We start from the raw sequence: 72,089 nt of genomic DNA, 5'->3' as shown, positions 1-72,089 counted from the left end.
TTTCAAACCCTGCATCAAGTGCCTGACCTTTTGTCCTCGGACGTGGCAGGATCGGCTCGCCTAAAGAGGCGTGTCATGTCCTCTACGTACGCTTGGACACTCTCATTCGGCATCTGGATGCGGGAGTGAATGGCACCTTCTGCATATTCGCGACGATCCGCGCTAGTGTAGGCCTCGAGCAGTTGACGACGAAATTCCCGCCACGATGTTAACATTTGCTCTCGGTTCTCGGACCAGATCTGGGCGCCATCCTCAAGGCTGAAGTAGAGGTTCCTTAGTTTGGCAGTATCGTCCCACTGGTTAAAGGCAGCGACATGTTCGAACTAAAGGAACCAGTCCTCCACATCCTCAAAGAGGTCACCATGGAAAGACTTCGGTACCCGAGGGTACCTGCAAGGTGTAGTTACAGGCCGGTGCGACGCCCGTTACCTGCTGAGCAGAACTAGATGTCATGGCGGCGGGTGATGGTTGAAACTCCGGAGACAGTCCCTGGAGCCGTCGACTGGAGCGATGCACGGGGGTGTCCAATGGCACAGGGCTGGCGCGACGTCTTTCAGATGGAGACTCTTGCATAGGTGGTGATCTAACCCCGCACCTCCACCAGAATGTCACGTACAAGGTGATTGAGGATATCAAGAATAGCAAGGGGTTAGCTCCGATACAACAGCGGTCAGCAGCACAGACGCAAAACCCGCAAGCGACACTTCGTCGTCCTTCACTCAGTCATGCGCCACCTGGCAATGCTAGGTGGCATTATTCTAATAATCTCAGCGACTCGTCTGAAAACACAGTCATGCGTAGGTAGCTTTTATGATATTAGGATTGTACAGCATCGCATGAAACGCCGATAAATCATTATGCAGTTATGACCAGTGGCGGATATCGCCTGCAGAGGCATGTCCATATTTTTTCCTCCGTAAAACAAAGTGACCCAAAAATAACTGCAGCACTGGAGTTTCTGCACAAAGATTTCTTCAAAGCTGTCACGTCAATAAAGCAGACATCTTTTTGTGAATGTATGTATTACGATTTCGCTATCACTTTACATTTGGAGTAATTAGCTTTTTTCACCGTTTGTACTGACCGTGCCTGGCTCCTCATGTGGGCGAGGGTTTCTTTGCATCTAGCATAAAGAGAAATTTATTTTTCTGTTGAAATATTCAACATAATTGTTCTTTGCCATACTTTAACAAACAATCTGCCAGCAGCACGTTCATCTTGATACTATGATACATACACAATGCAGTCATTGGCATCTAATAGAAGTATTAGTTTATTATTGATAGTAACATCCTCGTCTATAAGGCTCTCTAATTTTTGGTAAGGGAGAAGAAAAATGATCAGCTGGTATATGTTAATATAGATTGCATGTTTCATATTCAGACAAGATATATTAAATTTGATAGGATGCAGTTAGTGAATTAGGCATTCATTTTATCTCACTCACAGGAAAAAATACCACTTCTCACCAAATGTGTTTTGCCGAAATTGAACTTATGCCTATAGGTCAGTACTGCCTGTATATATATGCATTATATTCTCAAAACAAGCGAATATAACTAAACCAAATATTCTGTACAGAAATTCTTCTGTATTTGCGTAACTCGTATCAATGTAGGGAGACACGCAAAAAATAGAATGGAAAAAGCTAGCGCTTCCCTTTCTGAGCTCAGAAACATTCAAGTAGCAACGCACAATCATGCACAATATAAGAGGTACAAATTCATTCGGCAGGTCCAGTCATATGGTCAGCACAAGTACCATTCAGCAGCACCTTTCAAGAAAGAAATTCTTTTAGTTTTCCGCACAGATTTCGGTAAATATTTGTCGACTTTCCACATTTCTAAGCAAACCACACAAACTTAGACCTGTTAAACATTTCTAGCTACTGGAGCGTCACTGCTAACATTCATCAGCAAGAGTCAGAATTGGGGTAGAAAGTGTATGACCTAAGGGCGCCTTCAAGATTATGATCCGACATTGCTGAAACTCCCCTTGCCGATACTCAATGACGTATATGCAATGAGAAACTCGATTATTCTCTAATTCCTTTATTTTTTTAGCCATTTCCCACAAACACCTTAAGGTACAGCCGACAGTTACGTAATAGATTATGTAAAAGTCCAGTTGGCAAATGAAGTCCTGCTTTACTAGCTGAAATAATACAATTCCTACGTGGCCGGCGGGTAGCACTTCTGACTCGAATACAACTGTCCTGAGAGATTTAATTCCTCTCACTCTTACATCTAAAAAGGCGGCGCCCTATTTGGCAGCTCCTGTCAAATCAGCCAGTCCACCAATGCTACGAACAATCATTTCCGGATCGTGTCAGCTTCTAGCTACCACCCGCCTGAGGTATGCCAGCGATTTTCCGCTCAGAACAGCAGCAGTGGCAACATTAGATTGTCTCGAAATCCGAGCTTCCAATGCCATCTTGCTATCTTGCTAAAACTAAAAAATATATCTTCATACTCTGGAGAAGACTTGAGAAACCTCATATGGCATATGTTTCACAACGACTAAAACTACAAATATGCAAACAGCACCGTTGAGAATTCATTACTTGGTATTTTCTCTGTACCGTAGCTCCAAGAGCATTTTATTTATTTTCTATTAGCATAAGAACACAAAGCAAATTATTTTAGGCAAGTTATTATTAGATCCCTGGGCACTCAAGCGCTTTACAGAGAACCATCAGAGGTAAACAACAATCTATCAGGGATACGTTCATAATCACAGTGGAATTAAAACTGCAGTGTGAAGTAATCTGTGCTCCAGAGATGAGTGCTCGCGTCATCAGTAAACGGGATGCGTAGTGCCATCCAACCGTGAAATGAGGTAGGGAGCCTGAAAAACGCTTCCGAGACTGGGAATTTTCGGTGCCGAGTCTGCTTTCCCTGGCGAGTAATAATGTGCGTCTTTGCGTTGCTGTGTCTGGCTTGCGTAGGTGCAAGCGATACACTTCGGAGCTGCTTCTAACTAACCGCCAGGCTCTCACCCTGACCTCCCCTCTTTAACAATTTTTACGTCAGCTTTGCAGTGGGGATATTATGACCGTTACATGGTAGAATGGAAACCATTTTGCTGGGATTAGTTCTTTTTACTTTCGTAGAGAAACAACACCCATGCGAAGCTCATTAAAGCTGACGAAATAGGAAATTTAGGCAGACCACGTTGGTAAATTCCGGCGATTTTGTAAATGCCGACGTTCAAGTTCAAAGCATGGTTCTGGGGAGCTGTCAGAACAGAATATCGATCGTAGTTTGTATATTTGGCTTGCAGCAGCATCGCGACCGAACAACACTCAAAGGTGCCAGTTTTTATTTTTATTTTTTATTTATTGTACCCTCAGGGCCAAAGGCATTACAGAGGGGAGTGGGTTAATTATGATACAGAACAATGAATATAATACAGTGAAAACAAGTAGTACAAAATGAAATCCTCCAGAATAAAACAAACAACATTCACAAAGCGTAAATAACATAAAATCAATTTAAACAACACCGTAGAAACAGATATAACATATGATCAAATTCCTTCAGAGTAAACATTGTTAGCTATTCCGTCGCGAAAGGTTTTGTTATCGGAAATGGCTGCAATATCGGGGGGAAGGCGGTTCCATTCCACAGATGTGCAGGGAAGATATGACTGAAAAGAAGATTTGGTGTGGCATGTTCGGATGCCAACCTTATGGCGGTGATCGATGCGATGTGAAATATATTCTGGGGGTGATATGAAACAGTCGTCGTGAAGCTCAACGTGATGATATAGTTTGTGAAATAGTGTTAGGCGACCAATTTTACGGCGAGATTGTAACGGTGGGAGTGAAACGTTAGATTTCATGGCTTTGACGCTTGCCGAATGACAGTTGAATACTTTGGAGGCGTAATGTAACTTCAAAAACCGCTTACCACAAATACACGAATGACATGTAATATACTTCATGGCATTAGAAAATTCCCTTTCTGATACCTCAAAAATTAGTTATGGGACTGTCGAGGCCTGGTTCGGCCTGGTCACCCACCCGCGCACGTAAGGGCTGGTACTAATGCAGTGATTTCAAATTTGCATTTTTCAGCGCCGGGGTCATACTACCGCTAAACCTATTGCAAATGCCTGTTTACTTTTTATCTGATAAACGATATACTTCTATTTTGTTTCATCTGCAGAGTGCTTACTATGGATCTGAACAAGAAATGATAGCACTTATCTACCCTCCTCCTCCTCATCATCATCATCAGATTGACTGTAACCACCGCAGGGTGAAGGCCTCTCCAATATTCCACCAATTAAACAGGTAATCTGCTAGCTACATCCACAAGACCTCTGCGAACTTAACCTTATCCGCTCGCATAATTTTCTTCTGCCCTTGCTAGCTTTCCTTCCCTTGCAACCCAATTTACTACTCTTTTCGGCCATCGACTATCCCCTCTTCTCAATACGTGCCTTTTACATCCCCGTTACTTATTCCTAGTTTCCACTAGAATGTAATTAATTCCAGTTAGTTGTCTGACCCACTCTGATCCACTCTGACCCTATCACTAATTGTTGCACTTACCTATCTGCATTGTCTCTAAGTAGAGCTCTTGTTAGCCTCCACATTTCCCCCAGTAGGTGAATAAGTTAACATGCAACAGTTGTAGAATTTCCTCTTGAGCGATACCTGTAATGTACTAGCCATAATTGGCGAGCATTTGGCAAATGTACTTCATTTTAATTTTTTTCTCCTGGTTATTTCCATTTGATGATCCAGATCTGCGATTACCCGTCTTAAGCATGCATATTAGCCTACCACTTCCAGTGTTTCGAAACCAATTGTAAACGGCTGTCGCTTGGCGGGCCTGTTGAACACAACCTTAGTGTTCTGCCTACTAAATTTAGGCCTATCTTTCTGCTTGTCCTATTTAGGTTATCAATCAACCTTTGCAATTCATCCTCTCATTTACCGTGCAAGTCAATGTGATCAGCGAATCGCAAATTACTGAGCTATTCTCTTCAAACCTTTATCCCTAGCAGCTCCCATACTAAATCTCTGGATACATCCTCTCCCTGCCTCCTTCACCCGCCGAGGTGGCGCAGTGTTTACGGCGCTAGACTACTGAGCCCAAGGATGCGGAATCAAATCCCGGCCTCGGCGGCCGCTTTTCGGTGAAGGTGGAAAGCAAGACTCTCTTGTGGTGTGCGATGTCAGTGCATAGAAAAGAACCCCGGGGGGTCGAAAGTTTTAAAGTCCTTAAATGGCATCGTTCAGAGCCTGAGTCGCTTTGAGACGTGAAAACCCACAAACAAAAAAAGTTCATATATGTAAGCAGTAAATTGTATTGGGAAGATCTTGTCTCATTGCCTAACACCCTTTTATGGGAAAATAAATTTATTAATTTACTTATGCAGAACTATGTTGGCTGTACTAGATGTCTGCCAGTATTTTCACATACGGCTCATCTATATTTTGCTTATGCAGAACTGTGTTGGCTGTACAGTAACTAAAGATGTCGGCCAGTGTTTTCACATACAGATCACCTATACCCTTGTTTATCCTCGTTTCGCAATGCCGGCACGACTGCTGAGGTTTATACTGAGTCAAATACTTTATGTTATCAATCAATGCTGGTATAAGGGCTGGTTATATTCCGAACATTTGTCTATCCCCTTGTTGAGGGTATGGACATAATCGATAGAAGAGTACCGTTTCCGAAACCCTTCTTAATCATTTCGTCGAAGGAGGTATAAGGTTGTTCTAATTCTATTAGCAATTGTCTGAATAAATGCCTTGTAGCGAATAGATATCGAGCTTTTTGTTGTGCAGCTTTGAAGACATATCTCCCTTTTCATTTAAATTAAAATATAGCTAGCGTTCTTCTATGATTCCGGTACCATCGATTTAACAGTCATTGCGTAATCAGAGTGACCAGGGTTTGCACTACGATATTATCCACATCTATCAACAAATATGGAGTTGCCTGATTCTCCAAAGCTTATTTCCCCCTGTTTATATATTCTGATACTTCCTTAACTTCGTAATTCTTCACTGGCGAGTAGTATTGCAGCTCCTCACTACTGCCGTTATACTCTAGTAAATTATGATCGAAGGTTGAAACAAAATAGTGCAAAAGCGGAGAGGTTTCCTAGGTATGTAGGATAGCAGGATTGCATTGTCCACGAATGTAAGTTGTGCTGCCTCCTCATAGCGGGGGTTCAAAACCAGAGTAGCATTTCCACATAAAGTGTTCATTATGTTTCTCATGATTTTACATCAGTACCGGAAATATGATCATTAACTGAAGATCTGTTCTACTGGTTACAGTTGATTCACCTGAGAAAACATTCCACAATTTATTTGCCTACCTTTGTCTTTTCTATGTCCAGGGATAATCCAAACGCGTGTTTCATTTTCTTCTCGACTTCAGCTGCACAAATTGGCACGGTTTCTACCAGTTTCCTCTTCCCGATTTTGAATTTTAACATGCAACATATGTGCGCCTTTTAACAAACAACTAGAAAAGCGCTGAGATAAAAATTATCAGATCTATTAGTATTTGAATACCGTACTAGATTAAAGGAAATGATGCATGCTACCCCCTCAGAACTCAGTTTGGGATCGACACGTTAGTAATATTATTACGGGGCGATTTCAAGCGGTAATGGTCTGAGTTCCACTTCAGGAGCACCCAGACCCCCACAGCACACAAATACAACAGCTTCAGCTTCCGTGTTATTGCCGTTCGACCCAGCATCCAAACCATCCTCGTCGTCTTCCGACATGTCCACTACACACCGTAACAAGCCCTCCTCCCCCCCCCCCCCCCCCGCCAGGGGAAAGTACGATCCCGGTGCTTGCTACACCGATGAGCGGGAATAGTAGGGTCTTAGGCGAGCGTCGTTAACAGTTTGTGTTGGTGATGCAGTAGAGTCTGGCGTGAGAGACGGGGGCAAGATCTCGTACGTCACGCCACTAAGTTGATCCAAGAGGCAGTAGAGACCCGGGTAAGGACACACGAGGTTCTCGTACAGGCCCACACGGCGAGCCGGGAGCCAACGAAGAACGCGAGAGTCCGTCGAATAGCGTACATCTCGGTGGCGAGTGTTTTAACCATATTTTTGGGCCATCTGGGAAGCTCTGATGCGATCCAGATTAATGTTTCAGGTGACGTCGGCACGGGGTAGGGCATCGAAAGCATAACTGCTCAGATGGTCTTCAGCAGGCAGCAAACTGTCGAAAGGGAGCAGAAGGCAGCGGTTAAAAAAGGGATAAAAGGATGAATATTCATGGTATCTAGACGGGACGAATTCTATGCAGATGTGGCCAATGGCAAATTATTGTTTCAGTCATGATGGTGGTCAGAAACGTATATGGACGGCATGTCCGTAAGTGACCAGTTACCTCGGTCAGTAAGGCCATTCGTTTCGGAATGATAGGTATAGCGTAAATATGTGGCGGGTAGAGCTTGACGGAACAAGTCGTCAACAACTTTAGAATTGAAGCACGGGCCTCGATCAGTAAGTAGTTGACAGGGAGCACCATAAAGCAGGATAAGGTCATGAAGAAGGCAATCAGCGACGTCGGAGCACAGCTGGTCGGGATAGCTCGCGTGATAGCCTACCGTGTTGTGTAATCAGTGGCGGCTGCAATCCATCTGGTCCCGGAAGTCGATATCGGAAAAAGCCCAAGGAGGTGAAGACCGACGCGGGAAATTGGGTCAGGAGAAATTTCGAACTGTTAAAGGTGACCACTGATCGGAAGCTGCAGCTTCTTCCGATGCTGGCACAGGTCGCAGGCTGCAACGTAGCGGCGAACAAAGCGATAAAGACCAGGCAAGAAAAACCGGCGGCGCACGCTATTATATGTGCATTATACTCCCAGGTGCCCGGCTGTAGAGGCGTCATGATGTTGGGCCAATACAGTGGAGCTCAGATGAGTAATGACAACGGACAAAAGGTCCGCACCAACGGAGAGCACGTTGTCTCTGAACAATGTATCGTCATGCAGCACGACATATTGACGGAAGGATTGGAGTCTGTGCACAGCTGGTCGATAATGTGTCGTACGGAAGGGTCAAAACTCTGTTCGGCGTCAATGAGCAGAAAGTAGTGATGGACAACCCTAGTCGTCAACACTACAGTCGAGTAATTCAGGAGGATCGACGGAATGGCGGGACAAAGAGTCGGTGTCCTGATGCAATTGGCCTGACTTGCAGGCAGTATCAAATCTGTATTCCTGTAAGTGTAAGGCCCAGCGACTTAAGCACCCAGTAGGGTTCTTAAGTAACGGTACACGAAATGACCTCCCAAACAAATCGAAACTTAATCAACGTCCAAACAAGTGCGAGGCATTCCCGTTAGGTAATTGGATAGCTCCGCTCAGATGAAGATATCTGGCGGGTGGCATAGGCAATTACATGGGAGACACCATGCTGGAATGGGCAAGAATAGCGAAAATGTCATGACCACTGGAGTCGGTTCGAAGTTCAGTAGATGCCGAGGGTTAGAAATGGGCTAAGACAGGTGGAGCAGTGAGGGCCGAAATCAGGGCTTGAAACACGCGAGCTTCATCAAGGCCCCAACAGAAAGGCGCGTTCTTCTGGAGGATAACGGTGAGCTGACGGGCAATGTCAGCGAAGTTCTAGATCAGCAGTCGGAAGCAAGACCACAAGCCGAGGAAACTGCGCACATAAGTTGTGGAGCGAGGAGTTGGAAAATTACGGACGGGATAGACTTTAGCCGGACCAGGCTTGACTCCTGTGGCGTCAACAAGTGGACAAGGACCTTTATCTGGCGTTGGTCGAAGCTGCACTTTATTAATTGAACTGGAGACCGGCATTGCGCAAGACTGGAAGGATCGTAGAATGACGAGCGAGGTGCGTTTTCAATGTCGGGGTGAATACTACGACGTCATAGAGATAGCACAAACACGCGGTCAATTTTAAGCCATGCAGGAGAGAGCACATGATACGCTCGAAGTTCACGGGAGCGTTCCAGAAGCCAAAATGCCTAACTTTTATTTGTACAGCTCGTCAGGGGAAAGAGATAGCACAAACACGTGGTCAATTTTAAGCCACGCAGGAGAGAGCACATGATACGCTCGAAGTTCACGGGAGCGTTCCAGAAGCCAAAAGGCCTAACTTTTATTTGTACAGCTCGTCAGGGGAAAGAGATAGCACAAACACGTGGTCAATTTTAAGCCACGCAGGAGAGAGCACATGATACGCTCGAAGTTCACGGGAGCGTTCCAGAAGCCAAAATGCCTAACTTTTATTTGTACAGCTCGTCAGGGGAAAGAGATAGCACAAACACGTGGTCAATTTTAAGCCACGCAGGAGAGAGCACATGATACGCTCGAAGTTCACGGGAGCGTTCCAGAAGCCAAAATGCCTAACTTTTATTTGTACAGCTCGTCAGGGGAAAGAGATAGCACAAACACGTGGTCAATTTTAAGCCACGCAGGAGAGAGCACATGATACGCTCGAAGTTCACGGGAGCGTTCCAGAAGCCAAAAGGCCTAACTTTTATTTGTACAGCTCGTCAGGGGAAAGAGATAGCACAAACACGTGGTCAATTTTAAGCCACGCAGGAGAGAGCACATGATACGCTCGAAGTTCACGGGAGCGTTCCAGAAGCCAAAAGGCCTAACTTTTATTTGTACAGCTCGTCAGGGGAAAGAGATAGCACAAACACGTGGTCAATTTTAAGCCACGCAGGAGAGAGCACATGATACGCTCGAAGTTCACGGGAGCGTTCCAGAAGCCAAAAGGCCTAACTTTTATTTGTACAGCTCGTCAGGGGAAAGAGATAGCACAAACACGTGGTCAATTTTAAGCCACGCAGGAGAGAGCACATGATACGCTCGAAGCTCACGGGAGCGTTCCAGAAGCCAAAAGGCCTAACTTTTATTTGTACAGCTCGTCAGGGGAAAGAGATGGCACAAACACGTGGTCAATTTTAAGCCACGCAGGAGAGAGCACATGATACGCTCGAAGTTCACGGGAGCGTTCCAGAAGCCAAAAGGCCTAACTTTTATTTGTACAGCTCGTCAGGGGAAAGAGATAGCACAAACACGTGGTCAATTTTAAGCCACGCAGGAGAGAGCACATGATACGCTCGAAGTTCACGGGAGCGTTCCAGAAGCCAAAAGGCCTAACTTTTATTTGTACAGCTCGTCAGGGGAAAGAGATAGCTCAAACACGTGGTCAATTTTAAGCCACGCAGGAGAGAGCACATGATACGCTCGAAGTTCACGGGAGCGTTCCAGAAGCCAAAAGGCCTAACTTTTATTTGTACAGCTCGTCAGGGGAAAGAGATAGCACAAACACGTGGTCAATTTTAAGCCACGCAGGAGAGAGCACATGATACGCTCGAAGTTCACGGGAGCGTTCCAGAAGCCAAAATGCCTAACTTTTATTTGTACAGCTCGTCAGGGGAAAGAGATAGCACAAACACGTGGTCAATTTTAAGCCACGCAGGAGAGAGCACATGATACGCTCGAAGTTCACGGGAGCGTTCCAGAAGCCAAAAGGCCTAACTTTTATTTGTACAGCTCGTCAGGGGAAAGAGATAGCATAAACACGTGGTCAATTTTAAGCCACGCAGGAGAGAGCACATGATACGCTCGAAGTTCACGGGAGCGTTCCAGAAGCCAAAAGGCCTAACTTTTATTTGTACAGCTTGTCAGGGGAAAGAGATAGCACAAACACGTGGTCAATTTTAAGCCACGCAGGAGAGAGCACATGATACGCTCGAAGTTCACGGGAGCGTTCCAGAAGCCAAAAGGCCTAACTTTTATTTGTACAGCTCGTCAGGGGAAAGAGATAGCACAAACACGTGGTCAATTTTAAGCCACGCAGGAGAGAGCACATGATACGCTCGAAGTTCACGGGAGCGTTCCAGAAGCCAAAAGGCCTAACTTTTATTTGTACAGCTCGTCAGGGGAAAGAGATAGCACAAACACGTGGTCAATTTTAAGCCACGCAGGAGAGAGCACATGATACGCTCGAAGTTCACGGGAGCGTTCCAGAAGCCAAAATGCCTAACTTTTATTTGTACAGCTCGTCAGGGGAAAGAGATAGCACAAACACGTGGTCAATTTTAAGCCACGCAGGAGAGAGCACATGATACGCTCGAAGTTCACGGGAGCGTTCCAGAAGCCAAAATGCCTAACTTTTATTTGTACAGCTCGTCAGGGGAAAGAGATAGCACAAACACGTGGTCAATTTTAAGCCACGCAGGAGAGAGCACATGATACGCTCGAAGTTCACGGGAGCGTTCCAGAAGCCAAAAGGCCTAACTTTTATTTGTACAGCTCGTCAGGGGAAAGAGATAGCACAAACACGTGGTCAATTTTAAGCCACGCAGGAGAGAGCACATGATACGCTCGAAGTTCACGGGAGCGTTCCAGAAGCCAAAAGGCCTAACTTTTATTTGTACAGCTCGTCAGGGGAAACAAAGGTGTCTTTTTTTACGATCACGTTCGTCTACCGCTATTTGTAAGCATCCTGAACGCAAATCAATTGAAGATAAATAGCTTGCTCCACGCATTCAATCCAGCGCGTCATCTACTCGAGGGAGAGGAATACAATGATCAGGTTGGAGCTCAGGTGGGACTGCAGAAAGTGTGCACTCGGTGAGGGGAAACAGATAGGCGAGTACGATGCCTTCTGGCAAGACGTGGAGAGGAAGCAAAGATGCGGAAGGTCGGTGCTGTTGGCGGTGACGTTGACGACGGTAAGAAGAAGGTTGACATTGCGCCGAAGAAAAATATCAGTGATAAGGCAAGTAGGGCAGGCGCTATCAGGAACAGGGGATTACGGAAACATGCGAGCATAGATGGCAGCTTCGGGTGGTAGGCGAACAAATTCATCCGTGCGAAGGCGGGCTTCGGAGAGGCGCTGTCGGAGCAGGGCGGCAGGTCCAACCAGTGGCGCAGTCTATAAGAACAGCATGGGCTTTCAAAACATGTATGAAGAGAATTGCATGGTGAGAACAGCGGTTTATAACGGTGAACAGTACAGGAGTAGTACGGTTGACAATGATAACATGAGGAGTGCACATAGAAACAACAGCAAATGCCCTACCATCGGCGACGCGTACGGCGGAGGAAGCGGCGGGGGTCAAAACTTATTTCAGACGCCAACGAAAAGATGAACTAAGGACAGAAACTTGGGCGCCAGTGTTAGTTAAACCAGTTGCAGGTACGCCGTCGACAATAACTTCGAGAAGGTTATTTCGATCAGCTATAGTCAGGAGGAGATTTTTATGCTGATTCGTCAATGCAGCGTCACCTCTGGAAGCTACGTTTATTAGTTTCCCGGAAGAGAGCCAGAGAAGTGAGGGGATGATGAACGGCGAGGTTGGAGCGAGCGGGGGCGCCAGGTCTGGGGAGACGGTGAGCAGCTGAACAAGCGCGGAGCTGGTGAGGTAAAGTCACCAGAGTGCGTATCACGGAGAGAGTATGGGAATGGTTCATATTTGGTGCTGTGGCCAGTGTAATAGCGAGGTCGAGGTGGCGGAACGCAACGGTTGTGGCATTTACCAGAAATGTGACCGACAAGTGAAAAGTTAAAGCAGATTGGTCGGTCGTTCGACGTTCGCCATTTTTCAAGCTTACGGTAGCGGTATCGCGTCGGAAAGGGCGAAGTAGGAGCAGCAGCAACAACGGGAATGGTGGGTTGGACTGACCTCTGGCCAGAGTTGAGGCAGACATTCGCATTCATGCCCACATTCATGAATTCTTTGCGCACAACAGCTTGGATCAAGGGTATAGTAGCATATGCAGGCTGAGGGCTGAATTCGACAGGGGTCATAGCCTCCAATTCCCTGCGAACGACCCTGGTCACGTTTGCCGGGTGGGACAGCTTATGGAATGTTGGCGGATCTTCGCAAGAAGGAGCAGTTAACCATTTTTCATGACTTATTTTTATTAAACATGTTTCTGGACGCAACACTAATTTGCGTACGCTAACTATAAGATAATTATTCTACATTTGTCGCGGATATATTGCCTTCACTCTCTATTTCCTGCAGATGTGACGTTATTTCTCTCTCGTAATATGTCCGCTGCATTAAGGCCAAAGAGACGCAATGTCTCCTCACTGAAAGCACTTTAAAACCAAGGAGCACTTTAAAACCAAGCCAAACCAAACGAGTAATACCCTCCCTTTAAAGTTTGCCCACATGAGCTCGTTTGGAGGCACTCTGACAAGCTCTGACTTCTTGGTAGAAAGGCCATTGGTCGGGGACCTCAGGGAATAGCTTCAGGCAACGGAGTTCTTACTGACGACGCGACAGACCTCAGCCTTACTCTGTGGTTCTTTGTCTTTAATAAAAATTTTTCGTTTACATGTTTTGCTATTGCAAAACACGAAATGAAAAGCTTTGGACGGGGATCATTTAGTGAGGCAAATTAGAGGCATTTTAAGGAGGGCTGGTTTAGTGACATGCAATATCACTGTAGGGCGCACCAGTGTCTAGGTAGATATGTAAGCATTCACAGTATGGCTATAGCATCATGTACCGGATGAGCGCTGTCTAGGCACGAGCTATAAGCTATATATATATATATATATATATATATATATATATATTGTAAAAGAAACCTAGGTCGAGAAGGCGAGGTCGTGACGCCAAGTACAGCGAAGCCTTGTCTAGCGTTTTAATCCGATCACGAACCCAGGCGCGCGCCGGAGCCGGCGCCGTGGGACGATGCTGATGGTATGTACAAATGAAAGAAGATCATGTCATGTACAAATGAAAGAAGGTCCACAGAAGGCTCACACACTCTGCCCGGGGGGGGGGGGGGGGGTCGGAAGCGGCCAGCATGGCCGCTCCTAATTAACCGATGTTCCGCGGCGCACAAACGATTTCAAGCGAGATGGTAGGTTGGTTGGTTGGTTCATAGGAAGGGAAAGGCGCAGTATCTGTCACACTTGCTCTGTGGTCACCTGAACCGCGCCGTAAGGGAAGGGATGAAGGTGGGAGTTAAAGTGGATAGAGAGAAAGGGGGCCGTAGTGGAGGGCTACGGAGTAATTTCGACCACCTGGGGATCTTTAACGTGCGCTGACATCGCACAGCACGCGGACGCCACTTCGTTTCACCTCCATCGAAACGCAGCCGCCAAATCCCGGCCTCGTCGGTTGCGTTTCGATGGAGGCGAAACGAAGTGGCGTCCGTGTGCTGTGCGATGTCAGCGCACGTTAAAGATCCCCAGGTGGTCGAAATTACTCCGTAGCCCTCCACTACGGCCCCCACATGAACAATTTCAGTTCCAGGGTGACGTCGATCGGCTGGGAAATCAACAGGCGTGACTTTGTAGTTAACTGGAGAAGTTTGGCTGATGATCTCGTAGGGACCAAGGTAGCGGTGGTGGAATTTGTCACTAAGGCCAGGGGTGCGCAGTGGTGTATAAAACAATACTTCGTCACCGGGACGATAAGAGACCACGCGATGCGTAGAATCGTAGCGACTCTTGCGGTCCTCCTGGTACGCTGCTGTGTTGAGGCGGGCAAGATGACGGCATCTGGCCACAGGAGATAAGAACTGGGTAGGTACTGATGTGGAGTAGTCGGGCGTAGAGAAGAAGGAAGCGTCGAGAATTGTATTGGGAGGACGGCCATAAACGAGGAAAAATGGAGAATAACCGGTAGTCCGCTGTACTGCTGTGTTATAGGCGAAAGTGACGAATGGTAGAATAGTGTCCCAATTTCGATGATCCGGTGTGATGTACATGGAGATCATATCCGATAAGGTGCGGTGAAATCGCTCAGTCAGCCCGTTAGTCTGGGGATGGTAGCTTGAGGTTGTCTTATGAAGGGTGGATGACGCGTGAAGAACTTCGGCAACGACTGCCGATAAGAAGGCCGTCCCGCGGTCACTTAGGAGCACCCGAGGAGCGCCATGACGCAATACAATTGATCGCAAAAAGAAATTTGCTACTTCTTGAGCCGAACCGGTTGGTACAGGTGCTGTCTCAGCGTAGCGTGTAAGGTGGTCGACAGCTGATAGAGGTAGGAGACCATATAAGTCGATGCCGACTACGTCAAATGGCGTGGCGGGACAGGGAACAGGCTGTAGAAGGCCAGCGGGCGAAGACGTCGGCCGTTTGCGACGTTTGCACAGAGGGCAGGATGCGACGTATTTGGCAACGCAGGAATATAGGCCAGGCCAAAAGAATCGTTTTTTCACGCGGTCGTAGGTTTTGTCAACACCAAGGTGACCTGCAGTAGCGTCATCGTGGAGAGCCGCCAGTACACGTGGGCGAAGCACACGCGGCACGACCGGGATCCAGCGAGTTCCATCAGGGCAATACACGAAGCGGAGTAGGATGCCATCTTCGAGCTTAAAATTGCGAAGTTGTCGGCGAAGCCGAGCATTGGGTGGGTCCGAAGCGCCAATAAGGCGGTTGATGATGGGTCGGCAGTAGGCATCGGCTAATTGCTGTGAGCGGAGAGCGTGTTTGTTTTCAGAGTCATCAAATTAAACTGTTGTGATATACGTCGGGGAAAGAGATGGTCGGCTGTGGTCATAGGTGGAAATGCATTGGGAAGAAAAACAGCAAGCCGATTCCGAAAGTGGACAGCGAGAAAGAGCGTCGGCGTCTTGGTGTTGGCGACCCCATTTATAAGTGACGTCGAAATTGTATTCTTGCAGGCGTACAATCCAACGGCCAAGTCGGCCTGTCAAATTTTTGAGCGAAGACAACCAGCAAAGAGCATGGTGATCGGTCACAACTGTGAAATGCCGACCATATAGGTAAGGGCGAATTTTTGGACAGCCCAGACGACGGCAAGGCAGTCCTGCTCGGTAATGGTGTAGTTTTTCTCACCTGGAGTCATAGTCCGACTGGCGAAGGCAATCACTTTCTCAAGCGAAGTTGCATCGCGCTGCAGGAGTACAGCTCCAAGACCGAGACCACTGTCATCACTGTGCAAGATGGTTGGAGCGCTGTCACTGAAGTGGCCAAGAACAGGGTCTCATGTGAGGGCGTGCTTCAGATTATTAAAAGCGGCTTCGCACTGTTCAGTCCACACGAAAGGGCTGCGTGCTTTAAGTAGTTCATGAAGTGGAGCAGCAATACTTGCAAAATGCCTTATAAAACGCCGGAAATAAGACGACAGGCCGAGAAAACTGCGCAATTCTGTAATCCGTTGTGGACGAGCAAAGTTCAAGACCGCGATGATTTTTTCAGGGTCTGGACGAATGCCGTCATGGCTTGACTAGATGTCCCAATATTTTAATTTCCTTCTGTGCAAAGTGGCACTTCTTGGTTTTGAGCTGAAGGCCCGCTGAAGCGAGACACGTGAAGACCTCATTCAGGCGCGTGAGATGGTCGTTAAAAGTTGACGAAAAGATGACAATGTCATCCAAGTAACATAAACAGGTTCTCCATTTTAGGCCACGAAGCACACTATCGATCATTCGTTCAAATGTCGCTGGTGCGTGACAAAGTCCGAAAGGCATAACATTAAATTCGTAAAGGCCATCGGGAGTTGAGAAAGCGCTTTTTTCTTTATCGTCTTCGTGCATAGGTATTTGCCAATAACCTGAGTGGAGGTCCAAAGTCGAGAAATATTCGGCGCCTTGGAGCGAGTCAAGGGCGTCATCAATTCTTGGCATTGGGTATACATCTTTGCGGGTAATTTTGTTGAGTGCCCGGTAATCAACACAAAATCGTGCCGAGCCGCCCCTTTTTTAACTAACACTACTGGGGACGACCATGGGCTTGTCGAGGGAGGAATAATATTGCGATGGAGCATGTCATTTACATTTTCTTCAATTACTTTACGTTCAGAGAGGGAAACTCGATAAGGCCGTCGGCGAACGATAGAGTTACCTTCAGTAATGATGCGATGGTGCGCAACACTAGTCCGTCCCAGTGGTGGGGAAGTGGCATCAAAAATGGCTTGGTGGTGTCGATGCAATGTCAGCAGTTCTTGGCGTTGGTTCGGCGTGAGGTTAGGATTAATTTGTGAGAACAGAAAGAGAGACGTCTGGCGAAACACGGCGCTGAGGCAGAGGGGCGGTAAGCACCATCAAGGACAAAGGTTGAACATCCACCATGCAGGGGAGAGAAGTTCCTTTTGGGAGCACGAGGGATTTACGTGAAGTGTTAGTGGCCGCTACTGTCGCTGAGCCGTTGCAGAACCTCACAAGACTAGACGGAAAGGCGATACCGCGTGCAAGATGACAAGGTGGCGCGTTGAGTACGTCCCCGTCAGTGATGTGGTCAGAAACAACGGTAAGCAGTTTTTCGCACTGAGGAGGCAAAACAGTATCAGCGGCGGCAACGAGGGGATGATGTCGTTCAGAAACTTCAGATGAAAAATCCCTGTCTGTCATATGGATAACGCGGTCGCCACAAGAAATTAACGCCGAAGCGGTTGACAAAAAATCCCATCCTAAAATCATCAGATGCGCACATGGTGAGAGCACAGCAAACTGCACATGATGGAGAACGCCTTCAATAACAATTCGTACGGTGCAATTTGCTAAAGGGCGCAAAGGGAAGTCATTGGCTCCAAGGAGTTCAGGCCCATCATATGGTGTCGTCACTTTTTGCAAACGGTAGCACAAATCAGCGTGAATGATGGAAATTGCAGCTCCTGTATCAATCAATGCTTCGACCGGTAATCTTTCAACGAAAACAGAAATCACATTATACGGGCGATCTGGAGGACTTTTGGTAAGTTCGCGTAGTGCAGTTTGACCTCCGGAAACTGCAACGCTTAGTTTTCCGGATGGCGGACAGGGATAGTTGTTGCGGGTCGGAGAGGGGAAACTGAGCGGCGGTATGAGGATAGGGACCGCCGTCGGGATGAATGGGTTCCACGAGGCTCAGACGAGGATTCTGGAGGTCGGGATGATCTTCGAGGTGGGCTTGGAATAAACCGGCGTTGATAATATGACGTTGAAGGGATATCATTTTAAAGGTATCGTAACCATGGCGCTCGTTCTGGAGGCGGCGACGACAGACGCGGGATATTTATTTGTTTTTATTTATTTGAAATACCCTAAAGGCCCAATAGGGCATTACATAGGGGGGGATGTGGAAGCAAATCAGGGTAGAACAAAAACAGAATAACAGATGATGTTATGGTGGTATCTGAGGGAAGTATATAACTAGTCATAGTAATCTTTATATAAAACTAGAAAAAAATAGTCGGGCAAGCAACATTTCAACATAATAAGAGAACTGTAAAAAGATAAAAATGTGCAGCGATTTCAGCATATGTCCTCTAATGCCACAGTAATAGCAAATTGGTCGGGAGGGGCGCCATGGTGCGTAATATGGTGGTGCAGGTTGAGCCGTCGCTATTGCATTGACGTGATTGTAGATTGGTGCAGGTCGAGGCGGGGGAACTAAAGGAGGGGGGGATGCTGCGACGTGCGCGTAAGAAGGTACTGAGCGGGGTGCCGGAGGGACAGATGTCATAGGTTCCGTGATTGTTGCCAGCTCTTCTTGGATGATGCTGCGGAGACCGGCATCATTAGATGTTGCGGAAGAGCAATCGCACCCGTGTCGACAGACAGGCTTGAGGGCCTGGAGCTCCTCGCGGATGATGGCTCGAATAAAGTGCCCGCAGGTCGAGATCAGCATAGGTCGGGCCAGTAGCGTTGGCGGGCAGCAGTCGGGAGGACTGCAGCTGGTCGATGCGTTGGCAGGTCGTAATAATGGAATCAATAGTTGAAGGATTCTGAGCAACTAGGATGTTATACGCTGTAGAATTGATTCCTTTTAAGACGTGGTGTACTCGTTCAGGTTCCGCCATGGTGGGACTAATACGCCGGCAGAGTGCAAGTATGGCCTCTATGTAAGATGCATATGACTCATCAGGACCTTGAAGGCGTGAGCTTGGTCCTCGCGATGTCAGTCCGAACTGCCGGGTCGGCGAAGTACTGTCGGAACTGCTGTTTGAAGGTGGTCCAGTTAGTTGTGTGGGGCTCGCGGTTGATGAACCAAGTCCTGGCTACCTCAATAAGTTAGAAAGAGAAATTGAGAAATTTCAGAGCATCGTCCCACCGGTTGTAGGCACTGCAGCGTTCGTAGGTGTCAAGCCAGTCCTCGACGTCTTCATCGCGACGACCAGCGAACAGCGGCGGATCGCGCTGTCGTGTGGGCACAATAGGTAGAGGGTCCGGCCTGTTAGGTAGAGGTAGAGGGTCCGGCCTGTTCGTGCGTACTGTCGGTAGACATAGCGATGGTGGCACTTGCCAAACGGCGACTGGAACGTAGCTCCAGCGAGAGGCAGGGCCCAAGGCAGTAAGGGGATCAAATTTCGACCTCCACCACTTGTAAAAGAAGGCTAGGTCGAGACGGCGAGGTCGTGATGCCAAGGACAGCGAAGCCTTGTCTAGCGTTTTAATCCGATCACGAACCCAGGCGCGCGCCGGAGCCGGCGCCGCGGGACGATGATGATGGCATGTACAAATGAAAGAAGGTCCACAGAAGGCTCACAATATATATATATATATATATATATATATATATATATATATATATATATATATATATTGTAACGTAACGTTACACAGAAGGCGCTCTAGCACTCTGACACCGAAGGACACCAATAGCCAGTCAGGGCAGCACGAAAGCGGAGCACCGTTTCTCTTCGTCGTCTTCTCCGAATCGCCGGTTCAAATCTTCGTCGTCTATGAATGGCATGTGTCATTGCCCCCCTTCTTGGCAGCATCGCCTCGATGCTGCAAATGCTGCTTGATGCGATGAGCTGACAGATGTTATGCTAGGTTGGTGTGGGATACCACAACACAAAACGGGGCACCATCAGTCTCAAGAATAGTCAGCGAGGCGATCGTGGTAGGGTTTCATCCGGACGACGTGTACAACATCAGTGAACTTGCGTCGTCTGCGGCTTGAGGGATCTTGGGTCGCGGATTCAACTTCGTAAGTAACGTCGCTGAGGCGGCGGAGGACACGATATGGGCCGAAGTACCGGCGCAGCAATTTTTCAGACAGCCCACGATGACGAACGGGCGTCCAAATCCAGACATAGTATCCAGGCTCGTAGGCAGCGAAGCGCCGTCCTTTGTTGTAACGGTCAGCGTCTAGTTGCTGTTGTAGGTATATGCGCTGCCTTGCCAGCTGCCGTGCTTCTTCCGCACGCTGGGTAAAACTAGCGATGTCCAGGTCAAGCTCATCTTCGTCGTCGGTGTATACGGGCAGCATTGTATCCAGTGGAGTGGTCACTCGACGGCCGAAGACAAGCTCGAAGGGTGTGAGCCGCGTCGTCTCCTGAAGTGCCGTATTATATGCGAACGTGGCATATGGAAGGATTTGATCCCAGGTCTTATGCTCTATATCCACGTACATAGGCAGCATGTCAGCCAGAGTTCTGTTTAGCCTTTCCACCAAGCCATTAGTTTGTGGGTGGTATGCCGTGGCCCGTCTATGGCTAGTGTGTGTAAGGTTCAGTACAGCCTTAGTCAGGCGGGCCGTAAAAGCTGCCCCGCGATCGGTAATGATAACAGCCGGAGCGCCGTGACGCAACACAATGTCGTGGACAAAAAACTCTGCGACTTCGGCGGCAGTTCCATTTGTGAGCGACGCGGTCTCAGCATATCGGGTCAAGTAGTCCGTCGCGACAACAATCCAACGCTTTCCATTACTTGACTTCGGGAAAGGACCAAGAAGATCCATCCCCACTTGTTGGAAAGGAGTTTTCGGTGGAGCGATCGGCTGAAGAAATCCAGCTGGTTTCACGGGTGGAGTCTTTCGGCGTTGACAATCACGGCAGGTTTTTACGTAAGATCGCACTGAAGGTAATAATTTCGGCCAATAGTATTTCTCCCGAATTCTTGCAAGCGTACGACTAACTCCCAAGTGGCCGGAGGACGGTTCGTCGTGACAAGCGCTTAAGATGTCAGGCCGTAGGTGCGTAGGCACTACGAGTAGAAATGTCTCTTTGGATCTTTCAAAATTGCGCTTGTAGAGAACTCCACTTCGTAAAGCGTATGACTGCAAGCCACGACGAAAAACAAGCGGTACTCTACCACCGTGTCCTTCCAGATAATCGATGAGCGGCGCCAGCTCCGGGTCCTTGCGTTGAAGGTCAGCCATATGTGATTGGGTAATGGCCCCAATAAAGGGAAAATCGTCGGCGTTTTCCACTGCAGTGGAGTCCAATGGCGCGCGTGACAAACAATCCGCATCTTGGTGTTTATGTCCCGACTTGTACACAACAGTGACGTCATACTCTTGAAGACGAAGGCTCCAACGAGCTAAGCGTGCAGACGGGTCTTTAAGGCTTGCCAGCCAGCACAAGGAATGATGGTCGCTGACAATACGGAAGGGTCGTCCATACAAATATGGTCGAAACTTGCTGATGGCCCAGATTACCGCAAGGCACTCCTTCTCTGTTGTCAAATAGTTCGCCTCTGATCGTGAGAGTGTTCGGCTCGCGTAGGCGATAACCCGTTCTATTCCGCCTTGCCACTGAATGAGTATCGCGCCGAGGCCAACGTTGCTGGCATCAGTATGTACGTCGGTTGCGGCGTCTTCATCGAAATGGGCAAGTATTGGGGGTCTGTGTAGGCGGCTTCTAAGGTCCTGGAAGGCTTGTTCTTGATCGTCTCCCCACAGGAAGGGTATGTCTTCTCTGGTTAGTGCTGTCAGTGGTTCAGCTATCTTAGAAAAATCTTGGACGAAGCGTCGGTAGTATGAACAAAGACCTAGAAATCGTCGAAGTGCCTTTTTGTCGGTGGGGCGTGGAAAATTTGACACTGCGGCAGTCGTTTCGGGATCAGGGAGAACGCCCTGTGCACTGACAACATGGCCGAGAAAGCGTAGTTCCTTGAAAGCAAAGTGGCATTTCTCAGGCTTGATCGTTAGTTGCGCGCCTTTGAGTGCTTGAAGCACGATGCGCAACCGGTCCAAGTGTTGCTCGAAAGTAGGCGAGAAAATAACGACATCATCTAAGTACACCAAGCACGACTGCCACTTTAGACCTGATAAAACCGTGTCCATCATACGTTGGAACGTGGCCGGTGCAGAGCAAAGACCAAACGGAAGCACCTTAAACTCGTATAGGCCGTCGGGCGTCACAAATGCAGTCTTCTCTCGGTCTCTCTGATCCACCTCAATTTGCCAGTATCCGCTTTTGAGGTCTAATGAGGAGAAGTACCTGGCGTCGCGTAGTCGGTCGAGGGCATCATCAATCCTGGGCAGCGGATAGACGTCCTTTTTAGTCACGTTATTTAACTTTCGGTAATCGACACAGAATCTCAAGGTGCCATCTTTCTTTTTGACAAGGACCACTGGCGATGCCCATGGGCTCGTCGAAGGCTGGATCACGTCGTCCGCAAGCATTTCATCCACTTGCATTTTAATGGCGTCACGTTCTTTAGGAGAAACCCGGTACGGGCGCTGGCATACCGGTAACGTGGTCTCATCGGTGATGATTCGGTGCTTGGCGACAGGAGTACGACCAACCCTGGAGCCTGTGGCGAAGCAGTCTGCGAAATCGCTCAGAAGAGCCGAAAGAAGATTCCTCTGATCGGGCCTCAAGTCGGGGTTAATTTTAACGGTCTGCAGAGCATGACAAGGTGCGGCCTCCTCTTTAGAGTTCGCTCCGGTCGTGCATACATGAGGCAAGGCAGTAACATCGTGAATGACGGCAACAGCCGTGTCCTTGGCGAGATGCCGCATCTCCTTAGCAAAATTTGTCAGGAGGACAGTAGCACAACTGTTCTGGAGTTGTACGAGTCCTCGAGCAACGGCTAATTCCTTCTCGAGTAGTAGCGGAAGGTGCCCATCCGCGATGCCCTCCTAATCGTGGAATAAGTCATGCTTTACAAGAACCAACACACTAGAACGTGCCGGAACCCTCACGTCATCGTCGACTATACGCAAAACGTTCAGACCCGGATCTTCGTTTTCAATGCGCGCCACGGCTCGTTTCGTCGAAAAGGAAACACGCGCTTCTTTCAGGTCAATGACAGCGCCGTTGGTCTGCAGGAAGTCTAGACCGAGGATCAAGTCTTTCGAACACTCAGGAAGCACGATAAATTCTCCGACATACACAAAACCACGAATGCCGATCCGCGCTGTGCACTTGCCTGCAGGTTCGATCAAGTGGCTTCCCGCCGTTCGAATTTTCGGGCCGGACCAATGTGTCAAAACTTTCTTCAATTCTCGGGCGAGACCACGGCTCATTACTGAATAATCGGCACCAGTGTCGAGTAACGCGGTGACATCCACTCCATCAATCGTTACACATAAATCGGAGGTAGTATGCTGGATGCTGTCGCTACCTGATACAAGCGAAATCTCGTCGGGTCGGCCTGACGATGACGGAGGATCTTCACATTTCCCGACATCAGCGACCCTGCCTCCGAAGGCCGCTGGTATCAGTTTTTCCCGGCTAGGGCTGGGAGAGGAGCGGCGTCGGGAAGAGTGGGGACTTGTCGAGCGGTAGCTCGTCGGGGACGCAGACCGACGCTCTTGGTAACCGGACGTTACGGGATACTGTCGCGCTGCAAGGTCGCTTGCAATCTCAGTAGCCCGTTCGTCATTCCGAGGGTGGAGTTCCTCCGAGGCGAAACCCCGCATGTTGACGCGGCGGTACGGGCACGCCCGGTAAAGGTGACTGGCTTCCCCGCAATGATAGCACAGGGGGCGACGGTCCCGGGGCCGCCATACTTGACGGGGTCGCTGGTAGATTGGCGGAGGGGAGTAGTGAGGCCCCATGCGGCTCCATGCGAGTCCCTCCATGCGAGGACCCTGCGGCTCCATTGCTGGAGCTGCGGCGTTGATACTATGATCCGGCGGGGGAGCCCTACGTAAGACGGACGCATAGGTGGGCCTCACGTCGATCGTCTGGTGGGGAACGCGCTGCTGGGGAACGTCAGCAACTTGCTGAGCTGCCATACGCACCTCGTCCCGGACGACTTCCGCCAGTGAAGGAAAAGCTGTTGTGTTGCAAGGCATCCGGAGCGCTTGCAGTTCCTCCCGCACGACAGAACGGATGAGATTTCGTAGTGCGTCCATGTCGCTGACGATATGCACAGGAGGTGCGTCGGACCCAATGATGTTCACGTCACGGTTGTACTGACGGGCTCGGTGTTGCAGCGTTGTCTCCATGGTCGCTGCCTCGCTTAGAAACTCCGCCACAGTGCGCGGTGGACTGCGCACCAGTCCGGCGAAAAGTTCTTGTTTAACGCCCCGCATCAGGTGACGCAGTTTCTTATCTTCAGGCATTTGTGGGTCTGCACGCTTGAAAAGGCGTGTCATGTCCTCAAAGAACATACGCACGCTCTCGTTCGGGCGCTGATTGCGCGAGTGTAGCGCAGCTTCTGCTCGCTCCCGGCGGTCGGCGCTAGGAAAGGTGGCTTTGAAATCACGACAGAAGGCTGCCCAGGATGGGAAGGCAGCCTCATGGTTTTCAAACCATGTCCGTGCAGACTCTTCAAGGGCGAAGTACACGTTGTGGAGCTTGCGCTCATCAGTCCACCCGTTGTAACGAGCAACTCGCTCGTAGTTCTCAAGCCAGTCCTCGGCGTCCTCGAACACGTCGCCATGAAAGGAGGGGGGTGTTCGCGGCTGATGGCACAGGATGTGGGTGGGAAGCCTGCTCTCAGATGTCATTGCAGCAGGTTCGACGGCCGTCTGAGGATGCGTCGTCCTGGTAGCAGCCGGAAGGGGTCCGAATTCAGGGGGCTCTCCACGTAGGCGGCGGCCGAGGCGTTGATGTACGGGGGTAAGCTCCGTATTGGCAGGTTGATTCTGCAGGACTGGATCGATACCTGGCAATTCCTCCACCAGATTTGTAACGTAACGTTACACAGAAGGCGCTCTAGCACTCTGACACCGAAGGACAGCAACAGCCAGTCAGGGCAGCACGAAAGCGGAGCACCGTTTCGCTTCGTCGTCTTCTCCGAATCGCCGGTTCAAATCTTCGTCGTCTATGAATGACATGTGTCAATATATATATATATATATATATATAGAGAGAGAGAGAGAGAGAGAGAGACAGAAAGAGAGAAAAGAGAGCATATATCTTAACAAATTCAGTGTAGGAGGGGAGGAAAGCTGCCCACATTGGCACCACTTGTAACCACTACATTGATTTCAAGGTAGACGCATTTAGGCATCCCGAACTCACAAACACTCCCTTATTAAAGCTTCAAACTACTTCTTCAAAAGTAGCTGATCAGTACAGCTTTCTAGTGGCACGATGAAAGCCTGTTATTTTACTGTTCTCCATCAAGTGAACTTTCAGGCTTATTATTCACTTTGTCTATAATGTGGTCTTTATGCCCGCATAAATCTAGAAATTTTCTGTCTGTAAATACATTCCAATGGTTACTTTTTGTGTATTCTGATGTATTGGACACAATTTTTGTGATATTTTGGGACCGCTTGTGAAACACAAAGGGGGAAATTAAAACCATAAACCTATACCACAGTGCAAAAATGGGACTAAAGTGTCAATTTGCAAAAATCAGAAAAATATGTACATTAGATGTTCTTTGCCTTTGTGGGAACTGCCGCGTGTTTCATGTTTTCTCCTTTTCTCACTGGAATAACCGCCTAAGTATGTCTAACATCTTCTAAGCTGCGTTATCAGCATTCCAACCGTAATAACCTTTAACGCCTCTGAGGTGAAGGCAGGAAAACCTTCGTTGATATACTTCGACTTTACCGAAACGTAAGCGCAGCACAAGCATTCGAGACTTTATCAGCAAACGTATTTATATTAACCAAAAAATGTTGACTTACCTCGCAAAACTATCGTTTTAAAACCTGGTTGCACAACATTCAAGATTGCATTATGGGCAGCTATCTTTTCTGATTTCTTTTAAAAATAGGTGTTATGTAAACCATTATGGACAAAAATATTGCTATTTCTTAATGTCTTCTATTCGCACATTGATTCTTGCATACTTTGCTCATTTAATTCTTTAACAAGATCTTAATTCCGCGGAGAAGAGCAGCACGGTTGGTTCAAAACTCTGTCCGAAATCTCTGCTTTAGAATAAAGCGGCTTTTTACACACTCAGACCAAATCGGATTTAGAGCCGGATTAAAAACAAACACTACGTCTACCATCTGTTGTTTCACAAAAAAAAAACAAGAGAAGTCAAGCTGAAATTAAGGATTCATTTCATTGGCCTTTTCGGTTCAGTAATGTTAGGCGAAATACAAGACATTGAGTAGGCTAACGTGCAGCATGAATAACCTAGTCGAAGTGCATATGCAAGCATATGATCTAGAACAAATATCAGAGCACAAAGAAAAATTGATGGTACAGAATAGGATGGGCAGCAAACGTCAGCAATGTGGAGTAATGATTAACCGGCATTCTCTTATGCTGCGAATCGAGTTCGTTCTTGTCGTAAGAGAGAAGATGAGAGAAAAGAGTCAGGACAACTGCTGACGCTCTGAACTCACAATCACTATATGTGGCGGAGGCAGAAAGAAATATCAGAACAGAAGGAAATTAGTTATTCCGCTAGGCGTGTGAAATGAGCAGCATGTGCTGCATGTTATTAGGAGCATCTTGCAGATCAGAATTAGTTTTCCGTCGCAGTGATTGCTACGCAGCGCTTAGTATGCATACACTGGTTGAACATAACTGAGATGAATACCAGCATTATTACACCCTTCGTTCAGCTATTCGAGAGAATACAAGGAAAAAAGAAATATTTTACAAGGCATGCATGAAAAAACACGAACCTAATAGCCGACTGCAGAAAGAATGATAGCCTGCAGGCGTCAATTTTCATTTTATTCAAAGCCATGACGCCATAAAGCCATAAAAAAGCCTTGGTGCCAATTGATGAAAATAGCACCATTATTAGTCCGGTTCTGTGACCTGGAGCGTTAATACTTACTCTTCTGTCCGGAATAGTTCAGGAACTTATGCGCCAAAATACAAACGTGCTCCAATTCTCGTGAAGTAACCAACCATCAATTTGCATGAGGTCTGAGCTCTGCAGAATATGTAGTACCGCATTGTCTGAAAGACTTTTATGTAGTATAGAGAGCTGTTTTTGAAAGCCTTCACAACCGACCACATTACTGCCGTTAAACTGGCAGCGCACATTTGTCCGAACTACCTGACCTGAAAAGTATTCAGGTGTGCCTGCTATCTTCTGTCGGTCTGGTTCTGTACCTGCATTAACTGTTTGATCCTAAAATTTGCTGCTGGCAATTCTATATTTGAAATAACACATGTAGGCGCAAATATGTATCACGAAGGTGCCCAGAACCCGTCAAAGTGCACATTCTTCAGCTTTTGGTCTGTGCTCCTCACTTCTGTAATGAAGTGGATGAAATAATTTATTGATTGATCTTGAAAGTGCTCGTCCTTTTGAAGCTTCCGATATATTCTTGCACAAGAACAAACGTCCGAGGCATTGATAGCCCTTTCAGTTCTGTGTGCGTCAAATAACAGAAGTCAAATTTTTTGACAGGAGTTGAGTAGCTGAGGAAAAGTTAACTTTTATTGTGCTGGTAGCCGAAGGAGCACTGTTGCTCTGGATAATAATATATTTCTTGCTCTGTGAGGACCTCGTGAAAAACAAAAGCAAAAGGATAGTAGCAAGGAGCAACAGTAAAAACATTTCAAGGTATATATATATATATATATATATATATATACATACCGGGTGTCCCAACTAACTTGAACCAAGGGGTACAAAATAATACATTTGAGGTAGGTCAGTGAAAACAATTGCATTCAACTGCCAGCCTCCTTGCGCACTACAGGCGATTTTTTGTTTTGCAATTACTTAATTAGCTAATTATGTTAATTTTTCTAATTTATTAAATATCGTCTTTAGACCAAACATGTGAATTGGAAACTTGTAGAGCACCTTCAGAAACCCCCATTCCCTTAATTGCGATAAAGAAAGTCTCACGTGTATCTTTTTTTCTGGGCTCAAAAGAAAGCCCGCGAAATACAAATAATACCACGTGACTAGTGCATTTGTGCGCCGCGATTGTGGTGCTCTCAGTCGTGGTTTGAGCGAACGAAATTAGCTGCGGCCGTGTCTCCTTTGCCCCGCTAAAGCGGCAGGCCGATATGCCTGTGATGGCTTCTTCATCCGCGTCCGACAGCCGGCCCACGTGATGGTGCAAGTAGCACCGAGAGCGACGAGCCGACACCACCGGAATTCTAACAAACCCTCCTTCTCTCCCATCAGCGAACTTTACGGCAAACGGATCAGCGATAAGGTATCAGCCACTGAATCTGCGCATACAGGCTTGGGTAAAGGGGCGAGATGACATGTGCCTTGATTAAAATTAGCGCTGCACCTTCATTTGCCGGTTTTTTATCGTCATCCGCTTGTCGTGATGTAGGCTGCTGCGGTGCACAGGCCTGGCCAAGATCGCGGTGACGACGACCGAGCTCGAGCTCGCTCCAACCATCGCCAAGATTTCTGCCTGCCGCTGCAACGGGACAAACGGGTCAGGGCTGCAGCTGATTTCGTTCGCTCAAACCACGACTGAGAGCACCACGATCGCTGCGCTCAAATGCGCTACTCACGTGATAATATTTGTATTTCGCGGGCTTTCTTTTGAGCCCGGAAAAAAAGATACACGTGAGACTTTCTTTATCGCAATTAATGGAATGGGGGTTTCTGAAGGTGCTCTACAACTTTCCAATTCACATTTTTGGTCTAAGGTGAATATTTATTAAATTAGAAAAATTAACATAATTAGACAATTAACTAATTGCAAAACAAAAAATTGCCTGTAGTGCGCAAACAGGCTGGCAGTTGTATGCAATTGGTTTCACTGACCTACCTCAAATATATTATTTTGTAACCCTTGGTTCAAGTTGGCTGGGACACCCGGTATATATATATATATATATATATATATATATATATATATATATATATATATAGGAGGAAAAGAAGCCAACAGTCGGCGAGGCCAACTGTGTTTAATTGTGTTCAATTATATTTCCCCTAAACAGATTGCATTACTAGTTTATGTGATTATAAAGGAAAAAATAAAAAAAAGACAAAGTACAATCCCCAATGCTTTCCTTGGCCTCGCCGACTGTTGGCTTCTTTCCTTCATGTATTACAACGAGCACCCTCAATATATATATATATATATATATATATATATATATATATATAAAGGAGAATTGAGGGTGCTCGTTGTAATACATGAAGGAAAGAAGCCAACAGTCGGCGAGGCCAAGGAAAGCATTGGGGATTGTACTTTGTCTTTTTTTTATTTTTTCCTTTATAATCACATAAACTAGTAATGCAATCTGTTTAGGGGAAATATAATTGAACACAATTAAACACAGTTGGCCTCGCCGACTGTGTTTAATTGTAATTGTATTTAATTATATATATATATATATATATATATATATATATATATATATATATATATATATATATATATATATATATATATATTATATATATATATATATAATATATATATATATATATATATATATATATATATATATATATATATATATATATATTATACATGCCAAAATTACTTTTGAAAAGGAAATAAATTACATAACTATATACTTTGCTGAAAATAGCAGAAAAGTTATGAAATTACATTACAATTACTTCGACTGGGTAATCCAATTACTTTTAAATTACTTTATAGTTTCCATCCACGCAAAAACTAAGTAAAGCTAGTAAACAAACTTGTTTTCGAGGCACGAAGCGCGCGCATTTCTTCGGCTTCCCGCTACGGTGTCTCTCATAGCTTTAGTTGCTTTGGGACGTTAAATCCTATAAACTGAAATTAAACCAAAACACTGCTAAAAATCTGACTGCACTGGTATTTTTAGTGTTGTCCGGGAATAAAGCATATTACCAATAGAACCAAAGGTAAAGTTTACATATCGAAATATTATTATCTGCTTATGTGGAGGAGAAAAGATTGAGATACATTACAAGTTAATGAAACGTACATGAAACAGGAATTGGAAACGTTTGAACAAGGAAACAGGTGAAAAATAAAATTCGCTGATATTAGAACGGCTGAAGTGGCGGACACTACAATTCCAGAAGCCCTCCGGTTTCTTCTATCTCGACGATTTCTCTCCTTTTGTGGAGAAGAAATTTCCCTGGCACAAAAGAAAAATCTCCTCTTCGAGTCTCTAAGAGGCTTCTTAATCGTTAAACCAATATTATCGTTTAATGCCATAAATACCTCGTACCAGATTTTGATATATATCGCTGCCCGTATCTGATATTAGCTATTTGTAGAGTAACACAAATATTTGCATCAAAGAAAGAATTTTTCTCCTAAACAACACGGAAAATGCATAGCTGGTGCCCATCACTTGCATGATGAATACTTCTCGTCCAGGACAAAATCGCTAGTTAGCGTTGATGCCTCTATATGCTAGTGAACCTAAATTGTAAAAGTGAAATGGCAGTAATGATTTGTTTTGATAACTAAAATGTCTTTTAAGCATTTCGAAGTTAATTGGGCTGGCCCGTTGCCATGAAAATGTGCTCACAATATCGTTAATACAGCGCAGCGCGAAAACAGTGTGCGCGCGGACCTACATAGAATGCTCGAGACGCACACTCCGCACATGGAGTGCGTGTAGCCTTGCACGCAACGGCGTCACCACTTCCTCAACACTTGCTGGCGGTGCTGAGTCACCTAGCGGAGAACCCGCCAGTAGCCTCTATAAAATTCTACCCCGCCTGACCGATGACGACACGCATCTTGACAGGAGGAATACAGGACGCTTGAGTTATGAAAGCCGAATGAGGAACTTGGTTTGTCTCTTAGCGATGCAACTATTGAAGTGCATAAATTAGAAATGGCGCCGCAGACAGTGACTATCTTGTCGAGAGGTGTCAGATTGTCTCCACGTCTATCAACAACATAATCAATGGGCAACGTGGCTTTCAGAATGGCATACTTATTTCTGATCAGCCCGATAACTCTTTCAACATTGATTCTGATATTTGCTAGTTTCCAAGGGGTTAGAACATCTGCTGCTGATAGTTGCTTTTTTCGTTTTGTAAAAGCTGGAACATGAAGTTTAGTACAGTAGAAGGCGACGCTTTCAGCCACATGAACCCTCGGCCTGCAAGCACTACGTCTCCAGGAAGTAGGTTGTCCAAAAGACCACAATGCTCAGTGTCATGAAATCGGCGCGCATTTTTTTAAGCTGGCGCGGCGCGAGGCCCGCGCGGTGTCGCATGGAAGGATTTACGTTGTTCTAGAGAAGCCTCCTTCCCCGTGTGAGCGAGCGCGTAGCTTTGTACGCGCCGCCGTCACCCTCTTTCTTATCACCCCGCGATGACGGTGATTCACCAGTCTGGAAGAGGCCAGACGTCTCCAGAAAATTCTACGGCACCTAGCCAATGATGACGCGCAGTTCGACGGGAGGAAAAGCGAGCGATCTAACCAGCAAAGCTAAGTGCGTGTGCGCGCTAGCCTAGGCGCGCCTTAACAGACAGACGCGGAGCGCCGTATTTATGGAGACCGCGCCGCTTGTGTAGTCAGTCAGTCATTCAGTGATTGCGGCGTGTTCGCTAGTGCTCCGGCTGGACTCCCCGGGATCACCCGCTGCTGGCAAGCCCACGGACCTGCGAGGAAGCGGCGCTCGTCTTCCATGGCGGCCACATCGTGACTCTCAAGACGTCGCACTGCAACAGTGCCCGGTGAACAATTTGGCATTTGTTTATATGACTCTCTCGTGCTTTATCTGTGTTGTAAAGCCTCTGTGTTCTTGGATACCTCTCTAGTTGCAGGCTTAGCATTTGTATTTTATTAACCTCTCGTCTGTGCATTTCAAGTGTCCTTGTGTATTCCTTTGTATCGTCTCTTGCTGTGTATAAAGTTTGTTTTGTTTGTTACTTCTGATTATTAACGGGTGACACTCAGTTATATGCTGGTCACTTAGCGCCCTCGCCATTATTCAGACATGAAATTGACACTACCGTGTGGAGCAATGCCAATTAAATACTTTGCTGTATTGCTTCCTTTATATTGAGACCATGTCTCACTCCTGGGTAGGAACTAGGATGGTCTCTCTGTCTTTATCTCGAAGCAGTCAATTATTACGGCAACATGTTCACCAAAAAAATCATAAAATGATTCTGGCATTGTGCGCTTCAACCTGCTTCCTTGTGGCCATACAGTTTGAGACTTGAGACGCTTGTATGTAGCATGCAGCCATTTGTCAAAGATGCGCGAAACGGTGGCATCTGAAATACTAAAGCTGAAAGCAAGGTCACTGATGTGCACGTTTAGCTCCAGCTTCATCATGAAAATCACGAACTCTTGAAATTTTGCTAGGCTGTTGTTCGGACTGTTAGAGACAAACCTCTCTACGATACTGAGCAGTTCATAAAGAATGGCGAATTTGGCCAGCCCAGTAAAGCAGACAACCTTTTTACCGTTGCATTTGAGGGAATCTTCAGTCAAATCTAGCAGCTTCTTCTCATTCAGTGCCGCGTAAAGTCGCTCAATGAGTGACACACACTGCTCCTCCAAAGTTTCAATGTCGGTCATTGTGACGTCTCTCTGGACTGCAATCCCTGCAACAATAAATTATCTGTGCATCATGTGCAGAAACAAAAAAAAATTGGAACATGCGACATCGTAGGAGGGCACTAGGGAGCTGCAAAAAATAAGCAGGAGGCTGACGCGTCGGGTGGCCAACTCAATGAAAGATAAAAACATTTGCCCCTTACCACCGCTCCCTTTTTTTTTCTTCCGCTGCACCTGGCACTACACGAAATCAAGAAAAGGCCCCATACCTGTTCGGCCGTCTTTTACGCCGGCATCGTGTTGAGCCGTCGGCGAGGGCGACGGAGAAGCGGCAACAACGTATGGATTCGTCGCTTCCGTTGTTTAGACCAGGATTGTCTCTATTTCAAAAGTTGGTGCAATACGCTTAGTATTTAAATTCACCCTATAAGGTGAAATAATTGGTGCAAAAGGAAGAAACGCTGCTCAGAGCCAAACTTCCATTATGATTACCCAGCCGAAGGAAGATCTTGGTTTATCTCTTTTAGCGATGCAACTATTGAAGTGCATAGATTAGAACTGGTGCTTCAGATAGTGACTATCTTGTCGAGAGGTGTCAGATTGTCTCCAGGTCAACAAACAACATAAAGGGCAGCGTGGCTTTCAGAATCACATATTTATTTATGATCAGCCCGATACCTCTCTCAACATGGATTCTGACATTTGCAAGTTTACAGGTGGTCAGAACATCTGCTGCTGATAGTTACTTTTTTCCTTTTGTAAAAGCTGGAACATGAAGTTTAGCACAGTAAACGCCGAAGCTTTCAACCACAATGAACCCTCGGCCTGCAAGCACTACATTTCCTGGAAGTAATTTGTCTAAAAGACCGCAGTGCTCAGTGTCACGAAATCGGCGCACATTTTTTTAAGCTGGCGCGGCGCGAGGCCCGCGGGGCGTCGCATAGAAGGATCTACGTTGTTCTATAAAAGCCTCCTTCCCCGCGTGAGAAAGCGTGTAGCTTTGTACGCGTCGCCGTCACCCTCTTTCTCATCACCCGGCGATGACGGTGATTCATCAGGCCGGAAGATGCCAGACGTCTCCAGAAAATTCTACGGGACCTAGCCAATGATGACGCGCGGTTAGACGGGAGGAAAAGGGAGCGATCTAACGAGCAAAGCTGAGAGTGTGTGCGCGCTAGCCTTGGCGCGCCTTAACAGACAGACGCGGCGCACCCTATTTATGGAGGCCACGTCGCTTGTGTAGTCAGTCAGTGATCGCCCCGCGTTCGCTAGTGCTTCGGCTGGACTCCCGGGGATCACCCGCTACTGGCAAGTCCACGGACCTGCGAGGGAGCGGCGCTCGTCTTGCATGGCGGCCACATCATGACTCTCAAGGCGTCGCAGTGCAACAGTGTCCGGTGAACAATTTGATGTTTGTTTATATGAGTCTCTCGTGCTTTATTTGTGTAGTAAAGCTTCTGTGTTATTGAATACCTCTGCGGTTGCATGCTTAGCGTTTGTATTTTATTAACGTTTCGTCTGTTGATTTCAAGTGTTCTTGTGCATTCCTTTGTATCGTCTCTTGCTTTGTATAAAGTTTGTTTTGTTTGTTACTTTTGATTATTAACGGCTGACACTCAGTTATATGCTGGTCACTACAGCGCCCTCGCCATAATCAGACATGAAGTTGACAATACCGTGTGGAGCAATGCCAATTAAATACTTTGCTGTATTGCTTCCTTTATATTGAGACCATGTCTCACTCCTGGGTAGGAACTAAGATTGTCTCTCTGTCTTTATCTCCAAGCAGTCAATTATGACGGCAACATGTTCACCAAAGAAATCATAAAATGATTCTGGCATTGTGCGCTTCAAACTGCTTCCTTGTGGCCATACAATTTGAGACTTGAGACGCTTGTATGTAGCATGCAGCCATTTGTCAAAGACGCGCGAAACGGTGGCATGTGAAATACTAAAACTGAAAGCAAGCAAGGTCACTGATGTGCAAGTTTAGCTTCAACTTCATCATGGAAATCATGAACACTTGAAATTTTGCTAAACTGTTGTTTGGACTATGAGAAACTAACCTCTTTATGGTACTGAGCAGTTCATAAAGAATGGTCAATTTGGCCAGCCCAATATAGCAGACAACCTTTTTACCGTTGCATTTGAAGGAATCTTCAGTCAAATCTAGCAGCTTCTTCTCATTCAGTGCCGCGTAAGTCGCTCATTGAGTGACACACACTGCTCCTCCAAAGCTTCAATGTCGGTCATTGTGACGTCTCTCTGGACTGCAATCCTTGCAACCAAATTTATTTTGTGTGCATAATGCGCAGAGAAAAAAAAAATACTTGGAACATGCGACATCGTAGCAGGGCACTAGGGAGCTGCAAAAAAACAGGTGGATGACGTCTGGGGTGGCCCACTCAATGCAAAATGAAACGATTTGCCCCTTACCACCCCTCCTTTTTTTTTTTCCGCTGCATCTGGCACTACACGCCATCGAGAAAAGGCCCCTTACCTGTTCGGTCGTCTTCTACGCCGGCATGTGGGCGAGGGCGACGGAGAAGCGGCAACAACGTCTGAATTCGTCGCTTCCGTTCTTTCCGACAACGGCCTCCGTCTCATGCTCCGCTTGACCTACACGTTTCTGTGTCCGTCATCTTAACGCGAGAGCGTGACGTCCAGGATCTGCGTGTTTTGTAGTGTAGCCGAGCAAAAGCGTAGGTGCCCAGTCCGGGTCCGCCTCCTCCCAGTTTTTATGGCCTGCCTACGGACGCAAGAAAAATTTGACAATGCAATGTTCCGCTGTGCTGGTTGTTCAAATGCTACAGGCTTAACTTTAACTGGCAAGATCAGATAAAGCGATGTTATAATTTGTTTCTTAATTTGTATTCGTGTCTATTGGTCTAAATGTACATCCAAAAAATGGGAATGTGTTTCAACGAGGATTTCAAAAAGTACAGAACGTCAACAATTTTGTTGACCTGCCAAGATAGGGAGTACAAAGCTGGCAAACTGACATGCATCAGTCATGTCCTACTTGAGTTGGAATTGAAGACAACAGTTGCTGGCCGCTTTTCAGGCACAAAAAGACGTCACATTTGGTGCACCTGAAGCCCGACACACCTTTATAGCAGAGAGCACAGCGTCATTTGACCTGCTGTGATGACGGCGACTTCCATAAAACAGCGTTGTTTCCATGGCTAAAGGAAGATAAGTACATTACTTGCCGGCAAAAGAAAACAAAAACATGACGTGATGACAAGCTAACGTTCCGCGGTGCTCATTCCACCTATATATGAACACGAGTACTCAGATTCCCGCCATAAGCCCTTCCCTAAAAAAAAAAAAAAGTGACCTTGGGTAGCTCACATACAAGCGACAACGCAGAGCTAGTTTTAAACAATTTTCTGTGTACCTTTACGCGTCCTCTATCACGTTCAAACCAATTGTGGATTTAAAAACAAACAGCCAACTGAACATCATTAACGGGAAATGTTTACCTTATTCAGGCAGCTCAACAGTTTTGTAGACTATGTATTTTGTCCTGCACAGCCACTTCTGTTGCGAAATAGGTTATACTATTCTGCAAGGGCCACGTTTAGAGAAAACTCTACAAAGAAATATAATTGTCGCCAAACTTATCTTCGAATATCGGCTGCTGCTGAGGCCAGAACTCTGCCAACGTGTCGCGCGCGCGTAGAAGACGACGACGGCACTTTTAGCTTGAACACGGTCATTACGGGCCATGTATTCACGACTGATAGAACTTTATTTCAGAGCCTAGTTCATAAAAAGGCTAAATGTAGATTAAGGAAAGAAGCCAACAGTCGGCGAGGCCAAAGAAAGCGTTGGGGATGGTACTTTTGTCTTTTTTTTTTTTTAATGTTTACTTGGAAACATTTAAAAAAAAAAAAAAGACAAAAGTACCATCCCCAACGCTTTCTTTGGCCTCGCCGACTGTTGGCTTCTTTCCTTCATGTATTATAACGAGCACCCTCATTTCCCCTTAATTGATCCAAATGTAGATTAACACGTTCTAAATTTTAGGAAGAGGCGATTTGTGGCTGCCTATAGTGGGTAACAAAATTGTTAATCTGCTGGTTAATGGGTTAACTAAGTGAGCGCCCCAAACTTTTATGCCCGTCTTTTGCGTGTTGCGATCTGCACGTTTTAGCCGAGCCAGCCACAAACCCCGTTGCTTTGTGGATAACTCTTTCGTGCGGTCGACTCGGTGTCCAATCATTTTAGGGAGACGAAAAAAGTTGAATTTGTTGATTTTGCCCAGCAACTGCGGTTGGAACATCCAACAACAGCGCAGATAAGCATTGCGAAGCTTGAGAAGTTCGACCTTGGCTCTACTGTGACACTGCTTCGACGACGCGTTGCTATGGCTGCACCAGCATGGTGCAATTGTAGCACAGGGCTCCTAGCGCGCTCCCAGCCATGACGTCAGTTCAAGCCATGTATATTTTTTACCTCCTCGCAGGCCTAATGTCCTTTAACTATGAATTTTAACTTAGCGTTCTTGAAGCGGTGAATAATAGCTCAGTAGTTTGTAGCATTGTACCACAGATAGATTATAGCACAATACAAAAAAAAAATGCGGAGCTGATTGAATGACGACTATTTACTCTTCTCAACAACATAACACTATGAACGAACCAACGAACGTTTTCCACGAGAATTATTTTTATATGACAAACAACAGATATGCTAGAATACGAGCGTATCAGAAAACGCTTTGCAAGCCACGTGGCATTACCCCCACCCAACCTGGTGAGTACAGATGGGCTATATCAAAAGGCAAAATAAAACACATAAGAGCTGTCAGAAAAAAATATTATATTTATGTGTTCAGTGTGCTCACTAAAATTTATTGCCTTGCGCAATGCACATAAATGAGAGAAATAGTTAGCAAGAGATCCTAGCACCAGTAAGTATGCTGATATTTTTAGGGACATAAAAAGAAAATTTAAAGAAGAGTGGGCGCATGTATATCTCCATTTGCTTTAACGACATTATTGTTGTAGAGAAGCGATAAAGAACATTTATGTCTTCTGCGCATTAAAATTGGGATTCTTAAGCTTCCGGGAATAATATTTCATACATCTATGGCTTTTCAGTAACTTAACATATTCGATATTCAGGATGTTACATTTCTTAATTCAATTTTAATACAGTGAAAATAAGCGTATCCCCTTTACCTTCGAGAATGTTGGCATTCCCGCGATATAAAACTAGGTAGAGGTTGGGTTTTCACAGCTATAAATATATAATTGCTTGCCACTCATTTCTTCCTTGCTGCTACTAGGAACTGTTAGGATTGAAGCAAAGGGGGATAATTATCCTAAAGGATGCGTCTAAATAGCTAGAGGAAAACGTTTTTTGCACATTTTCATGTTCATTCATTGCTTGCCCGCTCCAACCTTACAACTTATTTGGAGGTGACATATTTTTGTTCTTCCTGGTTACTCTGGCCTGCAAAACTTTAAGAGAGCTCAGACTAATGGAGCTCTATGAAGGCGCTTTCGGCACCTCGAAAGCCTCTCGGTGCGTTTCGGTTTTCTTAAAACATTGGGAATCGCACGCACGCTCGCACGCACGCACGCACGCACGCACGCACGCACGCACACACACACACACACACGCACGCACGCACACACACACGCACACACATATATATATATATATATATATTATGAATATCAATCGTTTCCAAGGCAACTGATTTAAGTAGTATGCTAGGAGGAGCACATTCAAAATAAGGAAGTACACCGTGCAAAAAACCTCGCTTTAAGCTTTTTCAATGATTATTCGAACCACAACTGTCCAAAGCGCGGCTTTTTTTTTTTTTTCTTTATTAAAAATGAGAGAAGTCTTCAACTGTGACATGAGTAATGGGGTCTACCTTCACGAGTGCGGCCAATACCATGAACAATATCATGGGCAAACAGAAACGCCTTTCCAATTAAGAGTAAATATTCACCGTGCACATACGCGGCCACTGCCACGTCTTCCTTCCTATGTCGAGAAATGCAAGCGGAAAAGGGCATTCGTTTGACTCCTTCAGGAGGATGCTACTACCGTCAGGTTTCCAAACAGATTATGACAGGGAAGCTTGTGAGTCAAACCTAATATAATAATTCAGTGCATTGAATGCTGCCATTAATGAGAGTGGTGTGCAAGCTATCCAGTATTTCCACGTAAATTCCAACCGAAGTGATCGTCGTCGCTGTTTATGTTTATGTGCGGTTTATGTGCTCATGATATTCCTTTTTATACACAGATATAGTTGCGGTTTATTTATTTATTCATTTATTGAAGCTGAACACTGCCTTATTGTAGATTGGCATACCCTGATGTATGTTTATACAGTGACAACTTGTTGGATCTTGGACACTACCCCACTGAGTAAAATTTTTATTTAAGTAAATGAAGTGCTTTATTGTGTTTTTTTCCGACATCTTCAATCCAATATGGCGTGTTTTTTTTCGATAAAGATGTATAGACTGTGTATAAAATATGTCCATTTAGCCCTACCGCTTTCGCATTTTTTCTCCTTCTCCATTTTACTTTCTGGGCTTCGTTTTCGCTCGAGCACTGAAGATCCAATTAAATGCCATTTACCTGCTTTGTCTGCCTTATGGTACACCTGTGTGTTGTTGCTGCTCCCCAACCCAAGGGCGCCGCAAATCCCTGTACTCAGCGGAAATGTGTGCACCCATGCAGACACAATATCTCCCTCTTGGGTTGTTGACCACCCACACTGGTTGTTGATTGAGCGTTCCCACATTTTTGCATGCGCATGCGCTCATTTGTGGTTTTCGCCCGCCTGTTTATGTTTGCGTGGCGGCGAAATAGCCCCTACGTTTTCTTGTTTTTTTTTTCCTACCCAGATCATCACTTTCCCTGCCATTCCCCTTTCTCAAAATTCTGTCGCTGTCATAGTAAAACATTTAAGAAGGCGTCTGAGCGCAATATAAACACATCTCTGAGAAAGGTCGTGCTAGGGCTGAAACGTCGAAATAAACTAAGTTTTTCAATGTGACTCTCTGAGCATATAGTTATATATATATATTTTAATGTGGTAATCGTTATCGTTATTGCCACTGACATGCATCGCGTGCTGGCGCTCTCGAGTACGAAGAAGTCGTTTCGTGATTCGGTACGCCTGACGCTCCGCTGCGAATTCATCCTGAGCAGCTGAATCTCTCTGCGTGGACTGAATAAACAAACCCCCTACAATTGATGCAGGTGCTCCTGGGTACGTTCCCGTCCACCCTGGAACTAAGAAGCCGCACATCGCCATCTGCTTCCACCATGCCGGATGATACCGCCTCGACATCGCCACCCCTCCCAACCACGGTCCTCTGTTCTGGAGCTCTACGGCAGCGTGACCCATGCCTCTTCAGTGGCACGGCCGATCAAGAGGTCGACGATTGGTTGTCGACGTACGAGCGTGTCAGATAGCTACAACATATGGGATGACACTACCAAACTAAGTAACGCAATCTTTTATCTGACTGACGTGGCGAACCTCAAGTTTCGCAACCATGAGGCAGACCTGCCATCTTGGTCTGCATTTAAGAAGAATTTTTCGGAAGTGTTCGGCCGCCCTTGTTTTCGCAAGCTCCGAGCAGAACAACGCTTGCGCGAGCGCACTCAGCAGGCCGAGGAGTCATTCACCAGTTATGTAGAAGACATCGTTGACCTCTGCAAGCGTCTCGACCCCCTGATGTCCGAAGCGGATAAGATCGAAAAAATCCTAAAGAGCATCTCTGAGGACGCATGCCAGGTGCTGTGGGTGAAAAGTCCTGCCACGGTCAGTGACGTGATCAAACTTTGCCAGAGCTATGACGAGCTTCGTAAAAAGCGCGCTTCAACCCGGCGGTCCAGTGGTAGAGACGACGCCATCTCTGCACTAGCGCTGCGTGGTTCTACTCCATCAGAAGACAGCCCTTTGCTTCAACAAATCGAAGCGTTCGTTCGAGAAAAGGTCGCCCGCCAGCTATCACTGATCCCTCAGTTACATGATACTGGCCGCCTTGTTCCTGACATGGCTCCGTCTTTGGCCCCTACCGTACGGCGTGTCGTGCAAGATCACATCTCTGATGTTCTTCCGCCCAGCTCCATGCTCCCGCCCAGCCCCGTGCCGGCGCAAGTAACGGCACCACTGACTTACGCCCAAGTTGCAAGCCAGGCCGCTAATGCCTTTAGCATCTCTTTCCTACCAGGTGGCTCCTTCCAAACTTCCTTCGCCTTTGCTTGGGTCTGCATTCCATGTCCCTATTCCAAGGGTACGCCAACGCCCTACGAACCCTTGGCGAACCGCCGACAACAGGCCAATTTGCTATCTTGCGGGCTGCCGGGCCATGTCGCACGCCTTTGCCGCCAACGCCTTCCACCTTCTCGAGTTGACCTCAGGAACTACTCCTACGATACGGGCCAGCCCTCGCCGAGAGCTCCGCCCGGTTCCGACTTTGTATCTCGCGGCAATCAAACGTATACCACTCGCCGATCACCTTCCCCTCGTCGCCGTTCCCCGTCCCCACTTCGACGTTCTACCGGCACTGTTTAGGGAGACTAACAGTCGCAGTCCCCGGGGCAAGAACTGCGCTTGGTTCCAACTCTTCATGGCCTCGGTGTTCTCCCACTAACGTAATACAAGTGTTTGTCGACAGCGTCGCAATATTCGCTCTTGTCGACACGGGCGCTGCTGTATCCGTCATCAGTGAAGCTCTTCGCGTCGTCTTCGTAAGGTGACCACCGCGCTTTCCGACTTTTCGCTTCGCACCGCCTCATCACAGCGCATTCATCCCTCAGCGGCGTGCTCGGCCCGCGTTCTCATCGAAGACGTCTTATACACCATCGAGTTTATTGTACTGTCTCGCTGCTCACACGACATCATCCTGGGCTACGATTTTCTTTCCACTCATCATGCCGTTACTGACTGCGCCCGTGCGGAACTTTCCTTTTTACCTCTTTGTGATACCGTCTTGTGTGACGTCCCTACCCGGCCTGCAAAACTCCTCGTCGCCAATGACACAGACATTCCTCCAGTTTCTGCTGCCCTCGTTCCACTCTCCTGTGAAAGCGTTATTAGTTCGACTGTCTTTTTCACGCCAACCCTGCCTCCTGCTTCCATTTGTTGTCCTCAAGTTCGAAGGTGGCTTTAGTGCAATGTACGTCTCAAATCAATTTTCGTGTCCGTCCGCCCTGCTAGGTGGCGAGTGTCTCGGTCGTATAAAAGAACTTAATCCCGCGCTTGTAAATACTCTTGCTGCAGCGCCTACTTCATAGGAGTTAGTGTTCTCAGCTCTTGCGATATAGCGACCGCTTCGACGCCACCCGATGTTCTTCAACAAGCTATTGACGGAGATCTTCCAACGCACAACGCGATCAGCCCGCTGCTCTTCTACAGAACATCAGTTCTACCTTCGACCTTCCTCACACTGCTCTGGGTCGCACGTCTGTCGTTACCCACACAATCGACACTGGTACAAACGCGCCTTTACGACAACGTCATTATCGTGTGCCAGCCTCTGAGCGCCAAGGAATTGCTGATAACGTGGACGACATGCTTCGCCGGGGCGTCATACAGCCATCTAACAGTCCTTGCGCTTCTCCGGTTGTTCTGGTCACCAAGAAAGATGGCTCCATCCGGTTTTGCGTCGATTACCGTAGACTAAACAAGATCACGCGCAAAGATGTCCATCCTCTGCCGCGAATCGACGATGCCTTGGACTGTTTACAGGGAGCCGAGTATTTCTCCTCGTTGGATTTGCGCTATGGCTACTGGCAGGTAGCGATGACTGATGATGACCGCTTGAAAACTGCCTTTATAACACCAGACGGCTTATACGAGTTCAACGTTATGCCCTTTGGCCTTTGCAATGCCCCAGCTACTTTCGAGCGCCTGATGGACACTGTTCTCCGTGGACTCAAGTGGCAGACCTGTCTTTGTTATCTGGATGACATCGTAGTTTTTTCTACCGACTTTTCTTCTCACCTGCTCCGCCTAAAGCATGTCCTCGCTAAAGCTGGGCTTCAGTTGAATTTGAAAGAGTGCCACTGTGCCGCTCGAAAACTCACAATTCTAGGCCACGTAGTCTCTAAGGACGGCATTCTTCCTGATCCCACCAAACTTCGCGCAGTTGCAGAGTTTCCGAAGCCAACCTCCCTGAAGCAGCTGCGGAGCTTTATCGGCCTCTGCTCCTACTTTCGATGCTTCATCTTGAACTGCGCCTCTACCGTCGCTCCTCTGACCCAGCTCCTTGCCGGCAGCTCTGACCTTTCCTCATGGACTCCAACCTGCGACAAAGCCTTTAACACTTTACGCCGCCTTTTAGTTTCGCCTCCCATTCTAAGCCACTTTGATCCGACTGCGCCTGCGGAGATCCACACTGACGCCAGCGGTATTGGGCTTGGTGCCGTCCTTACCCAACGTAAGCCTGGTTTCAGCGAGTATGTTGTGGCATACGCCAGCCGAACATTGACGAAAGGAGAGTCTAATTATTCAGTCACAGAAAGGGATTGTTTGGCCATTATTTGGGTCATCGGGAAATTTCGTCCCTATATGTATGGCCGACCGTTTTATGTTGTGACCGATCACCAAGCTTAATGCTGGCTCGCCTCTCTGAAAGGCACATGTGGTCGCCTTGCTCGCTGGGCTCTCCATCTCCAGGAGTATGACATTCTTGTCATATATCGGTCAGGTCTGAAGCATACGGACGCGGATGCTCTTTCCCGCTCGCCATTGCCAAGTGATACCTCGTCTGATCACGCTTGTGTTTACGATTTGTCTACTCTTGCCACTATCGACATGGCTACCGAACAGCGGAATGACCCCTGGATCAGGGCACTTTTGGATTTTCTCTCAAGTGCTACTCCCGGTCATTCATCCAAAGCGCTCGTCCGGCAAGCCTACTACTTCTCCATTCGTGACGGTCTTCTCTATCGCCGCAATTGTTTGCGTGATGGACGGAAGTGGCTTCTAGTCATCCCGCGTCATCTCCGGGCCGACATTTGTGCTGCGTACCATGAAGACCAACAGTGTGCTCACGGTGGCGTAATAAAAACCTACACGCGCCTACGTCTGCGATTTTACTGGCGTGGACTGTAACGCTTTGTACGACATTTCGTGCGCGCTTGCGAATCTTGCCAACTCCGAAAAACTCCTCAGAAGTCCCCTGTTTCGTTGCAGCCGTTACTTTGTCCTGCTCTTCCGTTTGATCGCGTTGGCCTAGATCTCTATGGCCCTCTTCCTACTACTGCCACTGGAAACCGGTGAATTATCGTGGCAGTAGACCATCTTACTCGCCACACTGCAACATCACCGTTATCCTCTGCCTCAGCAAGAGGCGTTGCTTTGTTCCTTCTCCACAACTTGATTCTTCGCCACGGGACTCCGAAGGAGCTGCTCAGTGACCGCGGACGCGGTTTCTTGTCCGACACTCTTGAGGCCCTACTGAAAGAATGCCGCATCATTCATCGCACCGCTACTTCTTACCACCCTCAGACGAATGGCCTGACAGAACGTTTCAACCGTACTCTGAGTGACATGCTGGCCATGTACGTTAACGACGCTCATTCCAACTGGGACAAGGTTCTTCCCTCCGTAACCTACGCGTATAACACTGCAATACAGGCCACCACTGGATTCTCTCCCTTCTTTATTCTTTACGGGCATCAGCCAACCTGCACAATTGATGCGCTTTTGACTTACCGCCCTGATGTTTCTGAATCAACGCCACTTTCGGACGCCGCCCAGTAGGCAGAAGAATGCCGCCAGCTAGCTCGCTCGCTTACAAAGGAAAACAAGTGGCAACAAAAACACCATCGTGACACTGGCGAGGCTCCTTCTTATGCACCCAACTTCTTGGTGTGGCTCTGGGTTCCTACCACAACCGCCGACCTTTTAAAGAGGCTTCTTGCTCGGTATAACGGTCCATACCGAGTCCTTCAAAAAACAACTCCTGTCAACTACGTAGTTGAGCCCGTTACGACCTCTGCGCGTCGCCGTGGACGCATCATAGTTCATGTGGACCGAATCAAGCCATACTACGATCCGTCTGTCCTTTCGGCTCCATGAGTCGACAGGATGGCTCCTTCTCTACCCGGGGGGAAACTGTAGTGTGGTAATCTTCATCGTTATTGCCACTGACATGCAGCGCGTGCTGGCGCTCTCGAGGACGAAGAAGTTGGTCGTTGTCTTCCTGATTCGGTACGCCTGACGCTCCGCTGCGAATTCATGGTGAGCAGCTGAATCCCTCTGCGTGGACTGAATAAACACACCCCCTACAATATATATATATATATATGCAATCATCCCAGCGACTGCGGAACAGCAAGAAAAAGCTTGCACCCTGATATCTGAGTGAGCATTAGAGAAATGAGTTTCCTACACAGCAGAGTAAAAATCTCAAGCCTGATAATTTGCTTTCCAAGAAAGTGTCAATTGTGCCAATATGTCACCAGCCGGATCCGGGCACGGCAACATCGTTTTTGGCACTGTCTATGTAATCGACATACAGATAGCAGCACGGTATGCAAAATATGTATTACGGTGCCGCAAGGCAAACCTTGCACAAGTAAATTTAACGCCGGCGTACACCAATATTCACTCAATGACACAGATGGTCCGTAGCATGGCCCTTTCTAGCACCGTGCCATTATTGTGACTGGTACGATTTGTCATACGCTGCGCGAAGTATGATAGCGCATATTTGAGTAATTTGGACACTGGTTTATTGAATCGCTTTTTGAATCGCTTTATTGAATCGCCAGAAGATAACGGGAAAGAAGGTGACGCCCCTGCGCCGATGCTTTAGCGCGGGGAAAGTTTATACTTCCGATGCACCGCCATGGTAGTCACTAGTTGGGGCAGTTCTGACTGTGACAAAGCAAGCAGCCGCAAGAGACATGCTGTACATGAACACTTGGCCGAGGTCGGACACTTTGTAGGTGCAGGAAGCGTGTGCACACTTCGAGCATCACAGTTACGTGTACATTCTTTTCATGGTGGAAGGATTTCCCTGTTGTTGTGAGCTGGATACATGTTCGCAAAGACGTAACTACTTGTTTTTGTGCCTAGGCGTTCGATGAACCGATTCCTTTGGCATTGAGTTGAAGTGAATTTTTTTTCCAGCACTGCATATATTATAAACGTATGAGTAGGCATTATGCTTGTCAGGGTAAGAGTAAAAAATAATAATTAGATCAGCTTCCTTCCCTTTTATCGCAATGGAATAAATGTGACATTTATACAGAATGCAATCAACTGCGAAAAATATTTTTTTGAAGGGTGCTTGAATCATGAGTGCATGTAGATGTGCTGTCAATATATTTCAGAAAAATTTGTGAAAATATTTAGGGGAAACGTCTCAACTCTGGTGACTGTATTCAAGCAGATGTTAACTTCTACTTGCGGTTATTGTCCTAACTCAATTACTCCAGTTCATCTTTCATTTCACGTTTCTTGTTAATGCTGACCTGAATGATTGTTGCCCAAACATCACCAATAATTTTCATCCTTCGAAAAACACCCCACTAAATTTAGATCAACTAACCCTACTGTTCGCGATGGCTCACATTGTTTGTCACATATTGTTTGTTCTGTTCACGGTACAAAATGTGCTTGGTAGAAGTGTCACTAAATTTCTGATCAAACCTCATTTTCGCTTCTCAGAGTACGATCATATTGCACTTGCAACCTGCGATGGCCCTATGAGACCGCATGAATATTTTTGCTTGCATCATAATCTATCGACCGTGACTCAATGGACGATGCAAACTCCAGCCCGCTTTGCTACGTATTTAGTGAAAAATATAATGTATGCCGTAAACACAAAAGTTCTTGCCGTAGCGATGAGTGAAAACGCATCTGAATGTATTTACCAAGCTGTATTTTCACTAACTTTCTTCAGATTAGTCGCTTGGTTAGAGAAGGCCCTTGATTTTGAGGCAAAAAGAAAGATTTTGTGAGCTATTTGAGAGAGCTACAGGCAGCGTTCATGTGCATGCAGTATCCGTGAAGGACGTGGCCTTGCTCTCTTCACGGATATAACAAGAGCATCTCTGCACGGGCATTTCGGAACAGTGATTTTGGCTCCAGTACACCACGTTACTGGTTTGCTCGCAAACCGCATAAAATTTCGAAACAGTGTTGTTTACGTCGGATGTCTTGAAGTCAAACGTATGAACAACCTACCTTCAAAGTTTTGTCCAGTATACACGGAAGTAGTATTCAAATCGCTCTATTTATATAACGTAACGGTGAAGCGGATATTCTTCAAAAGTTATGATAATATATTTCTTGAGCTAGCCAGAGGTAGCATTGATATCTGCGGAAATTTGTTTCTGGTCAAACGAAACTTCATGCCGTTCTTCGCCATGCCCCATCCATTGTGCACACACAGGAAACTTTCTACGTTAAGCGCAGCGGCCCTACTCTTGTCTCTTTCTACAACATCCTTCTTGGGTCAAAGCTTGGGATTTGCCTATTGCTGGCAGCTCTTGCTGCTTGCGGGGTCGTCAGTGTAGCCGTAGATTCTAACGAAACGTATTCTTAGTTCGTTGGAAGTGCACTTGATTCGTTGATGTTCCTGACCGCTTCCTTTTTTGCAACTTCTACACCGATTCCTCGCCGAAAATGGTTTGGAGCAGCGCTAAGCATCCTGTTCGCCGTGTGGCTCATGGCTATTCTCCCACTATCAAGCTTTTACCGAAGCGAGCTGGTGTCGAGGCTTAGTTTGCGAGCTACACCAGACGTTGTGGACACACTGGACAAACTGGAAGTGGCGCTCGACAAAACGGCAGCTCATTCCTTGCTTCTTAAAGATACCGCCGTGGAAGGTATCCTGCGCAAAGGCAAAACAAGCACGAGCTCAATATACAGTAAGCTCCTGTCGGCATACAAAGAACATACGGAAGGCAGTTCCGTTCTCGTCAATGTGAACTAATGCTTCTCTTGTGCTCAGGAACGGCAGGGCGTCTGCATAACTAAAAGTTGCTCAAGCTGCTATGTAAAAATACTCGGGTTTGACCTCGTAAAATCTAGAGAGGTTTTCAATCAGGTTTCGTTAACTACACCAGTGAGAAAGAATTATCCACTTTTTTTAGAGTACCGAACTCTCTTACGTAAATTGTACGATGCATCGCTGTTTAACCAAACGAAAAAATTCTGGCTGTTTTTGTGCGAATGCGGCGCGGCTGTGCGTCAGAGCTCGGATGAACTCTTCAATAAACCAGATGATCTAATGCATTTCTTCTCACTTTTAGCAGCTTTATTAGGCGTATCCACTGTAGTTTTCTTTCTCGAACTTGTGTGGTATTTGTTTTGAAATACCAGGGGTTACATTCAAGAGTCTCGCTTCGTTCAACCATTCGTCGTGTAAACTTTCAACTTGAACCTTTTCCTGCGAAAATAAATTGCGCCTCTTTTTGTGCAAATCAATTGTAAGGTTAGCCTTGAAATCTAACCATTGAGCTGAAAACGTAACTGCCGCTTCGATTAATAAAGGGTAACGTTATGCCAGGCGTTCTCATCAAATATTGTGGCAACATTCAAGTATTAAGGAAGCTCTTAACAAACCGTGCAATTCGAAAATTGGCTGCCCATGCTCACAATAGCAGTAGCTGCCAGTCTTGTTAGATAATGGCGTTTAATACTTTCTCTCCAAAGATGTCGCGTGGTCGCCATCGATATATTATGTCCTGATAAGAAAATCGGTTTTATTATTCTGCAAATAAGGCGGAACTCATACTGCAGAATTGAATGAAAACTCTTGGAAGTTGTGAGAACCCTACCTCTGTCGGTAACGCAATATGTATTCCCTCCTGCATTTTCTCAACACAGAGCGCCAGACAATTTCCGAATAATAAGGATTTGGTATCTCCTGTCGCCACAATCAAAATCATCGCAAATATTCATGAGTTTTGTAATAAATCACCGAACAAAATAGGCGTAACCTTTTTGAACCGCATTCCTGTGAGGCGTGTATCATGCAGGTAATTCGTTTATGGAAATATTCTGGAGCACACGTTTCATCGCTGCTGGAACGAAGGAAACATCTATAGCAGCCTATAGTTGCCTTTGAAGGAGCGAGAGGCCGTGGAAAATGAAAACTCACTTATGTTCGAAGAAAATTGGCAGAGCTTCATTACCTAGCAAATTCCAATGCACCAAAAAGGTTCGTAAAATCACGGTGACATGAGCACTGTAGTTGGATTACGACTGCAAAGATAACAATATAAATTTTAAAAGATAGTGTAATCCTTACTGCATTAAACAAGTTAAACCAAGCATGCATGCTTTCCGTTTCATTCTTCACTGAAGGACTTGTCTACCTCTGGCTTCTCCAAAACGCTAACGTGTTCCTCACTGAGCAAGGAGGCCCCATGAGCATTCATTTCCTTTCCCTTGACCCGTAAGTGCCTAAGATTGATTTCGCTTTTATCGGATGTTCAAGTTATGCAACATTGCGCTGCATCTGAAGGGTGAAAGTGCTGCTACAATACATTGTTTAATCAATGCAGCATAGCTACGCGCCAAGCTGAGCGGAACCAACCCTGTGCATTTTAGCATGCTAAGTCGGCCTGAGATTTCCCTGAAAAGGAAAATCTGTTCGCCATTGCGTAGTATGTTTCAAACATACCTTAAAAAGAATTGTTGTTGGGTCAGTTGGTGATCACCTGCAGAAAGCATTGGAGAATGCTCTAAAACGACAACACGAAATGGGACACATTGAATGGGATGATACTACGATCCTCGTCCTGTTCCTTGCGCTAATTAGGTTCTTTGTGCCTGTATTGTGTGTCATGTTTTTAGCTCATTTTCCATTCCTTCTGTGAACACAAATATCATTTTAATTCAAAGGCCTGATACAGTCTTTCTTAAATAAAAAGTCCTTTCATGTGCAGAATTTCACTTTCTGAATCCATATATCCACCTAATAGGAAATCAAAGAAAACCATTGTTGCATATCTTTGTACAGTATGACACGGCGTCCTGCACTAGCATTGCCTTTTATGCGTTTGCAATGTGCAAGAGACCTGATTTAGAGACATCTATTGTAATGCTGGCTGATGTTTCGACCCCCTAGCAATGACTAACACAAGGCATTACCAATCATTCCGAGATAATTTTCACGCAGATTCAAAGACGAATGTTCCTTCACAAGTGCAATGTTTCAGGCGCAAAAAAAAAAGGTTTCGCCGAACCCACCTTACTATTGAATGGTGGTTTATGCGCCGAAAACAAACTGAATTATTGTTCTACTTCTATTATTTTTTACACCTTTTACTTCTACTAGATATCTTTTTTTTCCCATTTGCGCCTTTTCCTTTTAATCAGTTTGTGTTCAGTTCAGTTTTAGGGCACGCATCAAACAGCAGAGCTTTGCACATACTTTAGCAGGGCCCTTTTAATTCTAACTATATATTAAATAATGTTATATTCAATTAAATTAGTAGCGGTTGCTGATATTGGAGTAACCGTCTCGCGAATAGTTTGGTGTGGTTGGTGGCAGGTGCGGTGTCTGCAGAAAATAGAAAAATAAACATAGAATTTTTTATGTTGATTCATTTCTGAAAAATATATTTTATATAAGACATTTTGGTACTCTTTGCGAATAGTGTTCTGTAAGCAGGTTTTACCCTGTCTTGGCGTTTGAATTGTTTGTTCTCTTTCCTCTGCGCTCTCCATCCATCAGTGCATGTGAATTGAAATGGAAAATATCATTGGTTTAACTGAAAGATGCTGCATTAGATATTTGGGATTATGAATATTAACTTACAGCTCCCTACCTTTTCTTTCTGCATAGACTGTATTGCAAACAGCAACGCTGCTGACAATATGTTCTTTAACATGGCAAAAAGTTTCCCTTCTGAACACTGTTACAGTGGTGCCGGGGCTGGGACGCTTGATAGCTGTAATGTGTGATTTATTATGCTTCATTTATTTCTGAAACAGCTATTTTATATGAATAGTTTCGCTACTCTATGCAATGAGTGTTGTGGGTATAGTTTCTACCCTTTCATGGCTTTTGAACTGTTTGTTCTATTTCCTCGTCGATGCCGCGCATTCTTCACCGTTACGGGAGTTTGGTCGGGGTGACCACGCATGAACTCAGACGACACTAAAAAGCAATTCTGTACTCTGGGTCGTGCAGAAACAATAAACGTTCAATCTACGGAGTCCTCCTTTCCTTCTCTTTATTTCCAACACTCGCCCACCCTGTTTTAAGAGCCATATAAGACTCAACGCTTCGCTATTGTGGAACTGCGCAAATACTACAAAATGACTGACCAGACATGTATTACATGTACCGGTAACTTTAGTACGTTTAGTTAGGAGCTTTCTAAGTAGTCTTCAGCTTGAAGTGTACAGAAATGAGGAATGTTACTTTCGCTTTAGGCTACAAAATACGGAAATAACAGGCAAATATGAAGTTCGAATGGCAAGTGAACGATGCATATTACCAGGGGAACTTTCATAAGAGGATTCAAATCGAACGAAAAAATATCACTGGTTTATAAAAAAAGAACTCCGTTAAATATATCTGATCGTTACATCTTTACTTGAAGCCCCTACCTTTTTCTTTCCCCATAAATAGCATTTTAGCTGCAACCTTGCGTGCTTTCCTTTCAGCTGACCAACACATTTTCACTTGTGAATACTGCTTCTGTGATGCAGTAGCTAAGCTCGAGTTTTGTAACCATGGACGCAGAATCGAATCCATTCTCCAGCTTTCATCACTTTTAAAGTTTTCAGCTTGAGTGCCTAAGAACATTTTCTATGCTGCTCTAAACCAATGTCATACATTTTGCATTAGTGTTGTCTGAGTATCTAGTGTTGTTAGAGTGTGCCCTATAGGTAAATCAGTTCTGCGGATCATTTTTAGAGCGGTCCACGCATAAAGTACAATGTACATATTTTATTGCATGAATATGTGCAATGTTTCGTAATATATTGAAAAAAAGCAAGAAACGATAAAGAAGCTTCAAACTAGAAATTCCTCATAAAGGTATCAACTACAGCTAAAATATTCACGTGGAAAGCTAATAGACCTCAGCAAGCACCCACCAGTGGTGGCTTTATAGCACCTTTGTGTCAGCTTTTTTGTCTACTCAAATTATCATGCTCTTATGGGCGAAATATATTTCCTCACCTTATTACTTGTTTTTGATATCGCCGACGACCTCAGCTTGGACGCAGACTAGCTCGGTTCTCTTGCTTGTGAAACGTTTTATTTCCTGCATCAAAGAGGAAGATTGTGAACGCCGGCACCAGTTGGCCAGCAGCCCCAGGCCTAGCCGCCGCACTTTCCAGCAGCCTCGCGAGCACGGCGGATCAGGGCCTTTTGGTCCCCGACCGATGACCACCCGAGGAGAAAGGCCAACCAGCCCTTTCATGGGGAGGGGGGGTGGATAAGGAGGAAAGTGGAGACTAGATTGGCATGCCCACACAATTTGAGACAAAGTACAATAACCCTCTTCACGGTGAGGGCATTCGGGTTCGACATTTAGGTTGTAGCGAGCAGCCTGAGCCGGACGCCAGAAGTGTCGGGCTCCAGTTGTGTCAGGACGCTTCTTCGGTCTTCGACAGCCCCTTCGCCGGAGGTGGGTATCGTTGGTGTTGAGGTCTGCAGTCATCAATATTTTCTCTGAACGACTGCTGCGGTAGGTCCAGCACGTGATCAGGGAACTAGAGGTTGGGCGCCAGTAAGATAAGCGAGCGCGGCCGCAGCGTTTACCGCTTTGTTGCCTGGCTGTTTCTGATGGGTCTGCGCCCATAAGACGCGACAGGACTTAGGTTGCAGGTTGCGGACCGCATTATAAAGCAAGCGGATAGCCACTGCGCCCACTTCATAGCGCATATAGCCACCATGCATTATGAATCCGAACCTTGATTCAGTTTAACCCTCGTAGCCAAATATGTGCGAATATTTGTGCATAGTTTTTTAATGTTTGTTTTTTCTTCCTCAATTACACTTTTACTCATAATAAGGGTTTGTTTTGTGGTTCAAGATTCAGCAGCCGTTTTGCCTAAGGATTGAAGCAACAAACTGCCGATTCCGCGTTGTTCGAGAGTGTTGCAATATCAATTAGACCGTCAAGTTCCTCCCAAAATAAACTGATAGCTGCCCGCAGAAGCGAGAATCGTGTTCGATAATTATTGAGCACGTATCGCCACCCCGGAGTTCCTAATCAGCCAAGGAGGAGGAGGAGGAAACAACTTTATTTAACGCATTACTAAGCGTCAAGAATGTCTTGAACCAGGGTCACCAAGGACAACTAATCTTTCAGCTGGTCAGGTGCTAATCAAGCCCGAAACGCGGGGGGAGGAGGGTGTGAAAAGTGGGGTGATTTAATACGACAGTACATGAAAACATGAAATGTTCTAAGGTGCCATAGGTTTCGAAAAATTTTGGGCATGCGGGGGAATGTCTGGTTCGCTATAGCCCAACACCTTGTTTGCAAACAACAGGGGCGCTCGCGGTGTCGCAGCCGCCCGGGGTTGAAAAATAGGGTTAGTGCCCATAGAATTAAATGGAACCGAAATATTTCTAAGCAGTTTTTTTAATTTCACGAGACACCTATGATGTCCTTATTCTGTGCAGAGTAACCGTGAACATCCTAGAACAGATCGTGAAAGTATGAAATCTCATGACCGAGGCGAAGTAGGCGAGGACAACCCATAAAAACACAAGTAAACGGAACTTACGGCAACATTTGTTTCGTTTCGCATAGCACCAGAAGCGGTGGCCAGTCGGTAAACATTGCCCAGCGCTTTAAAGAAGTATGCTGCATCATTGCGGAGGCGTTCTGGTTTTAAAACTCACAGTAATCTATATGTTGTGAATCCAACCACCCCCAAAATGCTCATGCAGCGAAACACGTGGTTTTGTTTACAGTCTGATATGCTGCCGCATGGAGTAAATTAGCCTGGTTATACTGTCCCTCACGTGATACATCCTAGACAGAATTACATATTAAAGGCAGTTGTCAAACGCCGTAGGACAATGAGGACCGAACGAGAGTCGTGCATTGCAGCAGACAGCAGCGGAGCTGTCGATGCCCAACGCGGCCGCTTCCAGCTCAGAAGCGTCTGCTAGCGTGGTGCATTGTCGTCTCCAACTGTGTGCGGTCAGTTTATCGTGCTGTGAACGGTCCCGCTGGTCGTCAGACTTGCAGTACTTGCAAGGGAATGCAGTGTTTCATGCAACATGATGTCGGGGCGTGATAGAAGACGTTCACCAAGAACTGAGAAGGGTTCAACGCCGCTCAACCGAGTAAAATCTTGTGGTAAGTATGTGTACATGTGTTTCTATGGGTCGCCCTCCCAACTCGCACCCGCCTACCTTTCACGGTATTTTAAAATACTTCGCCCCGTTAATGATATTTCATACTTTCGGGATCTGTTCTAGAAAGTTCATGGTTGCTTTCCACCGAATAACGAGACCATAGGTACTCCGTGAAATTAGAAAATTGTTTTGGAACTTTTCGGGTCCATGTATTCCTATTGGCGCTAAGCCTAGTTTTCACCCCCCCCCCGGTGACGCCTGGCGACAGAAGCGCCAGCGCATCGCGCTTACGTCACAGATAGATGTTGGTCTACAGAAACGATTTGACAGGAATAAGCAGTGTACTTAGTTGTACGCGTCTAAGAATGCTTATTTGGGTGGTAGTGAGAGATTTATCAGGAAGTGTACGAAGAGTTTCTCTAACCCTTTAACTGCAAGGTCAGATAGAGCGAGGCTATAATTTTTTCCTTCGTTTGTATTCGTTTCTATTAGTCAAAATGTACATAAAAAATGATAATGCGGCTGAACAAGGATTTCAAAAAATACAGAACGTCAACAATTTTGTTGATCTGCCAAGATAGGGAGTACAAAGCTGGCAAACTGACACGCGTCAGTTATCTCCTACTTGAGTTGGAATTGAAGAAAACAGCTGGTCGCCGCTTTTCAGGCACAAAAAAACGTCACATTCGGTGCACTTGAAGCCTGACACACCATTGTGGCAGGGAGCACAGCGCTATCTGGCCTGCTGTGTTACGGCGACTTCCATAAAACAGCGTTGTTTCCATGGCTACAAGAAGATAAATACGTTACTTGTTGGCAAAAGAAAGCAAAAACTTGAGGTGATGCAAAACTAATGTTCCGCGGTGCTCATTTCCCTTTTATATGAACACGAGTACTCAGATTTCCGCCATAAACTCTTCCCTACAAAAAAAATAGTGACCTTGAGGAGCTTACATACAAGTGCAACGCAGAGCTAATTCTAAACGGTTTTCTGTTTACCTTTACGCGTCCTGTATCACGTTCAAACCAATTGTGGATATAAAAACGAACAGCCAACTGCACATCATTGACGGTAAATTTTTACCTTGTTCTGGCATCTAACAATTTTGTAGACTATGTATTTTGTCCTGCACTGTCGCTTATGTCGCGAAATATGTTACACTATTCTGCAAGGGCCACGTTTAGAGACGCCTCTGCAAATAAATAAAATTGTTGCCACCTTTATCTTCGAATATCGGCTGCTGCTGAGGCCAGAACTGTGCCAACGTGTCTCGCACTCGTAGAAGACGGCACTTTTATGTTGAACACGGTCACTACGGGCCATCTATTGACGACTGATACTTTATTTCAGAGGCTACTTCATAAAAAGGCTCAATTTAGATGCACGTTCTAAATTTTAGGGAGAGGCTTTTTGTGCCAGCCTATAGTGGGTCAACAATATTGTTAATCTGCTGGTTAAAGGGCTAATGTTGTCATAGTGAATTTTAATTTCTATTTTGTAGTCAAGAGTAATGTCCCACGTGTGTGGATAAGGAAAGGGAATCCCAGGCGCCCGGTGTTGAAGTTCGCGGGCAAGGCGATGCATTACCTCATTGCCTGGGATTTCAGCTTGACCAGGAATTCTCCTCAGTGTGACAGTGTTGTGACGTAGTTTGGTGAGAGCTCTGTGCAGATCGTCCTGCAGTTCTTCAGAAATGCGACCCGTATGTATGGTGATTATAGCTTACATTGAATCAGCGTATATGGTATAACCCGAAGGGTTAGGGGGTGCTTGTGCGAGGTCTTGAATACTGGCGACTATTGGCAGGGTCTCGAGTGTGGCTGTAAGAGGAGGATCTATATAAGCAACGAGAGTATGCGTTACTACATCGATACAGCTCGCAATTGAGTAAGCAACCACTCCGATGTTAGTTCAGGGTGCATCTGTGGAGACGATCGTGCAATTTCTGTACGGTGAATATGATTGGAAACGTGAACGGAACATCTGCCTAGGTTAGTATTGGATGCAACGTTTTTTGGAATGGGGTTATCATGAGGTTATCTGGGAGTGAAGAAGGAGCGGTAATTTTTATTTATTTATTTATTTATTGATTCAGAAACACTAAAGGCACGCTGGGGGCATTACATAGGGGGGACATAAGCCGGTATACAATTCTTTGTTAAAGGAACAAGCAATCAAACGACCACAAAAAAAAGGAAAACCAAAATGAGCAATGGAGATGGTGAAAGCACTAACTACAGACCCAGAGCTAACATAGCATTACATCCTAGAAATTGAGTATAATCCAATTGCGATGTAAATTCATCCAATAGAAAGAAAGCAGCGGTAGGAAAAGAGACAGCATGGTGCTCCAATATATTTACCGAAGGTGTCATATTCAAGGTAGGTTTTCAATACTGACTGAAATAAAGATGATTCTGTTATCGTGGCGATTCTGGGTGGCCGTTCATTAGATTCTTTTAATAATAAGATTAATGGTGAATGTTTGTACTTTTCCGTCCGGGCAAAAACGGGGTTAACTTTATGGGCATGATCAACGCAATGTGACGTATGAGGGGGTGGAGAAATATGCAACCGGGTGAACGGTGTGCTATTATGATAAAGTGTATAAAAATGCAATAAACGGGTAATTTTTCTGCACACTGATAGGGATGGCATGTTGAGTGTTTTCTTCAGAGATGAAACGCTTTGATATCGTGAATAGCTTGACAAGATGAATCGAGCTGCTATATTTTTGACGGATTCAAGAACGTTAGTTAGGGGGATTTGATAAGGGTGCCAAATTATTGATGCATACTCCAGAGAATGACGTACAAGGAAATTATAAACTTCAAGTCTAGTGTCCCTGCTGACGAGATAAAAGCGACGCTTCAGAAAACCAAATTTCTTTTGTGCGTTGGACGTAATTTGCTCTTTGTGGTCAGTCCATGTTAATGTAGAATTTAGGTAGACGCCGAGGTATTTAATCGAGGAGACCGAGTCTTTTAAACCATTGTTTATAGTGTAAATATTGGGAGAAGACATTTAACCTATAGAAAACCTCATATGTTTAGTCTTTTCTGCATTAATATGTATCTGCCATTTGCAGCTCCATGCCGTTAGCTTGTCTAGATCAGATTGCAAAGTAATTATGTCGTTAGGGCTGCCTATATTCCTGCATATTATACAATCATCGGCAAAAAGCCGAATAGTAGAAGTACAGTTGTCAGTTATATCATTAATACATATTAAGAATAAAAACGGGCCTATTACCGAACCTTGAGGGACACCAGACCTGACTAGTGCTGGACTGGAAAAAGTACCGTTCAGTTTAAACGCCTGAAGACAATTGGTGAGGAATGCTTCAAGCCATGTTATTATTTTATTATTTAACTCCAGATGCGTATTTTCATTAATAATCGTTTATGAGGTACACGGTCAAAAGCCTATGAAAAATCGATAAAGATACCATCCACATAATGAATCAGATGATATAAAGTGTGATTGTCTGTTACTAGTTCGTAAAGTTGTGTCTTGCATTAAATCTTCGGACGGAAACCGTGCTGATTGTTTGTCGGTAAATTACTTTGATTCAGGTGGGCCATAATGTGGGCGTAAAGAATGTGCTCGAGCAGTTTACAACTAATTAAAACTAGCGAAATGGGCCGGTAGTTGCTGATAAGTGTATTATCGCATAAGTGTAGTATAGGGAGGTCGATAGGTTTCAGTGAAACCTGCTGTAGTGTCAAATGTCCTTGTTTTGTACTAGAACGACATGTGATTTGCCAGGTCGCGATGTTGTTGTATGAAGTCTCCCAGGGGCAAGAACAGCCCCGTACAGTAGAGGTGCTCAGTGGACGTATGTACAGGACTTTAAGTGTAGAAGCGCAACCTCAATCTTATGCCTTTGGCGACATATTAGAGTAAGGTAAGAAATTGGGCATCCAATTATGCTAAATGCTAACGCGTGTACAAGCTGCCTGACGACCCTCGCGTAGCCCGGCGTGCTTCACTATGCGCGAAGTATATGCTTAAGCTGATTGCAAACTTCAACAATTGTAGATGGATTGGCCTGATGGTTGACTCAAGGACATGAGATCTGAGGATCCGGCAGGACGATACACAAGGGATGAGGTGACCTGCCATTGTGGGATTGATTAGCTGGTTATGTTGGTGGTGATAGCGGGTTTTTGCATCGAGGTTTGATCGTTCGATGTGAGGTTGGGAAATATTTACTCTGCAGGGCGTTCCTTGAATACACGTTGTCACGAAATCGGCGCACATATTCATCAAGTCGGCACGGCGCGAGGCCCGCGCGGCGTCGCGTGGAAAGCATGTATAGAAAAACCCCCTTCCCCGCGCGGGAGAGTGCGTAGCTTTGTACGCGTTACCGTCACCCTCTTTCCCCTTGCCCGGGGAGGACGGTGGTTCATCGGCCTGGAATGTGCCAGGCCTTTCGAGAAGGTTCTATGGGACCTGGCCAATGACGACGCGCGGCTCGACGGGAGGAGAAGAGGGAGCTATACCCAGCGAAGCTATGTGTGTGTGCGCGCTAGCTTTGGCGCGTGTTAACAAACAGACGCGGCGCGCCCTATTTAAAGCGACCGCGCCGCTTGTTGAGTCAGTCAGTCAGTTCGTCAAGTGTTTTGCGACGTGCTCGCCTGTGTTTCGACTGGACTCCCGGGGATCACCCGCTGCTGGCAAGCCCACGGACTTTCAAGGGAGCGGCGCTCGTCTCGTATGGCGGCCACATCGTGACTCTTGAGGCGTCGGACTGCAACAGTGCCCGGTGAACAATTTGGTGTTTGTTTATGTAACTCTCTCGTGTTTCATCTGTTGTAAAGCCTCTATGTTATTGAATATCTGTGTAATCGCATGCTTAGCGTTTGTTATTCTGTGAACCTCTCGTCTGTGCATTTCAAGTGATCTTGTGCGTTCCGTTGTATCGTCTCTTGCTGTGCATAAATTGTGTTTTGCTTGTTACTTCTGACTCCGATCCTTTCTCTGGTTTGAACCGGCGACCGCTGGGCACCAAACGACCACCCCCTTCTGTCACTACAAGGTAGTTGAATTCCGGCTGAGCTTGCCACGCAGGTCGAGGGCATCTCCTTTGCGACCGGAACAGCTACCCCCACTCACTCTAAGGGTGTCTGGGAGTGTGCGCACCGTTAAGGGCGCATCGTTAATAATATCCCCCTAATTATTAACGGGTGACAATTATTCCGGCGTCCGCGACAGGACGTTTGGTGCATTCAAGCTCAGAGGACGGAGAACGAGTTGGAAGAGTTTACGAAGAGGTCGTAAACGGCGTAACAGCAGAGCGATAGCGAGAGGTACCGCGCTGAAGCGGTTGTGAGGGTCCATTGAGAGTGCTATATGTTAGCATTAGGCAGTTCAGATTGAAGATGAATCTCAAGGAGATTATTGCGTTGGGCCTAGAGAAAGGTCTAAAAGGAGCTGAACTGCGAGAATGGGTGGACCGAAAAGAAAGAGAGGTTCTAGAACAAGCTAAGAAGGAAAGAGAAGAGGCTGAGGAAGAAAGAGAGAGGCAAAGAGAAGAAAGAGAGAGAGAATGGCTGAGGAAGCAGGCAAAAAAAGAAAAAGAATTCTTAAAAGAGAGAGATATCCTTCTCAAAAGGCTGGCTGAAGTTCGGCGTTTGAAAGGTATTACTGAGCCTCCGGAGGTTACCTTTCCTTATATTAGGAAGTACAGTGAAATAACCGATTCGTTGACAGCCACCTGTGCTGTAGAAACTAGCTCCAGCAGTCAGAGTAAGGTTGTGGAACAGTCCGCTCCCGCGACAGAATGTTCAGAAAAAACAAGCTTTTCTGGAGCGAAGATTTCTCAAGAAAGTGAGATTGCCCACTCCAAAACGACAGGTTGCAGAGAAGCTGCAACGGCAGATGTCGAGACAGAAACCTCGGTGTATTCAAAGCCTGAAGATGAAGAAGGGCAGGATTGTAGCTCCTCATTAAATGACACCATGGCTGAGTGCATGAGTTACCGGGATGAGGAGACTTCAAATTGCAGTGAGCACGAAAGCTGGGATAAAGGTGACAGTACAGATCCTAACCTTGAGGATTCAGGAAGGGAAGAAAGCGAAGACTGTACTGCAATGAAAGGATTCAAGAAACATTTTGAGGAAACTTTTAAGGAACGGGATGTAACTGAAAGTGAGAAGAATGAGCCTCCAGTTGCAACTGAGCTCTGCTTCAAGAAGGTACGACTGAACGTCGTAAAGAAAAGAAAGAAAATTGGAATTGAGGGAGAACAAAGTTCTCAAAAAGACGTTCCTCGGCCAAAGGTGCGAATAAAAGTGGAAACAAAAAGAAACGAATCCAAACCTGCCAAGTCAGACAAAGTCGACAGGGAAATGTCCTATAGAAAAGGAAGGAAGAAGCGGCCGAACGCCTGGATGTGCAAGCGCATGTGGAGCCGCCCAGATCGAGAAAGAATGAGACGGCCTGCTCGAAGCGCTGCTAGGCAAGGTAGCGTTAGATCTGGCCTAACTTCCGATCGGGAAGCAGAACTCAGGAGTAAAGACCGGAGCGAGAACAACTCGCAATGGAAAAGGCTCTATAGTAAACGGGAAAAGAGCCGAACTCGCGGGAGGAAGAAACGGCAGTGTCTAGTAAAAAGGAGAACTTGGTTATCTGAAAGTTGGAGAGGAACCGATACGTTCCAAGAAGGTGCATCCCGAGTGTGGAAATATAGGCGAAAGCATGGCTTAGGTTTGGGTGCTGCACATTTGAATATTTGTGTGTTTCTATGATACTGATCCTTGGCATGTATCCAACGACAGTATGTTGCTATGTTTGTGAATTTCATGGCATTGATGTGTGAATTTTGTAAGGTGTTATTACAGTTTGTGAAATTTGTGCAATGTGTGTGATATGGTCATTTGCCCCATATATTTGTGAGCGCATGCATGTGCGCGCGATGTTCGTGGTTGTTGTGAATATTGTGGGACAATATTCTTTAAGGGAGGGGCAGTGTCACGAAATCGGCGCACATATTCATCAAGTCGGCACGGCGCGAGGCCCGCGCGGCGTCGCGTGGAAAGCATGTATAGAAAAACCCCCTTCCCCGCGCGGGAGAGTGCGTAGCTTTGTACGCGTTGCCGTCACCCTCTTTCCCCTTGCCCGGGGAGGACGGTGGTTCATCGGCCTGGAATGTGCCAGGCCTTTCGAGAAGGTTCTATGGGACCTGGCCAATGACGACGCGCGGCTCGACGGGAGGAGAAGAGGGAGCTATAACCAGCGAAGCTATGTGTGTGTGCGCGCTAGCTTTGGCGCGTGTTAACAAACAGACGCGGCGCGCCCTATTTAAAGCGACCGCGCCGCTTGTTGAGTCAGTCAGTCAGTTCGTCAAGTGTTTTGCGACGTGCTCGCCTGTGTTTCGACTGGACTCCCGGGGATCACCCGCTGCTGGCAAGCCCACGGACTTTCAAGGGAGCGGCGCTCGTCACGTATGGCGGCCACATCGTGACTCTTGAGGCGTCGGACTGCAACAGTGCCCGGTGAACAATTTGGTGTTTGTTTATGTAACTCTCTCGTGTTTCATCTGTTGTAAAGCCTCTATGTTATTGAATATCTGTGTAATCGCATGCTTAGCGTTTGTTATTCTGTGAACCTCTCGTCTGTGCATTTCAAGTGATCTTGTGCGTTCCGTTGTATCGTCTCTTGCTGTGCATAAATTGTGTTTTGCTTGTTACTTCTGACTCCGATCCTTTCTCTGGTTTGAACCGGCGACCGCTGGGCCCCAAACGACCACCCCCTTCTGTCACTACAAGGTAGTTGAATTCCGGCTGAGCTTGCCACGCAGGTCGAGGGCATCTCCTTTGCGACCGGAACAGCTACCCCCACTCACTCTAAGGGTGTCTGGGAGTGTGCGCACCGTTAAGGGCGCATCGTTAATATTACCCCCTAATTATTAACGGGTGACACACGTATATCTCTCTGCCGCCACTGCCACGTAATATCGTGAGTGTGCTGATGTATACGTTCGAATCAGGCAGTGAAGCATGTTGTAGCACATATCTTTGTGGTGGCCGAAGGATGTGTATCGAGTTAATCGAGCCGGGTGTGCCTTTAAATGTTGTCGCTGAGGCGAGCTGAACTGGCTACTAACTTATTGCACAATAATAATTTTCAAACACTGCAGACAATATTCTATCTTTGGCTTCCGGTTCAGGTTTACTGCGGCGCTCTGTTCTATTATTCTTACGTTCCCTCTATGTGATCATCGATCGGCCAAAGTCAGCGATGGAGAAAATCATCTTACTTCTTGTACTGGTTTCAATCATCGCTAAATCTTCTGAGCTGTATAGTCTTGACACCTTTCGTGAGGTCCAGGGGAATGTACTCGGGCAGAATATATTCGTTTAGCTCCAAAGAGCGTCTCCTGACGCGACCGATGCAGTGATACCTAAATAGACGGCGCGAAACGGAGGGTCCGGGCTGGCTGCCCAGCGCAATACTGTATCCCTCTGTATTGAAAGCGCTGCTTTTCAGATGATCTGCTGTAACTTCGGACCATCGTTGCCGGTGCTTCAGTGAAAAATGCACATATTGCAATTGATACAATTAATACAAAGTGCCCATTGCCCACTACAATTTCTGTCCTTGCTCTGGGTCGCCCAATCTCCTGTATCTCCTCTATGTATCTTTGTGCTCTGCAGAATCAGTTGATAGCGTTTGAAAATATATTGTTGCGAAAAATAAGATCGCAGTGGCTCGAGAGGAGCCCTCGCGCAAGGCCAAACATTAAATCATCGTTCATCCTGTCCCCACGTTGTGCCATCTCTTTGCTTGTCACCACGTAACATTTTGGTTGGAGGTGCGGCGTACGTCATCCCCATCCTAGCCTTTGAGCAGCGATGCCATCTTTAAGCTGGGGCCCTCGAACGAGGGCCCTGGGACATCACCGAGCAGCTTCGCCGCAGCCCTTCCTGTCCAGACCCGAAGAACTACCACCGCACAGCCTCCAGCCCGGATCTGAAGACAAGGAGAACAGACAGATCAACCGGACTCGAGAGCAAAGAACCGAAAGACCCGAAGGACCCAAAGGCACCGGAAATGTGCACGCAACCCCGTCCTCCCCTCTCAGCCACTCATTGCGACCTGGAGCCATCGGCCTCATGGACTCTGGTAGCGGATAGTTGAACAGCTCCAGGGCAGGCGGATCACCTAAGCATCATCGTATTCACCGTCATCGTGGTGGCAAGCGCATCATTCTCATCTATCTTTTCTTGAACATCTTCACCTTCATGTCACTACCAACTTCAATCAACCGATCGGGACGATTGTTCGGTGGCCCCGGCAGCAGTTGCGAATAACAAGATCGGCAGTGGCGCGACAGAAGCCCTCGCGCTAGGCCAGACATTAAACCATCGTTCATCCTGACCAGGTTGTGCCATCTCTTTGCTTGTCACCACGTAACAATATTATTATTTTTAGCGCCTTAGCTCTTCTTAGGGTATAACTTATTTGGAGCTCTGATGAAGCTAGCCTGAAGACATTGACACCGAACCCGCTTTAGTGCTAATGTGAATGCAATGCGAGTTTATGTTGTGACAGAAACAATATCCACAGCTGCTCGCTAGGCGCACTAGGCAGGGCATAAGGATATCGTTACTGATGACGATGATGGATTTTAATGGCGCAAGGGCGACTCAGGCCAAAAAGCGTCAAACTCAAGGTTAACGGTGTACTCAAGTTTATATAATGGAATAGTTGTGCTTTTTCATGAAGGGGAAAAAAACAGTGGTGTATAGGGCCTAAAAATGTATTCGCTCTGTAATATCGCTAAAAACAATGGTGTATAGGGCCTGAAATTCATTTGCGATATATAATGGATGTGCAATGTATAAGTAGATGTTTTAAAAGATCTCATCCGTCCTCTCAAGGAGGAGCGGGCTGAGACCCACGTCGATAAGAAATTTCATGTAAAAAGCCTACTTGTGATAAAAATTGAAGCGCCTGTTTTAAAGGAAACATTGGGTTGTCGCCAATAAAAATGAATGGGTGTGCTGGATCATAGAAAAAGCAAGAGAGTTCCAGAAACCCATCTACTTCTGCTTTATTGATTATGCGAAAGCGTTTGACTGCGTAGATCACAGCAGATTGTGGCAAGCTCTCCAAGAGATGGGAGTTCCAATTCACCTCATCTGTCTCCTCAGGAACCTGTATGAAGAGCAAGAGGCCACAGTCAGAACTGGGCATGGTCTTACTGATTGGTTTCCGATTGAGAAAGGAGTGAGGCAAGGCTGCATACTGTCGCCCTGCCTATTTAACCTATATGCAGAGTGCATCATGAGGAAGGCCGGTCTGGACGAGTCTTCAGCTGGAGTGATTGCTGGAAAACGTATCAACAACCTTAGATATGCGGATGATATCACTTTAATGGCAGAAAGTGAAGCGGAACTCAAGAGACTTCTGATGCGCGTACAAGAAGAGAAGTTTGGGCTTAAACTGAACATTGAAAAGACAAAGATCATGGCGTCTTGCCCTATCAAGTCCTGGAGCATCAAGGGACAAGAAGTGGAAGCTGTGACAGATTTTCTTTTCTTGGGCTCCAAGATTACCTCGGAAGGAGACTGCAGCCATGAAATTAGAAGACGCCTGCTTCTGGGAAAGAGAGCAATGGTTAGCCTTGACCGCCTAGTCAAGAGCAGAGACATTAGTCTGCCAACCAAGATCCGTATAACTCGTGCTATGGTCTTTCCAGTTGTGATGTATGGATGCGAGAGTTGGACTGTGAAAAAGGCTGACCGCCGAAGAATTGACGCGTTTGAATTGTGGTGCTGGCGAAGACTCTTGAGAGTTCCTTGGACTGCCAGAAGATCAAATAAGTCAATATTGTCGACCATAAACCCTGACTGCTCATTGGAGGGTCAAATTCTAAAGTTAAAGCTCAGCTACTTTGGTCATCTGATGAGAAGAGAGGAGTCGCTGGAGAAAGATTTGATGTTGGGAAAGGTTGAGGGTCGCCGGAGAAGGGGTAGGCAGCGAACGCGATGGTTAGATGGCATCCTCGAGGCACTGCCGATGAAGTTATGTGATGTTAGGAAGATAGAGACCGGAAAGCGTGGCGTGACATGGTCAGTAGGGTCACGAAGAGTCGGACACGACTGAACTGAACTGTGCAGGTATTTGATGAGTGAACAAGGAGGGAAAATGACGTCTTCTTTCTTTTTCCAGTTGTGCACATATGATTAAAAGATGAATGACAGTGAGCCGATCACCACATCTCGAGCAGTGTGGTGCAGGAGAGTTGGTTAAAAGATATGTATGGGTTATGTATGTGTGACCAATTCTCAGCCTGCACAGGGCTACTTCTTTAGATCTGTCTTGTTTTTCTGTGGTGTACCTGCCTATCCTTGGCTTTATTGTGTGTAGTTTATTTTCCGATGCTGCGTCCCATTCCTCTTGCCATTGTTGCCGAATCATGCTTTTTATGTGTGGTTTGAGGTCATTATATGTTATCTTATCAATGTCTGTGTCATTTCGAAGGGCAGCTGACGCAGCTAGCCTATCAGCTGCCTCATTATTCGGTATACAGCGGTGGCCTGGCCCCAACACAGTGTAATTTTAATTTCTAGTTCATGGGCAAACATAAGGGTGTTATAAAGAGAGTTCAGGACTGGATTCTTATTATGCCGCTTCCAAAAGGATAGGGACGTTAAAACACTGATGTTGTCTGTCTAGATGATCGACGTCTGTATTTTGTTTTCTATAATGTGTCTCACAGCTAAAAGGATACCATGGCATTCAGCGGTAAATATAGTAGAATGTCTGTTCAGGGTTTTTGACTGTGAAAACTGTGGTCCATGTGCTGCACAGGAGACTTGAGCAGACTTCGAAGCATCAGTGTAATATTCATCACAAGTGTACGTCTCCTGAAGTGACATGAAGTGCTGCTGTATGCCAATAGGGGATGCATGTTTGCCCACTTCAAGAAACAACAGGTCTCAACACCGTGCATTTCCCAAGGACCAATTAGGTCTTTTATGGAAGTTGTATGAAGACTGGTAACCGAAACATTCAGATATTCAATATGCGTGGCAACCCTGATTGGATATGGTGGTGTTAGAGATGGTTTTTTTTTTAGAAAAGTGCTGTGCCAGTTTTGTCAAGCAGGAGCCGACGACATGGATGGTCCAGTTGGCATAGTACCTTCATAGCATAAGTTAGAGAAGTAAATTGTGTCCTTCGTTGCAGTGACCATCGGTTCGCCTCGACATAGAGGCTAGCAATTGGGCTAGTTCGGAAAGCGCCCGTAGCGAAGCGAAGGCCGAGGTGGTGCACGGGATCGAGCAATTTTAGCCCAGATGATGATGCTGACCCATAAACCATCGAGCAATAGTCAATGCGTGATAGAACTTCACTATTCAGAAGGTTCAGAATGCAGTCGTGGTCTGTGCCCCATGACCGGTGAGAGGGAATTTTTAGCACATTCATTGCTTTGAGACACTTCAGTCGCAACTGTTTTATGTGGGCAATGAAGGAAAGTTTTTCGTCAACAACTACGCCAAGAAGTTTATGTTCTTTTTTAAAGACAAGGCTCTGACCATTCAGTGCAATGTTGGGGTCAGGCCTGACGCCACGCTGCTTAAAGAAAAGTACACAAACACTCTTTCCAGAGTTAAATTTAAACCCATTGTCATCAGCCCACCTGGACAATTTGTTTACACCTTGCTGAACCTGTCGTTCACAGATGGCCAAGTTGCAAGATTTGAAGCTTATCTGGACGTCATCAACATATACAGAACAAGAAATAGTTTTTGGCAGCGCGCTTTTTAAAGAGTTAATTTTGACTACGAAAAGTGTGCAACTGAGAACACCACCTTGAGGGACACCATTTTCCTGAATGTACTGCTTTGAATATGCATTGCCAACACGAGCTTTGAAGGTCCGTTCAGACAAGTAACTTCAAATTATGTTCAACATGTTTCCTGTGATGCCAAGAGAGAAGAGGTCGCGGATGATACCATAGCTCCAAGTGGTATCATATGCTTTTTCAAGATCGAAAAAGACAGATAAACAATGTTCTTCATGTACAAAAGCATCCCTTGCATAAGACTCAAAGGCAATGAGCTGATCAGCTGTTGATCGCCCAGCTCTAAAACCAGCTTGGTTTTGATAAAGAAGGCCATTGTATTCAAGGAAATGGAGAAGGCGACGATTTACCATTTTCTCAAAGAGCTTGCATAGACAGCTGGTTAGTGCGATAGGCCGATAACTAGCAGCAAGTGTGGGTTCTTTTCCGGGTTTTAATATTGGGATGATGATCGCTTTCTTCCATGCTTTAGGAAAGCGTCCTGTGGCCCATACTTTATTATACAGGTAGAGTAGTGTTTCAAGAGTGTTCACATGCAGATGCCTGAGCATTCCATATGTGATCCTGTCAGGACCTGGTGCTGTGTTCCCACATGTGCCAAGTGCAATCTTCAGCTCCTGCATGGTGAAAGGGCTATTGTACCCTCCTGTGCACGGTCTTTTATCACATATAGGCTTCCTCTCCTCAGTTACCTTGTGCCGCAAAAAGGAATCTGTATAGTGTGGTGAGCTGAATATGTATTCAAAATGTTGCCCTAGTGTGTCTGCTTGATGTTCAAGAGAGTCACCACTGGTGCTGACAACAGGCGTTGGGATTGTGCTATATCCTTTAAGTGCTCTTATCCTGTTGTGAACTTTGTGTGCATCAGAATAAGAGTTCACAGAAGAAAGGAATGATGACCAGCTTTCTCGCTTGGAGATGCGTCGAATACGCCTGCCATTTGACTTTGCACGCTTAAAGGCTATTAGGATTTCACCTGTGGGGTATCGGCGTAGTTTCGACCATGCCCTGTTTTGAGTTTCACGAGCAGTCTTACATTCTGCATTTCACCAGGGTCTTCGTTTATTTCGTGGCTTACTTGACATTTGTGGAATGTATTTTTCTGCTGCCTCTATGACGTGCAGCGTGATTAAGCGTTGAGTTTCATCAACGCCTAAGTCAGTAACTGGTGAACTGGCCAATGATGAGTGTTCTCTGAACATCTCCCAGTTGGCTGCATATTCTTTAAACTTTCTAGGATTAGACGCGTTTTCATTTTTATTACCTGCATACTTTACAGTGATCGGAAAATGGTCACTTCCATATAGATTGTTAATTACAACCCACTCTGTAGCTGCTAAGAGCTATTGGTGATCCAATAGCTAAATCTATGGATGTGTATGTGTTATGTAGTATGTTGGCTCTTTTGTGAGAAGTAGGCATGATCCAGAGGACAATAAGAATTTTTCGATTAGCACACCTCGGGAGTCCGTTCGTATACTCCCCATAATGGATTGTGTGCATTAAAGTCTCCGACCAGCAGCCATGGTTCCGGAAGTTGATCAATTAGCTTTTCAAAACTTTCGCTACTTAACCTATAGTGTGGAGGAATGTACAGAGAACACGCTGTTGTTATTTTACCAAAAATTAAGGCTCGTATTGCCACTGCCTCTAGGTCTGTAATAAGTGAGATGCTTCGGCATGAGATTGATTTCTGAGTTACAATGGCAAAACCGCCAGAGGGGCCAGTGCTGCCTTGCCTATCCTTCCTGAATACGAGGTAATGCTTGAAGAAACTTGTGTCTGCTGGTTTTAAGTGGGTTTTTTGCAGACAAAATATTTTTGGTTGGTGCTCGGCAAGGATTTCATATACATCATCCAGATTATTTAGTAGTCCCCGACAGTTCCAATAAACGATACTCTCAGGAGTCATTTTTTTAAGTGCGGGATGTGGATGAGACAGTGGGTTTAGGACTCACCGCCTTTATCAGGTGGCTTAACTGGCGTATGTTTTTTTCAATTTGGAGCAGTCCTACAGGCACCGCCTCCCATTGGCGGACTCCCTAGGCGCCACTGACGCTGTGGAGTCCACGCTAACCTCCATCGCCTCTGGTGAAGGCATGGAGGCAGGAGGTTTTTCCAGAGGAACCAAGTTCCTCTCAGATGTCTTTGGTGTCCCGGAGGTCTGGGAGAAAGGGACCTCCGGGATTGCAAAGACTGGGGCAGCCGGTGGCTGCTTAGTGAGGAGCCGTGGTGGGAGCACGTCAGCAGCATTGCACTGCGAGCCCACCGTTACTAGACGCGGCCTGGCCCCTCTGCGGGCTGCGTCAGCATAGGGAGCGGAGGAAAGCATTCTGTGCTTTTTTCGTGCCTCTCCGTACGTTATCTTCTCAGTTACCTTTGTATTGACTACTTCCTTTTCGGCCTGAAAGGCTGCACAGGATCGTGAGTATGCAGGGTGGGTACCCTCACAGTTCACACATTTATAGTCAGTTGCACTGCATTTATCGGTTGCATGGTCATGTGCGCTGCATTTTGCACATGTAAGGCGTCCTCGACATGTCTGGCTACCATGCCCGTACCGCTGACACTTAAAGCACCTGCGCGGGCTCGGTATGTACGGGCTAACTTTGCATCGGATGAATTCCACATTGATAAATTCAGGAAGTGTGCTCCGTTTGAAGGTGAGAACAATATGTTTGGTTTTTATTTCTTCATTCTTTCGCCTGATTGTTATTCTTCGTACTGCTGTTACACCTTGGTTCTGTAGGCCCTCAAAGAGATCTGATTCTGTTTCGTTTAGGAGGTCTCGCTCAGAAACCACTCCCTGGCAGCTGTTAAGACTGCGGTGAGGTGATACTTGAACATCAAGGTGAGCAAATGTTTCTGTTGTGAGGAGGTTGTCAGACTGACATTTGTCTGATACTTCTATTAGTAGGTCACCAGATCCTAGTTTTTTCGCTTTATAGTTTGCCCCAATGATGGCCTTCAGAGAGTTGGCAATCAGAAAGACTGACAGTTCATTTACTGGTTGAGATTCGGTTATAGAGCGCAAGACAAGGTATTTTGGAAAGTTCTCAGTTGGTGTCGTAATTTTTTGCGTCACTTCGGTGCGACTCCTTTTCGGGGGTCGATCAGGTTTTTTGAAAGGTAGTTTTTCCATGCAGTATGGATAGCTTAAGGGGTCCGAATATATGTCGCCTCTGGTTCACCCTTATATGCAGAGGAAGGTCCCAGAGCTCCTCGCCTAGGAGCCCATCGGCCGAGGCTTGACCATGGCCTCGACCGCCACCGTTCAAGGTTTCTTCCCTCCACCTCTCAACCTATCGCCACGGTACGGATTACAGCTTCGGTATGGGGGCTCAGGGTCCGTGGTGGCACCAAGCACCAACACCTAGTTTACACAAGGTGCCCTTGCGGGGGGATATCGTTACTCCTGCAGGGACAGCATACACAAGTAGGTTAAAAAATTAGGAGAAACTGCGCTGGAAGGGCATGGTCAGCAAGCATAGCTTAAATTTCTTCATCTACAACCCTCAGTAAACGCTCAACGTTCTCGTCGTCCTAGCAAACAAACTATTAACGATTTTTTGGCATTACAGCATAAGCAGAATATCGGATTGTCCCATAGGTGAAGCGCGGTTTATTCCGTCTCCAGAATGAGCAATGTTCCTGTAAACGCCACGCTAACCAAAGCAGAAGAAGCTCTACTGACGAATCGAGATATTTCGCTTCGGCAGTATTCGTACACTGTTACATAATGCTATAGACACCTAATGGCGATACTGCCACAAATAAAAGATACACAGCTTCCTACATAGGAAGGCTGTATGGCTTTTCTTTATGGCTGAATGGCTGGATGTGAATGATGGATTACTCCACAATTACAAATCTTCTCCATCCTGGGGGTTTCTCCTAAATATTAGGCCGCTCTCTTTAGGTGTTGTGCCAGACGTGTCTCCGCATCGGCTTTCGACAAAAAACAGCTGATCATGGGGAATAAGATCGATTAACTTCATGTCACCTTATCACCTTAAAGAAACCACGTTAGGGATATCATGCAAGGGGTGGGAAAAAAATTTTTGGTGTTAGGAACCATGGGCCACACCGAATGGTTACATAAATTATTCAGAAAGCTTGATTGGCAGGTTATGGGAGCTACAGCGTGAGATGGGCTGTTCCAGGTCGTAGTTTCAGTCCAGTACCGCCAAGACGCACTGCAACCATTGCAGTACCAAGGTAAAAAACGTTGTGGAAAAGGTGACGGCGCAGGTCCGCTGACGATATACTTGGAGTGAATACAGCCGACGCGGTGAGATATACGGGTGGAGGTTATGAAGGGCTGTGTACAAAATGAATTGTAAAAAAAAACATTCCGAAGCAGACAAAGCAAACAAACTAACTCTCGACTTTAAACTAAGAGATTTCTGCAGCGCAAATAATTATTTGGAAAAATTGTTTCCGGTGTCCTTACGTCTATTCCATTACCTACAATGAGGTCACATGTTGATAAAGGAGGCAATAAAGGAAAATAAAATTGTATTCTTAAGCAGTTCTTGTGATGGTTGCAAAGGTAATGGCAAAGACTCGTTGATAACGAGGCCACGTAAGGATTTACAAGGACTCAAGGTAATAATTGTCGAAAAATATAAATGATGGCAAAAATAACATAAAATATGGATAATGCCGTGAAGCCTAAGGGAACAGCATAAAATGAGAGCATCAAAAAGTAAAGAGCCCCGCGAAAGCTTCGAGAAAAATATAGTAATAGTGTGCTAAAAGGTTCATTGAAATGCAAAAGTACAAAGCGCAAAGAAATTCACGACTTAAAAATAGCCAGCGACACATTCTGCAACCACTTTTATGCTGGTACTTTCAGCGGACACTCAAAATTCAAGTTGAAAGAAATTTAGCCGATTTGCAGCTGAATTTGTTTAACCTCAATCTTCCTGCAGGTAAGCGCCAAGAACATTCAGGTCTTGTATATTTTGCGCATGAAAATTGCGATTGTATAGTTTTAGCGATCTACAGTGTTCATTTCATTCACTGCTGGTTTTACATTTCATAAATATTTTGTACCCCGCTAACCTGCTGAAGATACACGCCACTAAATGTAGCTGAAAAAACACCTGGGTGTTAATGTCACAATTCTTGTATCACAAACATTTTTGTTGGCTACGCCTTACAATGTTTGTTCAGCAAAAGTTTCACTATTTAAAAAAACTTCTTCGCACATTATGAAACCGCTCCGTTTTAACATCTCAAAGTACGGTCAAATTTTAATCGACCCCTGCGACTGCCTTTTGAGATCGCAAAAACATTTTTGGCTGCACAAGCAGCCATGGCCCGAGGCTCTACGGATGCTGCAAATTACAGCCCACTTTCCGAAGTATTTGCTAAAAACATATAGTACAGAAAAAGTACAAATATGCTTGAAATAAACATCGGTTGAGACGCATCTGAATGTATTTTTTGAGTTTTATATTCACCACTTTTCTTTAGCTGAGTAGCATGGCTGGTAACAAAAATTAATTACGAGG

At 46.1% G+C, this 72,089-nt stretch overlaps 2 pseudogenes; both read right to left on the bottom strand.

Moving 5' to 3' along the window:
* Positions 1–11,584: 11,584 nt before the first annotated feature.
* Positions 11,585–32,480, bottom strand: LOC146188992 (uncharacterized; annotated as a pseudogene).
* Positions 32,481–33,201: 721 nt separating this feature from the next.
* On the bottom strand, positions 33,202–34,712 carry LOC146188991 (uncharacterized; annotated as a pseudogene).
* Between the last annotated feature and the right edge of the window lie 37,377 nt (positions 34,713–72,089).

Source organism: Amblyomma maculatum, chromosome 5 (genome assembly GCF_055883805.1).
Source record: "Amblyomma maculatum isolate TAMU_Amacu chromosome 5, ASM5588380v1, whole genome shotgun sequence".
Classification (NCBI taxonomy): domain Eukaryota; kingdom Metazoa; phylum Arthropoda; class Arachnida; order Ixodida; family Ixodidae; genus Amblyomma; species Amblyomma maculatum.
This window is presented reverse-complemented; position numbering and strand designations above follow the sequence as displayed.